Raw genomic sequence first — 62,043 nt, 5'->3', positions numbered from 1 at the left:
ACGAGTTCTATTTCCTTCCCACCAATACTGATGTTCTGGTTGGGTACCAAATTTGTCATTATTTTTGTTTTTGAGATGTTTATATTTAAACCAACATTTTCTGTAGCTACAACGAGTTCTTGTACCATCTCTCTTGCCATACCTAGATCCTCAGCTACTATGACTATATCATCGGCGAAACGTAAGTTGTTTAGGTATTCTCCATCTATTTTTATTCCCTTTGTCATCCAATCCAAACTCTTGAAAGCATGTTCTAAGACCGTATTAAAAAGTTTAGGTGACATTGGGTCTCCTTGTCTAACCCCCCGTTCTATTTTTATGCGATTACTGTTAGTATGTAAGTTGACAGTGGTTGTTGCCTGTAAGTATATTTTGTGTAATAATTTTGTATACCTATAATCTAGCCTGCATTCTTTAAGCGCCTGTAATATTTTGCTAAGTTCAACTGTATCAAAGGCTTTATGAAAATCGATAAAAACTAGAACTAGGGGTTTATTGTATTCCACTACTTTCTCTATCAGGGTTTTTATACTTTGTAGATGGTCATTTGTTCCGTAATTTTTTCGGAATCCTGCCTGTTCTCTTGGTTGATAAGTCTCTAACTTTCTTTCCATTCTCGATGTGATGGTATACCCTCGGAATTTATTGAATATGAAAGTGCTACTCTGGCTAATCAAATATGTAAAATAATACTGAGAGCCTGGAATGAGGAACAAATCCCGGAATAGTGGTGTATTGGAATCGTTTGCTCGTTACACAAAAAGGGTGATCAATTGGAATGTAGAAACTATAGGGGAATAACCCTCCTTAATACAGCCTACAAAATATTTTCGAGTATCTTATATAGTCGCCTAACTGCACATTCAGAGGAGCTTGAAAAACAGCTTGAGCCAAAAACAAAAATAACCATATACAAAACCTTTAACCAGTGTTGAAATATGGGTCAGAGGCATGGACCATTTCCAAGGCAGATGAAAACTTTCTGATTATATTTGAACGAATGATCCTGAGAGGAATATTCGGTGGCATCTGGGAAAATGGTGCTTGGAGGAGGAGGTACAACTACGAGGTATACCACACATATAAACAAAAATTTGGTGGTAAAGACGTAGTATCTCTTATAAGAATAGGAAGACTAAGATGGGCAGGACATTTAGCAAGATCACAGCAGAACAACACTCCTAGAAGAATCCTTTCAACCTGTGGGAAGTAGAAATAGGGATAGGCCAAAACTCAGATGGAAGGATGGTGTGGATGAGGATGGGAGAAAAATAGGCGCAGCAAACTGGCAACGGTTGACAATGGATAGGACTGACTGGCGAAATAGACTTGGGAAGGTCGAGGCTCTTTCATAGGGCTGTAGCACCATTGATAATAATCCTCTTTTAATAAAAGTATTGTTAATATTTGTTTACAATACTATCTTTTAAAAACCGATACGCAATTATTATACTAAGGTCATAATTCTAAAGGTTTTTTTTAACCTGCAAATTTACAAACAATACGTCTACGATGTAACGGTTTTGGTATATAGGTACCGTCGCGTCGCTTGATAGAATAAATTTCATTTGCCCTTAAAAATAAATAAAAATCACGCATTTGGAAAGACGAAAAACCCAGTAATTTGTTTTGGCGTGTGTACAGATAGTAGGTAAATTGTGACATTTTTATCTCCTATGCTATCAAACTTATAATAGTCAAATTATTTGGTTTATATGTTCACAAATTACCATGAAGTCCTTAGCAATAATGCTATTGTTGTGTGGCAATTTGAAAATTGCTCTGAGCGAAACGGTAAGTGTTTACATTATGTAAATAATTTTCTACTTTTTTATAGAATGTATATTATAGGGTGAGGCAGTTAACTGGCCTATTAGAAATATCTCGAGAACTAAAGGCAACAGAATCATGAAAGTTGGAATACAGAGGTTTTGAAGGATGATCTATTAAATTAAAATATTTTAATCTCTTTGCAACTTCCGGTTATACCGGAAGTTGCTTACAACTTGGTTTTTTAAATAGGACACCCTGTATATTTTTACATTTTTGGATTCTCCTCAATATTTTCTTTTTAAAAATATGAGGTTTTGTAATATTATACAGGGTATTTTAAGATATATTTACGTTTTTTTAATTTCGTAGCAATATTCACACCCTGTAGAATTGTAGTAGTTTGTGTAGTTTGTAGAACTTTATACATTACGTATATGCATAATGTGGCGCTTAATGCAAGTATAAATGCCTATTTGTGTCTCTTTTATATAATATATTATACTATTCTGAAAATATTTCTTCAAAATATAATCAGTCCCAAACTGAATTTCCTCTATACACGTGGCCTTAAAAAACATTTGGCTATACCATTGTTTAAAAAAAGAACAGATTGTCTATTGTAAACAATGGCTACAGTATTGTCGGTAGGTCTTGTTCATATTATCTGTTTTTTTAGTGCTAAAGGTTCAGTTCAAGCGAATATAAAGTGCTTATTACAAGCGTCTACCATTTAGCAGACATTACGGGCTTACAGTGACAGTGGTATTTGACGGCTACAGTGACTCGAAAAAGAATATTAAAGCTGTAGAACAACGTCGTCGAACTACAAAAACATTATCGGGTTCCGAGATTATCTTTGATGAAAATATAACAGTTCCAGCGAATCAACAACAATTTTTCGCCAACGTTAATAATAAATCTCGTTTCATTTCCATGTTAACTGACAAATTAACAGCTGTCAATATTAAAGTGAAATAAGCTAAAAATGACGCAGATGTCCTTATAATTGAGACAGCAATTGAAAAATTTAAGGCAACAAACACAACAATTGTAGTTGGTGCAGATGTTAATTTGTTAGTACTGCTTACTACAAGGACTCCAGTAGATAAAGTTATTTATTTTCTGAAACCTGGAAGGGCTCAACAACGAACAGAGATATATTCTTCGAAAAGTTTATCGGCTTATCCCAAATGCCAAAATATATTTTATTTTTACATGCGATAACCGGCTGTGACACTACGTCAGCAATGTACAGAAGGGGCAAAACGTCAGTACTTAAGTTATTCGAAAAAAAAAAGATTTGACTAACTGCTGTAAAGTTTTTCAGAACTTGATTCCACACCACAAACAATAATTACGGAAGGAATTCGCTTTCTTCTTGCGGTTTATGGAGCTCAAAAAAATTAGTTATCTTGATAAATACGGGTACTTAACTTTTGTAAAAAATACGCGAAACAAGAAACAAGTACAACTATCATGTCTTCCTCCCACATCAGCATCTGCTTTTCAACATTTTTATCGAGTATATTATCAAGTTCAAACATGGCTAGGCAATAAACTGAATCCAGAAGGCTGGGGTTTAAAATTAATAGATAATACTCTGGAACCTATTAAAACCTTACTCCCACCTGCTCCAGAAAAACCCATTAACACTATTTTTTGCGATTGCAAAAAAGGTTGTAGTGCCAAATGTGGATGTAAAAAAGTCGGATTGCTGTGTTCTCTAGCGTGTACCAACTGCCAAGGTCAGTCTTGCTCAAATGTCCAGTTTAGTACAACAGAGGAAGACTCCTGTGATTTTAATGAAGAGACCAATGACTCAGTCACATTTGAATAATTTTTGAACATCCAGCAAGAGGAAGAGGAAGAAGATGAAATCGAAGAAGACTTGACTGTTGAAGTAGACTTTCAAGAATATGAATCTGATTCAAATATCTAAAGAAATAAAAACACTAGTTAACGTAATAATCAATAGCAATATCAATAATCAATATCAATATTAAGGTAATATCTAGAACTTGACCGGTATTGTTTCCTTAAATTATTCTAAAATTATCAAAACAGTTAGTGGAGTAGGCTTACAGGGGAAACCAAGGTAAAAAACGCGCTGAGTACACTACCTCACAGGTGGGGTGGAAACGTGTGTGCATATCATGTATAATGTGACTCTTAGAATCGCGATATCTCAGGAATGGCAACTCTTAGGAAAAAAATAGTAAGGAATATTTTTGTAGAGAATTTTAAGATCTACAACTTTGGTTTAAGGTTCTTTTTTGATAAAACTTACCGTTTTCGAAAAAAATCCAAAAAATCTAAAATTTTGACCTTTGACCCCTAATAACTTTTGTTGCACACAAGGGATCGGTGGGGACTTTTAATACTTTATTTGTTATGGTACACCTTAGCTCTCCACCAAAATTTGGCTCTCCGGCAATTTTTGTTATTTCAAATGTCTATATAGACCGGGTTAATTAACTGTGTTTTTATTGTGCATGTTACCATGGAAACGGAGATCATAGTATGGAAGACCGTATTAGAACCCGTGATAAAAAATATTTCTCACTGCAATGGCCGACTTTTCTCACTGCGTGAGGAATTGTTCATTTTAAATGTATGTAAGTAGGGAGAGAAGTTGCATATTGTATAGCATCCATAGAAAAAAAAAATTGTTCAATCTGTTTTCGGTTTATCTCTTGTCTAATAGGGATGGTCGTGAATTTAACGTTATATTTTATTTTCAGGTACCAGCTGCAGATCCTAATAATGTTAAATTTAGAAAATGTGTAGATTTTACTGCTGAAGGTGGGGCCAACTCATGGAAAGAGGATTTAAGAACATTTCTTTATCCAGAAAAGGAGGCCTTTGATTTAGGTAAATCTATTATTCAAAGTTAATTATAACCTAAATCTATTATTTCTGATCGCGTACGTAGACAGTGTGCCCGCGTAATTTGGAAACAATGGGAAACATTTTTATTATTAATTTTACGAAAAAAAGTTATACTTCATAAAAAGCACCGATTGGTCTAAAATCTAATATGCAAACATCACATACCAAGTTTTATAAATTTTATAAGTTTGTATCAAAAAATATGAATGTCGCTCAAGAGTAGTTCCTTTATAATTCGCAATATCGAATATATTTATTAGAAAAAGTGGTTTGGAATTAAAAACTGCATTTTACTATTGAAAAAAAATTCAATTTTTTCTCCGTTACAAAGAACCGATACCGCTATCATCTTGTTTTATACAACGCAGAGCTTTCTATGGAGAATAACTCTTTTTCGTAAAATTAATAATAAAATACGGAGTGAGTTTTATGTATGGAAACACTCAATTATCTCGAAAATGGCTTGCAAGATTTTTATAGATTTTGGTATGGAGGTGTTCTCTAATGCCGCCGATATTATAGTGTTAATTACATTGTTGTCAGATCTTTGGTTTTTCTGGAAATCTAATGAACTTTTTTATTCCAAATAGAATACCTCTATATTTTTGGTGTTTTGAAGTCCCTAAAAAATACTGATTATTTTTTATGTGATATTCCCTATACTTAAATGACATAATTTCGGAACTATTGCTACATTTATTAAATAGAAAAATTTTAAACAAATTATAAGAATCAATTTTCTCGGCCCGGGTAGATATTGTTTTACGTTGTTTGGATCATTAGGAACAAAAAAGCTCTTGTGTAATTTTTCTCTGAAGTTAATCGTTTTCGAGTAATAAACAATGTAAAACTGAAAAAAATCGAATAATGCGATTTTCGAGGTCCAAAAACACAAGTAAAACATACAATTTTTGAAATTACTAGTACATCTTTTGAAATTACTTCTTCTAATAGCTTGCCATAAGACTGTTTGACTCGTTGTATTCTAAAACATTGCTCTTTAATTGTTAATGAAATGCATATGAGAGAAGGGGCGCTAAAAAACAATGTTTTGAACTTGAATGTGGATATGTCGCAGTTTCAAAAATAATATTTTTTATTTGTGATTTTTAACCTTGAAAATCGTCATTATTCGATATTTTTCAGTTGTAAATTATTTATAAATTGGAAACTACTAATTTTAGAGAAAAATTAAAAAGATCTTCTTGTTTTCCAATGATCCAAACAACCTAAAACAATGTCTACCCGGGCCGAAAAAATTTATTTTTATTTGTGTAATTAAAGTTTTTTTTAATAAATGCAGCAATTATGGCATTACTCCGAAATTATGGTATTTAGGTATAGGGAATATAACATAAAACATAATCAGCATTTCTTAAGGACTTCCAAACGCAAAAAATATACAGAGAGTTATATTTGAAATAAGAAAGTTCATTAGATTTCCAGAAAAACGGAAGATCTGACAAAAATTTAAGTAGCACTACAATATCGGCCGCATTAGAAAACCCCTTCCTACCAAAACCTATAAAAATTGTGCAAGCAGGGCTGCTTTATCCATTAGGCAATATAGGCAGCTGCCTAGGGCGGCAAATTGTGAGAGAGCGGCACAGGGGCGTCATACAATACATTATATGATGTAATGATAAAAAAAACTGAAAGTATTTTTTGTAAATTTCACATTTTCAGTTTCAGGGGGGGCAACTGCCTCCCCTAACCCTATCAAATGACGCCCCTGGGGCGGCAAAAATACTGTACAAAAAATATTTGTATTTAAAAATTAAAATCGAATACCAAATAAATATGTATATTCATCATTCATCCATCAATTAAATAGAAGTGGGCTGGGCATTCGTTTTTAAATAAAAGAAATTGCATTCATATCAAAAATAAAACAAACATAGCATTATGTTATCTTAAACTTAACACTATCATCCAAAAAACGGAAGTCATAAATTTAGTGATTATTGGGCCGCCAAAAGCTCGGCAAAGACGATGATTGACTGAACACAGCAATAGCAATATTGCACATTTGCAGAAACTAAAGATTAAGTAGGAAATCGAGTTAGAGTTGGGATTTTCAAACTGTATTATTACAAGTACATAACATTACATTCGTGTTGTCGCACTGATATAATACTCCAGCCAGGGAAATACGCAAGAAATAGACCATGTTCGGGACAATGAAATATCACGGTAGCTGACTTTTTTAGTTATTGTTGACTTGACCTATAGGATGAAAACCTACATGTTTCCTGTATAGAGTTCGTGTTTATTAATTATTAACAATTTAGTGCAATCAACGCGATTTTTTTCATTTTTTGCACTCAATTAAAAAGCTAAATATGTAGTTGACATAAATTACAAAATTTATTTTTTTAGAACATTGAAAAATCTTCAAAATGACGATTTTGAAAGTCAAAAAGTTAATTTGTTGCTTCGTAAACTACAAAATAACTGAAAATCGTTATTTATTAATAACTTTTACTAAAACTAACTTAGAACTGTAGTGTTTCACTTTACTCAAAGTTGGGTATTGGGGTACATAACAAACTCCCAAAACTTGAGACCGATCCATTAATTAGTTTAAAAGTTAGGTATTCTATTTGTTTATCCCAGAGACCTTTGTTTTGCAATAACAAATGACAGAAAATAATGAAGATGCGTATGCCAAATGAAAGTAGAAAAGTGATACTATCAAAATGTATTAAGGAAAGATAAAAAATTATCTAATGTAGTAAAAAATATTAGTTTATAAACATTTACAATAACATTAAAAATTTTGTCCGTAGAAAACATCTTCTTAGATAGGTATTCGGAAAGATGATATTTTACTCGAATTTTTAAAAATGTAATTCAAATGATGACTAGTCATAAAAAAGTAAGTGAAGAAGGAGCTTCTGCGTTGATTGCACTAAATTGTTAATAATTAAAAAACGAACGCGAACTCTAGGCAGGAAACATGTAGGTTTTCATCCTATAGGTCAACAATTAAAACAGTTTTCAGCTACCTGGCGGGAGCCGAAAAATGCACGAGTTCAAAAACTAAAAAGCAACTTGAAACTGCTACTACCATTTTCTATATCTTGGGATCTACTCAATGGATTTTGATATTTCTTCTTTCAATTTGTATGTACTTTTGTGTACATTACAAATAAGCAATTTGTCTAGACAATTATTAATTAATAAACAGTCTAATTATTTTAAACAATTTTTGAAAAAATAATATTTTCTCAAAAATCCATTTTTGGTAATGATACTATCATTATTAATCATAGAAAAAGTTAAGGTATATTTTAATGAATAAATTTAATAAATTATGTTCAGTAAATTATTATTTAATAAAAATAATTTATTTATTAAAATATACTTTAACTTTTTCTATGATCATTAATGATATCATTAAGAAAATAGATATTTGGAAAAAAATAATTTTTTCAAGGAATGTTTAAACAAAGTAAACCCTTTATTAATAATTACATTTATAATAAAATTGCATATTTATGTAATCTATGTAGAAATTACATACAAATTAAATTGTTAATAATTAAAAAACGGAGGTGAACTCTAGACAGGACACGGGTAGGTTTTCTTCCTATAGGGTTACAATAACTAAAAAAGTAGTCAGCTATAGTCGGTTCGCTAAACTCAGACACAACTGGCTAGTTATTTTGGTACGTATTTTTTTTGGCCAATTTTGCCAAAATTGTCAAAATTACTAACTATTTAGTAATTATTAACTATTTAGTAATTATTTTTTGCCAATTTTACTAAATTGGCAAAGTTAGGTACAAAAATTTCTAGCTAGTTGTGTCTGAGTTTAGCGAACGGACTATACCTGAGGGCCGGTTGTTCGAACGCTAATCAACAGTGATCGCTATCAAATATTTAATTACTCTCACCAACTGTCAATGTCAACTTTGATTGGGTTGCTGAAAACATAATTGATTATAATTATGAGATTATTTAATCAATTAACATAACAATTATTAACATAATTGATTAAGTAATTTCATAATTGTAATCCATAATTATATTTTCAGCAACCCAAACAAAGTTGACATTGACAGTTGGTGACAGTAATTAAATATTTAATAATGATCATTTTTGATTAGCGTTCGAACAACCGGCCCTGAATATTTCATTTATTATGAAAATGATGTTACAGTGTGAAACAGCTTCAGTGAAATAACAGTTAAAAAATAACGGCTACGGTTATCGCAACACATTCCTATCCTATATTTATACTAAAGTCCTTTTACCCTATGACGGCCGATATGTAATTAAGATATGATCAGTGGACCTCAAACAGTGGGGCGTTAATATTTAATTCCGAGTGCTTGAAAAGTAAAAATATTTAATTTCCTGTATTTTATGTTCGGTGATAATATTGGATTTTACTGTATCAAAATAAAATGATTATGTATATACAGGGCGTGTTAAAATAAGTGGGGAGGAATATTTCGATTACTCGAAATTATTTGTCGACATCAAATGTTCATGAAGGTCTCTATAAGTCTCTATTTTGCGTAGAGTGAAAATTATACGAATGGTTTTGCATGCAGTAAAATTGGAAAATACTTGCCAAGTTGCTGGTATGTCCAAATTTGAATAAAATACATCCAAGACTTTAGTTTCTGCAGACACTCTATTAAATATAACCTTGAAACAAATTGGCACTAAATCACTTCCGAGTTTTCAACAAAACAAAAGGTTTAAACATGTGTAGTCCAGTAATTAATACCAAAACTATTGAGAGTACGCAGTCTAGTAATTAGACCGAAGGTACTTTATCGTTTAACTAAAACAAACCGCAAAGTCCGAATTGAATTTCTGAAACACTTCTTTTTAGCAAACGATATTTTTATTTCACCACCAAGCATTTTACAGGTTTGAGGAAGGGTGTTAAGGCGCGTCCCACCATCAAATAATTTGATCAAACTGGTTTGACCAAACTGAAAGTGACAGTTAGTGACGTCACATCCTGAGTGTTCATTGTGGATAATAATGAAAAATTTTAATTTTAAATAAAGTACAAACAAGTTAGACAACTCAATACAAAAAATTTGATCAAACTAGACTGATAGTGAGAGCACAGATTTTTAGAATTTCAAAAAAACTGCAATTGTGACGTCACTTTGACGTACTTCCGGAGTTTGCTCAAACTGTTTGATCAAATTATTTGATGGTGAGACGCGGCCTTTAGAGTACACTGAACTGTGGGAACAAACCTTTGAAATGTTGTGTTGGCAGCAGTGAGTGACAAGTTTCTGACCTTTGTAAGAACTGTCATGTCATATAGTAATATTGTCAAAATAAATGCGTGGCGTCTTTTTATAATAGTAATATGTAACATTACGCTTGATGTAAAATAAAGAATATTTTTAATACATTTCCAAACAATACATTTCTTATTTAAGGGACCGTTCAAGTATTACGTAACGCAGGTTGGGGGGGATCAAAAATCTTCAAAAATTGCTTTACGAAGGGGGGAGTGGGGATCAACAATTTCAAAAATCGCGTTACGTAATACTTGAACGCTCCCTAAATAAAAAATTTTGCTTGCATTTTTTTTTTCGCAAAAATGATACATTTTTGGAGGGCGGCTACTAGAGAATTGCCTAGGGCGGCAATTGACCTAAACGCGGCCCTGTGTGCAAGCCATTTTCGAGAAAATTGAGTATTTCCATACATAAAACTCACTCTGTATACATATTTTAGCAATAAATAAAAAATATGTTGGGTGCCGGTATTTAGAGAAAATTTGCAAAGAATTTTTTACAGACACCAATTTTTACAATGTTTGCTTTTTTGTACAAGAGTAGTGGTAGTTATGTTTATTAATCCAGGTGAATAAGAAGTATAATAATTAACGCTATCGGTATAGAGAGGCGTATGTAGATAAACAGATACTGTTATAGACGGAGAGCTAGAGGCGAGAAATCATCGTCATAAGTAATATGGAGTTTGGCATGTGAAATGTGTCTATTGTATATTGATAACTATGACCCCTTTCAGGCTGACACCTCAGTGGATACAGGAAGTAGCAATAAGGGATGAAAGGGGAAAGTTGGTGCAGTCATTAAATGTTTTCACCTTCTATTTTGTTAAACCTCCATCGATTTGCATGAAAATTGGTGAGTAGTTAGAGCATAACCCAAGAAACAAAACTGATATGGTACCAACGTGCGCTTTTACCCTGGGGGTGGATGCCACCCCTTCTCGGGGGTGAACACTATTTTATTAAAAATAACCCCATTAATCGATAGAGGGGCAAATTTTAAGCAAAATTTGTTACTTCTAATTATTAAAATAAATCAATACTTTCTGAGTTATTAAAGATCAAAGATTTGAATTTTTCGTGATATAAATGCATGATGTAAAGCGGTTTTTCGTGAATAATTCAAAAACTGTAAGTTTTATCAAAATAGTTATGATTACCAAAATTGAAGATAATAAAAAATAAACGAGATTTATTATTCGAAAAACCTTTGAGAATTAATAAAAAGTGAGTTATAGGTGATGGAATGTATATTTTTTTCGGCTAGTACCCAAATCTAAGTATTCCACCTCAAATAACGGGCAAACGGTGCATTTTATAAAATATATTTACTTAAGTGAAAATTAAAACTTACGCTATTTATATATTTATTTTGAAATTTGTTAACAGAATAATTTTTAAAGGAATTTCGGGAATGAAGTTATTATTATAATTTATTATCAAGTTCGTTTTATTACAATTTAAATATAACAAGTTAAAAATGCGAGCATTATTATAACGAAAACTTTGTTTTTTTATGTATTTAAATTCCTAATATGGAAAATTGCTATATGAAAAGTTGTTTAGAATTAAAAATTATGTTTAATGTGCAATTATATCCTACTATTTAAATATTGTGAGCTATAAAGGCACTTTACTGAGCGAATTTCTTGAGCGAAATTCACATTTTTTACACATCGACTAAAATCGATACAATTTTATATAATCTTATGTTTATGATTGCATCTTGGATTTTAGACCGTGCAGATATTTTTATGAAGAACAATTTTTGTTCGTAAAATTAATATTAAAAGAGTTATAAATGAAAATGATGATTGGTAGGTATCTCTAATTTGAGAAAAAAATTAAATATTTTCTTTTTATTAGAAGAATGTAGATAATAGTTACATTATTATAATAATTATTAATTATTTAATTATAATAATAACAACTATTGCATATATTAGAACACAGTTTTTAATTCCAAACAATTTTTCGTAGTAACAATAATTTACAACAGTGTGAAAAAAAAGGTACTTTAATCTTGAGCGAAATTCATATTTTTTAAAATACCTCCTATAATATAGATAAAATTTGCTATCTGATGATTGAATCGTAGGTTTTAGACGATGCAGAACTTTTTATGAATTATAACTTTATTTCGTAAAATTAAAAATAAAAAAGTGTCCCGTAATATATGTGTCCAACTTAAGTAGACACACTGTATATTATACAATATAATATACATAATACATAAATCATTGGGTAGACAGCACCAAAAATTTGTAACCTGCCATTTAACATTACTTACATTAAAATTAATAAGTAATATTTATTTATTTGATATTTCAATTCTTTTACAGTTTATATGAAGTAATATATTTTTGAAATAATATGTATGTTACTAAAATATTATTTTTATATTATTTCGATATTTAATTGAATTTTTTCTATCGATATAAACTTAGTGGCGTTCTAGCCAGGGGCAGGGGGCAGCTGCCCCCCCCCTACAGTTTTTACAGTACTTTTGTACTATAATTTTCGTTAAAAAGGCACGTTATCTTGTTTATTCACCGGTTGTGTTCCCTTGCCCCCAACTTTTTTTGGTCTAGAACCGCCCCTGTATAAACTGAATATGTACAGAAACTGAGGGTGTCCAATAATGGGCACATTTGACATAATATTCAAACACATTTTTGCTATATTTTATATAAATGTCTCAAAATAATTTTAAAAACTTATATAAATAATATAATAATTAAGCTCCAAACTTTTGGAGCCTAAATTTTGAAAAATGTTTGTAGCATAATGTTTAATGGTATCAACTTTTCCGGGAGCTCATTTGATACATATTTCTAAGTACTTTGACAAGTGATCAGTAAATATATTTTATAAAATGCACCGTTTTCCCGTTATTTGAGCTTGAATATATAGATGTGGGTACTAGCCGAAAAAAAATATATGTACATTCCATCACCTATAACTCACTTTTTATTAATTCTCAAAGGTTTTTCGAATAAGAAATCTCTTTTATTTTTTATTATCTTCAATTTTGGTAATCATAACTATTTTGATAAAACTTACAGTTTTTGAATTATTTACGAAAAACCGCTTTACATCATGCATTTATTTCACGAAAAATTCAAATCTTTGATCTTTAATAACTCAAAAAGTATTGATTTATTTTAATAATTAGGGGTAATAAATTTTGCTTAAAATTTGTCCCTCTATCGATTAATGGGGTTATTTTTAATAAAATAGTGTTCACCCCCGAGAAGGGGTGGCATCCACCCCCAGGGTAAAAGCGCACATTCGCACCATATCAGTTTTATTTCTTGAGGTATGCTCTAACTACTCACCAATTTTCATGTAAATCGATGGAGGTTTAACAAAATAGGAGGTGAAAACCTTTATTGACTGCGTTAACTTTCCCCTTTCATCCCTTATTGCTACTCCCTGTATCCACTGAGGTGTCAGCCTGAAAGGGGTCATAATTATCAACATACAATAGATACATTTCACATGCCAAACTCCATATTACTTATGACGATGATTTCTCGCCTCTAGCTCTTAGACTAGTAGAAGCTGAGTTACGATCGAAAAAGCTTCGAAAATACTTTTGGAATTTGCAATTTGCATTAGGCACTAATTTTACAACATCTTGTGTTCTAATTATTATTGAATTTAAGATCGGTAAACGCCATTTTGTTTGTTTTTTTCCATAAGAAACCGTTGAGTTTGCCCATCAGAATTGAAAGGCTACTATTTGGCTACTGCCTCTATTTGGCGCCTGTACACCATATAAAAAAATATCCAAATGTAACTTAATAGTAGTTGATGGATTATATATAGACTATAAGAAACTGCTGATCATAAAGTAATGAAGCGTGAATCAAGAAGTGTGATCTAATGCGACTTTTTATTAAAAAATGCTTTGTTTTTTCTTCTTTATATAGAGATATGGCTAGGTTGTAATTCTTGAATAAATTTGATATAGTGTGAATCTGTTCTTTTATTAGAACTGCTAATTTTTGACTATGGATCACAAAAAATAGTTTTGAAAAATTTATGAAACAGTTCGTGAAGTATGCTTTTTTCGCACTCGCTCATTCTGCAAACTTTCACATACGTACCTTAAACGTGTACTTTTAACACCTATATCATAAATAACTATTAAATAAAAAATAAATAAATATTGTAGAATAAAATTTCATTATACAGGGTGAGTCATGAGGAACTATACATACTCCTACCTCGTATAAAGGCCCCTATGGGGAATAACAAATGACCATTAAAAAGTGTCTGTCGCCATTGTTTAATAATATACAGGGCGACTTTCGCATTTTGACAGAAATTTATATTCGTCATAATTTTTGAACGGTCAGATCGATGTGTCTCTTATTTTGGTCAATCGTTACACTATTACCACCTAATCAACTGATTTATTCAGACTAGAAAAAAATCAGGTCCGGCTTTAAAAAATTAGTTCGTTTGGGTCTTAGAAAAAATTTCACCCTGTATACGATTTTTGAAAACTCTAATATGAATTTTACAAATTAGACAAATAGGCAATTAAAATGGCATATTTATTTTTTCCCCAGACGATTACTTAATTTTTTATTAAAAAATCAATTTTGTCAAACTCGCAATTTTACCATAAAAATAAACAAAAATAAACAACGTTTTTCTTAAAATTAAAAGTTTCACCATTTTTTTTTTTCTATAACGCGTCTAGATCTAAAACTCCCCATAACACTTCTCTTTGGACTCTATAGTTTCACATAGACGTGATCAAATAGATAAATTTTAAATTAGTCCTGTCGCCAGGGGGGGTACAACGGCCTCGTTAATTCAGATGGACTTACTCAAGTTTTTTTTATGTATTTTGACCCGTAGAACACGAATTTTTTGGGTAACAGTTGATCCGGATGTCGATAAGATTGTTATATATCAAGAACTTGAGGAATCAAATAACAGCGATTTTTGGCAAAACAAAACAATATTTTGTATTTTGTGGGCCATTTTAAGTAAAAAATATTTCTACAAGTTTTTTCGTAGGATGCACAGTTTTCGAGATAAACGCGGTTGAACTTTAAAAAAATCGAAAAATTGCAATTTTTGAACCCGAATAACTTTTGATTAAAAAGTTTTAAAAAGTTTTAAAAGTTTAAAGTTTAAAGTTTAAGTCAAATTATATCGGTTTTGATTATTTGCATTGGTAAAAATTTATTTTTTTATTGTTTAACAAAGCTATAAACACGTAGGGTTTCCCGTGCTTTTACATGCGTTTTAACGCATGTAACGTAGAAATAGTCTTGATTGCACTAGTACCTATTCTACCTACTCGTTCGATTTTAAATGAGAAATCATAGAAACATCACTCACGCACTAGTTGTTTGTAGCTTTGTTTAACAATAACACAATAAATTTTTAGCAATGCAAATAATCAAAACCGACATAATTTGACTTGAACTTTCAAAGGCGCTAAGCAGAATTGCTATTTTATTTTTTAATCAAAAGTTATTCGGGTTTAAAAATTGCAGTTTTTCGATTTTTTGAAAGTTCAACCGCGTTTATCTCGAAAACTGTGCATCCTACGAAAAAACTTGTAGAAATATTTTTTGCTTAAAATGACCCAAAAAATACAAAATATTGTTTTGTTTTGCCAAAAATCGCTGTTATTTGATTCCTCAAGTTCTTGGTCTATAACAATCTTATCGACATCCGGATCAACTGTTACCCAAAAAATTCGTGTTCTACGGGTCAAAATACATAAAAAAAACTTGGGTAAGTCCATCTGAATTAACGAGGCCGTTGTACCCCCCCTGGCGACAGGACTAAATTTTTTCACTTGATTTTTGCGATTTAACTTTGCAATTCACGAAGCTGCACGTTTTATTTTTAAAAATTCATAACTTTTACGAGAAAAAGACTGAAAGTCTACAACAATTGTCATAGTCTTCACAATGGTAAGAGATATGTGCTGTAAAATTTCAGAAAATAAATTAAATGGAACGTTGTAGCGAGTTAAACCGTGATTTCATCTTTTTTATTTAATTTTTAGGTTAAAATTCCGATTTTGACAAAATCGATTTTTTAATAAAAAATTAAGTAATCGTGTGGGGAAAAAATAAATATGTCATTTAATTTGCCTATTTGTGTAATTTGTAAAATTCATATTAGAGTTTTCAAAAAGCGTATACAGGGTGAAATTTTCTCTAAGACCAAACGAAATAATTTTTTAAATCCGGGCCTGATTTTTTTCTAGTTTGAATAAATCAGTTGATTGGGTGGTAACATAAATTAAATTTTTGTTCAAAAAAAATTAATTTTTGTAATAAAAGTAAAATTTTTTTAAATCTATGGTTCACTACACCAAACTTTTAATTATTATTCATAGTCAAATTTGATTTTCTTATAAAAAATTAAGTAATTATGTGGGGAAAAAATAAGTATGCCATTTTAATTGCCTATTTGTCTAATTTGTGAAATTCATATTAGAGTTTTCAAAAAGCGTATACAGGGTGAAATTTTTTCTAAGACCCTAACGAACTAATTTTTTAAAGCCGGACCTGATTTTTTTCTAGTTTGAATAAATCAGTTGATTGGGTGGAACATAAATCAAATATTTGTTAAAACAAATTATTTTTTGTAATAAAACTTAATTTTTTTAAATCTATGGTTTACTTTACCAAACTTTTAATTCATAGTCAAATTTGATTTTTTTATAAAAAATTAAGTAATCGTGTGGGAAAAAAATAAATATGCCATTTTAATTGCCTATTTGTCTAATTTGTAAAATTTATATTAGAGTTTTTAAACATAAGCGTATACAGTGTGAAATTTTTTCTAAGAGCCAAACGCACTAATTCTTTAAAGCCGGACCTGATTTTTTTCTAGTTTAAATAAATCAGTTGATTAGGTGGTAATAGTGTAACGATTGGCCAAAATAAGAGACACATCGATCCGACCGTTCAAAAATTATGACGAATATAAATTTCTGTCAAAATGCGAAACTCGCCCTGTATATTATTAAGCAAGGGGAACAGACACTTTTTAATGGTCATTTGTTATTCCCCATAGGAGCCTCTCTACGAGGTAGGAGTATGTACAGTTCCTCATGACTCACCCTGTATATATTGTCCGAATGTACCAATGACATAAAACATTTATACATTTACGTTGAAAAATAATAACCTAGAATTGGACATAGACGTACTTTTTTTTTCTGTCACTTCGAGCTTAATAACTTCGGGAGATAGTATCATACCTTTCTTTGGAAGGTCTGCGAAACTTTGGCAACAGTGCTTCGGAATTGTTTGACATAACTTCAATGTGACATTAACTCATAGGCGCGCTAAATGTAAGTAATAGAAAACAATTTTGTTATTAGTAAATAAATATTTATAAAAATAAACCAAACTGGGTTAACATAGTCATTTGCACGAAATAATAATAATAAATATTCATTTCGTTGTGAAGCGAAACAGGAGCCGTCTTATTTTATTTAGTTCATAGAGCGCCAATGGCACTTTAACTTTATATACTCGCAATAAAGTTCGAAATATTTTTACGTAAAATATACTTATACATACATATTATAACTAAAACTCATAATTAACAATAATCTATTTTTTCAAATAGGCCAACAAATTAGTTCTATTACACAAAAATATAATTAATTAACTATAAATAAACACTACTTTCCTATAAAACAACAATAACGAATTCTTAAAATGAATGTAAACTAACAGCACTGAACAGATATCGATAAAAATAAGAGAACAGATAAGAGGAAATCTGACGCAGGTTTGTCAAAATGACAGTGACAATTTCTCTATGTTACCTAATTAGTTATTAGTTATAATATCTTCGTTTTCTTGTTAGAAATAAAAAATTTTAGTAGGTCCAAAATTACACAAAATCTAGGCATGGCATAAAAAAGTTTATTTGAATAAAGTGTATTTTTTTGTTCGTTTTAATGGCGGTACAGGCTCGTTTTTTAAATATTGTATTTAATTACAGAGTAATTTCCACATACTAAATCTATTTGTCAAATTGGGCTCTGTACCGCCGTTCTTTATTATACCGGGTGTCCACTTATATTTTCGCCCATTTTAACTACCTATAACTTCTAAACGGCTCAAGATAGAAATATGCGGTTTTCACTGAAATGTTTTATTTTAACAAAAGTTTTGTCTGAATGGATGGAATTTTTTATATCGCTTTCAAATACGAAATAAAAAATAGCGGATTTTTGAAGAGAACTTTGATGACATTTTTTTAATGGAACACCCAGTATATTCTTTTGTAAATTGAAAGAAAGGTCATTCACCTATCTAGCGATATAAAGTTTTTCAAAATCGGTTGTCAAGTCACTGAGTAATTATTTTTTAAAATGAGAGTTGCAACGTGGATATCACATACCTCAATAACATAACTAAGCAAGTAACGAGTATGTGCTTTCCACAGTGCATCTCTCATTTTAAAAATTAATTGCTCAGTCATTTGACAACCGATTTTAAAAAATTTTATATCGAGGGATAGATAAATGACTGTTTTTTCAAGTTTTTAGGTAAACGACCATTTTTATATCGCTTTTAAATAAAAATGGCGGATTTTTGAAAAAAAAGCGTTGTTGACTTTTTTTATTAAAACACCCAGTATATTTTTTTTTGTCTTGAAAAAACCGTCATTTACCTATCCAGTGATATAAATTTTTTTAAAATCGGTTGCCAAATGACTGAGCAATTAATTTTTAAAATGAGAGATGCAATGTGGAAATCACATAACATACGAGTAATATCATTTTTTATGTTATTTAGGTATGTGGTATCCACGTTGCACCCCTCATTTTAAAAGTTAATTACTCAGTGATTTGACAACCGATTTTGAAACTGGATAGGCAAATGACCTTTCTTTCAATTTACAAAAAAATATACTGGGTGTTCCATTAAAAAAAAGTCAACAAAGTTTTTTTCAAAAATCCGCCATTTTTTATTACGTATTTGAAAGCGATATTAAAAACTCAATACATTCAGACAAAACTTTTACTAAAATAAAACATTTCTGCGAAAACCGCATATTTCTATCTTAAACCGTTTAGAAGGTATAGGCAGTTAAAATGGGAGAAAATATAAGTGGACACCCGGAATTACGAATATGTGTACCAAATATCTCGACAAAATATTCAAAAATTACAGCCGCAATCTTGAACCGCGTTTGTTGCTACCTGTTGACCGCTACTATAGCATCTTAACACGTTCACTGCTACTCATATATTAGTAACATTCAGGCCGAGCTGATACATATTTTTAAAATTTTTGGATCTCCATTATTGTTAATATGTGTGTTATTAAATTATCAGAGTTAAAAACAAGACACAATAAGTACACACATTACCACTTCTACGATACACACACTACAAGTGCTAGCACATAAATAAACATTATATTATGGTATGTGAGGCACCGGTGCGTCATCGGCCCCTGTACAAGAAATAGTTGGACGCACCGGTGCGTCATCAGTACTGAACGTGTTAAAGGCGAATTCGACAAACTATGTAAGGGCGAATTCGACTAAGTACTGAAAGAAGGGTTTGGGATAAATAGTTCAGAGAAATAAAGAAAAAAAATATCCTGTTGGTGACACAACCCCCTCCAGGCCGAAACCAAATTTTTTGAGTAGTATGGATATCTATATTAATAACCTATATGTTTCCTGCAGCCGATTTGATGATATACATAGTTATAAACAAATGAAGGTCAAAAAACGGTAAATTTTCGCTTTTTTCGTCTATAACCAAAAAGTTAAGTATTTTAAACAAATTTAGGAGTGAGAAACTCATAAATCGTATAAAAAACTTTAATATGGCGTTCACTGAATATGTCTATCCTTATTGGTTGCTTAGAAAATTGCAAAATAAATAATACATTTTGAGTTTTTATAAATATTCATAACTTATGTAAAAATTAACTTAGAACGTTCTTATTACGCAAAATGCTGAGAATTTTGGTGCTTAAATCATACCCTAAATTTCAAAGCAATTGGTCAAATAGTTTAAAAGGTATTTAATTTGTTTATCCCAAATTATTTTTTTTGCAACGCTATAAGTCAGAAAATGAAGAAGTTACACTAATACTTTGGATAGTTTATAAAAGAAGAAGATTTATACTATTAATTTAATTAAAAAAATAACAAAAAATAATTCTAAATACTGTAAAATTATTTTGCAAAAACATGTGAATTAAAAAAGGGGGGGCTAACTTCGTCCCTAATTGTCCTAGGACAATTGATTTCTTTCTAAATGTGTATAAAAATTCAGTCTTTCCAAATATGAAAAAATTATTTTTCTACGGGGAACGGTTAAAAGTTATTATAATTGTTTTTAAGTAAGCAAAAAATCGACGTGTTTTTGCAAAATAATTTTACACTGTTTAAAATTACTTTTTGTCATTTTTTTTAATTAAGGCAATAGTATAAATGTTCTTCTTCCATAAACTGTCAGAAGTCTTACTGCAACCTCATAATTTTCTGACTTAGAGTGTTGCAAAAAAAAATGAATTTGGGATAAACAAATTAAATAAGTTTTAAACTGTTTGACCAATTGCTTTGAAATTTAAAATATAATTTAAGCACCAGAAGTCTCAGCAATTTGTGTAATAAGAACGTTGTAAGTTAATTTTAACATAAGTGATGAATATTTATAAAACCTCAAAATTTATGATTTATTTTGCAATTCTCTAAGCAACCAATAACGATAGACATATTCAGCGAACGCATATTGAAATTTTTTAGACGACTTATGAGTTTCTTACTCTCAAATTTATTTAAAATGCTTAACTTTCTGGTAATAGACGGTAAATTCTGGTTATAGACGAAAAAAGCGAAAATTTAGCGTTTTTTGATCTTTATTTGTTTATAACTATGTATATCATCAAAATCGGCTGCAGGAAACATAAAGGTTATTAATATAGATGTCCATACTACTCAAAAAATTTGGTTTCGGCCTGGAGGGCGTTGTGTCACGAGAAAAATCTTATTTCTCTGGACTAAAACTGTATCTTTGCCAAATATTACGTAAAACCATTGATTGATAAATACTCGTATATTTATTAATCAATCGTAAAAAGTTGTTCAGCAGACATTATATTTTTAGTGTTATAGTAATTTAATTTTATCTTACTTTTTAGGTACAAAAGAAGACAACGAAAAGTTTCGTATGATGTCTTCAGCTGTAGTCGATAAATTAAATAGTTTACAGGAATATGAAAACACTTTAAAAAATGTGTCCGATAAATTAAATAGTTTAAAGGAATATGAAAACACTTTAAAAAATACGTTAGTAAGCAGTTTAAAGGAATACGAAAACACTTTCAAAAATACGTTATTAAACAGTTTACAGGAATACGAAAACACTTTAAAACCTGTGTTCGATAAATTAAATATTTCAGAGGAATATGAAAACACAAAACATACATTCGATAAATTAAATATTGTACAAAAAAATGTGTTCGATAAGTGCAAATATCTGGTTGGTAAAAGTCAAATACCTTTTTGTGGCTTAAATCCAGAACAACCATTTTCCGAAGCTGAAGATGCTTATCCACGTAGTTGCAAAGAAATTTTGAAAAGCGGTGAGAAAATAACCATATTTATAGTTTAACATATATGTTTACTACTTTACCATAAAATATCGTTTTTTGGTTATCTATAACAAACTATTCTGCGATAGAATTTTCATTTACTGGTAATTTTTTCGTTATTTTTCATTCATTCCGTTACTTATTTCATGCAACATATATGTGGACCTACTGCTCGCTGATATAGGTAATCCCTCTCTTCCTATTTTAGCATTTTTGCCACTTCTTGGTATATTCTGGCATAAAAAATGTCCTTTTATTTCTTCTACCAAAAATATCACTGAATTTCTATGGAACTGAGCGATATTAGATATTATGTTGGTAAATTAGATCTTTAACCTAAACGATTGTTATATTTTTTCGTCATATCTACATATTAGTTATTATAGTAATAGATAAAGTTCGGATTTATAGGCAACAAAAATTGAAGAAAAAGGCGCCTATAAAGATTTTTATTAAAAAAGGCAGGAATATCAACATTAGGCAAAATATAGGCAATAAAGGAATATAACTTATTATTTATAACCACTTAAAATTTCATCATTAATAGAAACAACTAAATGTTTTTCAATATTTTCGGTCTTAAAACTATGTCTTCGATCACCTAAAATTAATTTGTACATTGAAAACGAACGTTCGACATCGGCAGATGTAATTGGAGCATATTTCAGAGCGGATAATAAAGCTGGCATCTTCCTCGGAAAATATGCCATTCAAAACTTTAGCAACATTAGATAAAAACGAAAAACCTTCATTCTGGTCGAAAACATATTTCATTTTTTTTTAAATTAATTGACCGTTACTTCCAGGTGCCGATTTAATTTTCGTCTTTAAATTATCTATTAATTTTACTGACTCACATAAATTTATCTCTTGTTTTTCTAATAAGGTAATTGTGGTAACTATTAATTTATAATTGTCATTGATATAAGCGAGTTCCTGTTTCAATTTTGGATTTTTTAATATTTTTTTTGTTTCTGAATGGCTTCGGAAATATCATCATCAAATTCTGACATAACTAATTCTATTTCATTGCAGTGTTCAAAGTGATAAAAACTGCTTCGAGCCAGGTTCCCCACCTTGTAATTACTGGTTTAGGTGGCAAAGGGACACCGGGAAGTCTTTCTTTATATATTTGCACCCTCAACGGAGCCTTTACAAAAACTTTTTTCATAAAATTTAAAAAATTATTTACCAACGGAAACAGATTTCTTATTTCTTCAGCAATTCTATTTACCCCGTGGGCTACACAAGTGCAATGAATTAAATTAGGATAAAAAATCTTAAAATTAACAGCAGCTTTTAACATATATGCCGCAGCATCTGAAAGCATTAAAACTATTTTATTCACTGGTATAGGATTGGGTAAAACGAGGTTTGTTATACTATCTTGTATAAATCGACTTATTGTTAAATTGTTTGTTTTTTCCAATTCTTTAACGGCAACTAAATAAGGTTTTCTCGCAAAGTTTTCGTTCAAAATTCCAATCGTTAAATTAGCTATATACCTGCCGCATACATCTGTCGTTTCATCCACGATAATATACAAAAAATTGCCCTCTAACCCCCGCTTAATTTTTGAAATACATTCCACATAACATTTTTCCACAGTATGTTTTCTCAATCTACTCTCGTCCGGTAAGGATTTATTAAGAGATTTTTCGAAAAAGCATTTAAAACTAGGGTTATTAACTTTATATAGAGGAATGTTGGATGCAATCATCATCTGGCATAAATCAAATTTAAATGCGTCTTCCTCCTTTTTTTTTAACTGCCTAAACTATCCCGCAGAGATATTTGGGCTAACTTAGAGGAATTTAATTTTTCCAAATTACGTTTATGAAGTGGGGTTCCACAATGCTGGTCAATAAAGTACTTTTTTCTACTTGAAATCTGAGAATTTAAAAAAAAATAATTAGAATTCTAAAACCGCTTTAGAATTTAGTTATGTTGTGGGACGAGAAAAAAGAGAAAAAATAAAACTTACCGATTTGCCGCATGGTTTACAAAATGCTTCATCTCCTTCTAGAGAAAGTTCCGAATAAGGTGCGATCCATAGCCTTAATTTAGATGTCATCTTTTCACACAAATGTCTAAAACGTTTTAAAACGTGTTCTTTGCTTTTCGGTATACGCAACCAAACTAAACTAGGATATAGCAATTTGTGACTAAACTCTGATACAGTAACCGATTGTACAACTGATAATAAACTAATAAAGCTAAGGGATTTCCAAATAGTTAACCCTCAAGTCTCGATCAGATACATTTTCCTAGAAATCTGTTATATAACAAACCCTTATCTGTTATATAACAAAGTTTATTATTGACCCAAAATTTTATTATAGAATGGTTTAGTAATAGAATAATATCATGGGTAATAACATGAAATTTTAAAAAAGGCACAAATAGGCGGAATTTACGAAAAAAGGCAAAAAGTGCAAAAAACAATTATAATAGGCAAAATAGGCAAAAAAAGGCATTTTGCCTATAATCCGAGCTTTAGTAATAGACCTGATCTCGCGTAACAAAAAAAAGTTGATTAATAGCAAGCTGAAAATTTGTTTAGCTTAACGGTGTCCAGTCGGAGAAACTTTGATGTATGGGAACACTGGAACAGGGGAAGTTTTAATTGTGGAACAGTTTAAAAATTTGAAACGTGAGACTACGAAAATGTTCTATGTATTTGGTCGGACAAATCTTCCAATTGATTTGTTACTATTTCATTAAACTCTCGTGCAAAAATCAGACTGGTATGTATTACCAACTGGGCATTTTAATTAGTGAAACACGAAGAACATATCAAATGACAAGAATCATGTTGGTTATTAATAGCAGTCTGATTTTTACATGAGAGTTTGATGAAAGGGTAACAAATCAATTCGATATTCTGTCCGACAAAATACATGGGACGTTTTCGTAATCTGACGTTCCAAATTTTTAAACTGTTCCACAATATTAAAACTTCCCTGTTTCAGTGTTCCCGAAGATCAAAGTTTGTCCGACTAGACACCGTTAAGCTATTAAAAAATTTTCAGCTTACTGTTAATTAACTTTTTTGGTGCGCAGGATCCAGGCCTATAATAGTTGACAGAAGAGAGTGATACAAAATTTAATCGTTCAGTGGATTATTACTATTTCAGGTAAAAATAAGTCAGACGTGTACATAATAAAACCTAAAAGAAGTATCAAGCCTTTTGCTGTTTTGTGCGATATGGAAACCAAAGGAGGTGGCTGGACTCATATTCAGAAAAGGTTTGATGGATCTCAAGATTTTTACCTACCTTGGAGAGACTATAAATTCGGTTTTGGTGATCTTAGGGGTGAATTTTGGATTGGATTGGAAAATATTTACCACATGACAGGTAATACAATATTAGCTTAGAGAATATCTCTTTAACTATTAAAGCGTAAGTTTGTCGAGTGCAGAGTCTTTTTACTGTGAGATATGTGTGAGGTGAACTGAGTAGCTTAACACTCAATGCAGGTCTGGGTTTATGCAGGCTCAAGCCCGTTATCATTGTTTATATAGTAATAGTTGGTCAGCCCAATAGGTCAATTTTTTTGATTCTAATTGAGACAAATATCAGATCTCACCACCATGTCTGTCAAGGTCGCAACGTCACTCGTAACTAAGATACATCCAAAATGCATAGACACTAATAAACAGGGAGATATTAACAGAACTTCAACCACGATTTTCTAAGTCCTGCCCTTTGCAATACTGGAAGGTTAGGAAAGGTACTTACAATTTATGGAAAAATCCACGGGTTTCCTGTGACATTTTCCTGTGAAAATTAGATTTTCCATGTGGAAAAAAGGGGAGTTACGATGAATTTCTGAGTCCTGCCATATCCATAGAATGACAGGATACTATCAATTTTATGAAGAAAATTTTTTGGGTAGGATGATTGCAAAAGGACTAAGGGAGTATATGGATATGCGAATATGTAATGAAAATAATGAAATTTTCATAATTTTCTGAGTCCCGCCAACTTAATAAATTTAACATAATTATTTGAAAATGATCGAAAAAAATATTGGCATGACGTCTCCTAATGTTTAACTGCACTTGTCTCTTGGCAAATTCTGTGGAAAATTTTCACCCTGGTTCCGTGATTTTCACGGAAGTCATAAAATAAATTTTATTATAAAATAAATAATTTAAGTAGACATTATTCAAAATGGCAGGATGTTTAGTTACACCTTTTTTACTAAACATAGTTAAAAAATGTGTAAGGAAATTCGTGGAAAGATACACGATTTTCTGAGTCATGCCATTTTGGACATATCTCAAGAATGTTAATATAAAGATATTTACAAAGAGGCAGGATGGTTGTGTAGTTATTTCGTATATAAAAATAAAATTTTAAGTCAGTAAAAGTATTGCAGGAGGTTATATGTACAAACATATCCATATCACCACAATTTTCTGAGTCATGCCATGTCAGGTATGTTTAAAAAACGCTAATCTAAAACCGTTTACAACGTGGCAGGATGACCGTAAATATATTTAATACATAAAAAATAATTTTTATATCGTTAAAATACTCGTACGGTATTAAATATTATTTTCCTGAGTAATGTCTCTTATTTTTACACACCTTTCAAATCTAATACCAAACTGTAACATATTATTTATTTTAAGCGATTAGATCACATTTTTATCTAAGTAAAGGTAATAAAGAATTTTTAAGGAAGAAAATCAATAATTTTACAATTAATTGGTTATAGTAGGGATTGTACCTATTATACAGGGTGTCCAGAAACTCTTCTAACAATCGAAGCCAGGAGATTCCTCAGATAATTTTAAGAAAATTTAACTAAATTCACCTCGTCCGAAAATGCTTCCCAAAAGAAGCTAGAGCTCTTTAAAGATGGCGTATTCTAATTAGTTTTTTTAATAACTCCAGAACACTTCTATTTAGAAAAACGAAAACTGGTACACCTATTTATCTTCCAGAGATAAATCGATTCCATATTCTATCATTTGTCAATTTTTAGTACCGGCCATGGGCGTCCGTTTAGGGTAGGGAAACGGATATTTTATCCCATAACTTTTCTGTGTCTAACTTTTAAGCATTTTTGACACTGGATTATTAAACTATGGGGTATTCTCATAAGAAACCAGATTGACTATATTTTAATAAATAAAAGATTCAAAAACTCTATAACATCAGTGAAAGCCTACCCTGGTGCAGATATTAAGTCAGACCATAACCCACTTGTCGGTAAGTTTCGTCTGAAATTTAAAAAATCCACAAACCTAATCCTATAAGATACGATCTCAAACAACTAAGAGATGATGACATAAAGCAAGAAGTACGGGAATATCTGAAGAACAACATATCCAAGTCAGAAGTAGTTAATGATGTTGACACAGAAATAAACCACTTAGAAAACATTGGGAAGGAAATATTAGACCAATACCTGCGACCGAAAAAGACAGAAAAGAAAAAACCATGGATGACCGACGGTATATTACAGATGATGGACAGAAGAAGAGAATCCAAGCGGAAAGACTACGTTGCATATCAGTTTCTAGACAAAGAGATAAAAAAAGCTGTCAGAGAAGCTAAAAACAGAAATCTGGAAGAACAGTGTGAAGAAATCGAGATGTTGGAATGTAAACACGATTCCTTCAACCTCCACAAAAAGATCAAAGAAGCAGCAGGCATCTATAAGTCAAAAAGGCCGGGACACTTAACAGACGCTCAACGAAATACAATAGTTGATATTGAAGAAACAAAAACAACATGTATGAACTATGTGACAACAACATTTGAAGACGATAGGAATGTCACCATCACACAAAATAAAAATGACGATACCGGACCACCTATTCTCGAAGCGGAAGTAGAAGCTGCTATAAACAACATTAAGGAGGGAAAAGCCGCAGGACCAGACGAGTTCTACTCAGAATTTTTAAAAATTATGGATAAAGACGAAGTAAAAAGACTTACCTTGATCTTCAACAAAATATACCAAAGTGGAAAAATACCCCAACAGTGGCTAAGATCAACTTTTATAACAATCCCTAAAAAACCCAATGCCAAAAAATGTGAAGATTATCGAATAATAAGCCTTATGAGCCATCTCCTGAAAACTTTTTTAAAAATTATACATAAAAGAATATATAAAAAGTGTGAAGAACACATGACAAACACACAATTCGGCTTCAGGGATGCATTGGGTACTCGAGAGGCACTTTTTGCAATACAAGTTCCCTTTCAAAGATGTAGAGACGTGAATTGTGATATATATGTGTGTTTTGTTGATTACCAGAAAGCGTTCGATAGAATAAAACATGACGAACTGATGAAAATATTAAATTCAATTGGTCTAGACAGCAGAGATCGCCGTATAATAAACAATATCTATTACGAACAAACTGCAGCTGTTAGAGTAGGGGATGAGTTAACAGACGACATAAAGATAAAAAGAGGTGTGCGACAGGGATGTATATTGTCCCCATTATTGTTCAATACATATTCAGAGCACATTATGAACCTAGCGCTAACGGACATAGACGAGGGAATACTTATAAACGGAGAACGATTGAACAACATAAGATACGCTGATGATACTGTCATTTTTGCAGACAGTCTTGAAGATCTGCAGACACTTGTCTCCAGGGTGGCAGAAGTAAGTAGCAGGTTTGGGCTTGATTTTAACATCAAAAAAACCAAATACATGGTTATAAGCAAAAATAGGATACCACCTGGTCAATTACTAGTTAACCAACAACCTATAACACAAATCACCAACTTTTGTTATTTGGGTGCAAACTTAAATGAACAGTGGGACCAATCGACGGAAATTAAGATAAGGATCGAGAAGGCAAGATCAGCCTTCGTCAAAATGAAAAAAATCTTTAACAGCCACGATATAAAATTGGAAATAAAAATTCGTTTACTAAAGTGCTACGTATTCTCCGTTCTTTTATATGGCGTGGAGTCATGGACCTTAACTGAAGCATCACTGAAGAGACTCGAAGCATTTGAGATGTGGTGCTATAGACGCATTTTGAGGATTTCCTGGATAGACAGAGTTACCAACGAAGAAGTTCTACATAGAATGGGTAAAGAGCACGAACTAGTCGTAACCATAAAACGTCGCAAACTGGAATACCTGGGCCATGTAATGCGCAATGAACAACGATATGACCTACTTCGGACCATACTTCAAGGTAAAGTGCATGGGAAAAGAGGTCCAGGACAAAGAAGGATATCCTGGCTGCATAACCTGCGAAAATGGTTTAACTTAACCACTACCGGACTTTTCAGGGCAGCAGTCAACAAAGTCAGAATAGCCATGTTAGTGTCCAACATCCGTAACGGATAGGCACCATAAGAAGAAGGGGTATTCTTGTACTAAAAGTTACTCTTGCTTTAAGTCGGTAGGATACGCCGTGTTCTAGAAAAATTGATTTCAAAAATTTTTCGGTTTTTGAATCTGAAAAAAAAAATAAAAAAAAAACTATTTCGAAAAACGAAAACTGGTACGTTTATTTCTCTTCCAGAGATGAATATTTTATCAATTGTGAATTTCTAGTATCGGTCATAGGCGTCCGTCTTGGGTAGATCAACGAACTCTCATAACTTGCTTTAATTATTAATCATTTTTGACAGTAGAGTATTAAATTACGAGGTATTTTAGTACCAAAAGTTACTCTTGTTTTAAGTCGGTAAACACACCGTTGTTTTTTTTATTTTTTTCAAATTTTTCTTAAACTCAAAATACGAAAAATTTTGAAATTGATTTTTCTAGAAAACGGTGCATCCTACCGACTTACAGCAAGAGTATCGTTTAGTACTAGAATACCTCACAATTTAATAATATAATGTCAAAAATGCTTAAAAGTTAAAGACAAAAAAGTTATGCGATAAAATAACCGTTGTCCTACCCAAAACGGACTCCTATGACCGGTAATAGAGATTTGCAATTGATGGAATCGATTTATATCTGAAAGATAAAAAGACGGACCAGTTTTGTCTATCGAAATGGAAACGTTCTGGAGATAAAAAAATCTAATTACAAGGCGCCATCTTCAAAGAGCTCTAACTCCCTTAGGAAACATTTTTAGATGATGTGAATTGTGTTAAATTGTCTTAAAATTATTTTAGGGACCTTAAAATTATCTACAAGGTGTTCCATTAAAAAAACATAATTTTGTGTCACTCTGTCAATACGGGTAGCCCTGTATGTTAAAAAATATTTTTATATTATGATCCTCTCTTTGCCCCACGTTTTACCTAAATAACTTTTTTTGGTATCTCTTACGACAAACGAGTAATTGGACTTTGTCACACTAATGCCCCACCCTGTATACGAACTAACTATAAAACCATCCAGCCTCTTTGTAAATAGACTTCTATTAAGATTCTTGAAACATATGCAAAATGGCATGACTCAGAACATCGTGGAATTTTTCACAAATTTTTTACAAATCTAGGACTCCTGCCGTCTTACTAGAACGTTTAATTTTCCTGCCGAGTACCGAAAAAGTAATGATTGTATTTGAGTATTATAACTCTTTAAAGGCAGGACTCAGAAAATTACGGAATCAGGGTAAAAATTTTGAGCATAATTTTCCAAGGGACAAGTATACTTAAACAGTAGGAGACGTCATGCCAACATTTTTTTCATCATTTTGAAATAAATATGTTTAATTTATTTAGTTGGCAGGACCCAGAAAATCATGAAAATTTCATTATTTTTCTTACGTGTTTGTATATACTCCGTTAGCTTGTTTGCAACCCTCCTGCCCAAAAAATTTTCTTCATAAAATCCATAGTATCCTGTCATTCTACGGATTTGGCAGGACTCAGAAATTCATCGCAAAACGCAATTTTTATTTTTTGGGAAAATCTAATTTTTACAGGAAAATGTCACAGGAAATTTGTGGATATTTCCACAAATTGTAAGTACCTCGTCTACGCTTCCACTATTGCAAAGGGCAGGACTTAAAAAATCGTGGCTGAACTTCTGTATAATATCTCCCGGTCTATAAGTCCTGTTCATAACACCCCATCTCACATACATATTAAGGAAAATAAATATAGGGAAGAATATATTTTAGAAATTGAATTAACCTTTTAATGGCGGCTATACGAAATATTTGGAATAAACAGATAATATGTAAAATGTCTTTTGATTTTGACATATTGTAATAGATTTTGAAGTAAAAAAATATATTGCTGCTGTATTTTGTCTTTATCATGTTGCTCCCATTTTGGGAAAGTTGGCATGTAAGGTATTATGTATTTTCTAAAAATAAAATACTTAACTGTTTGAAAAAAGGTTTATTATTAGCACAAATGTCTATAATAAGTAAAAATAAGATAACATATACAACAATTATTTATTAGGTGTACGAGATTGGTCGAAACATTTATTTTTAGTCCGTTCTTTAACGATAAAATATTGCAAAATCTCTAAATTTTAAAGAACCGCTTGGATTGACATCAAATTTGGCATACACATAGCTAACAAGTCAAAGAAAAAAAGTGATATTGTGCCGATATGTGCTTTTGCCCTGGGGGTGGTTTTCACCCCTCTTGGGGGTGAAAAAATATTCGTCCAAAGAAAGTCAGGAAATAGATAAACTGGCTAATTTTAAGTAACTTTTGTTCTATAGAGTTTTTTCACTAAGTCAATACTTTTCGAGTTATTTGGCAGTGAATATGTTCATTCTTTCAACAAAATAACCACGCTTTTAGACGGTTTTTCGCAAATAACTCAAATAGTAATATTTTGTCGAAAAAATATTCTTAACAGAAATATAGCCGGTAAAATTTTTTAAAAAATGGTGTATATCTCACGTCTCTACACCTAGTAGAAGCAGAGTTATAGCTAATGAAAAATAGGTTCATATTCGTCAAATTCCAAATGGAATACGTTAATGTGAAATAAATAAAAATGAAGCACATTTCGGGGAAAACTCATTACAACTTAATTAAAAGTTTTTAAAAAAGCTTAATTTTTGTTTTATAAAAAAATTTCTAGCATCAAAATTAAACAAGTTACGCGCAAAATGAAGTTAGTCCCTTTTGGTTTTGGTAAAAAAATCGAGAAAATCACCCCCTAATTAGTATCTTAATTGAACACAATCGTTACCACTTTACAAGTTTCTTAACTCGTGTATATATTGTTTATATAATCTGTAAGTTTCATCGGTTCAAAGTCCTTATTATTGAAAGGGCTGTAGTTAAAAGGGGTTGAACGAGTCATTGATCACGAATGTATGCAAATTTAGAAACACCAAATCTTAATCAATTTTTGTCTAACAGAAAAACAAAAAAATACATGATATTTAGAAAAGCAAATCTGACTTTTTTTGTTTTTCGAGATTTTTGGTATCTCTAACAATTTTTAAGTTATTTTGAAAAAAAGCATATTTTTGAAAATTTAAATTTTAAAAAATTTTATTTTGAAACCAAATTTTTTCAAAAATAAGCACTTTGAATCGATAAAACTTACAAATCATATAAAGACGACATAAGTAAAATAATTTATGGAGCGGTAACGATTAATTTCACTTAAGTTGCTAATTAGGGGGTGGTCTTCCCGATTTTTTTTTTGCAAAAACAAAAGGGACCAAATTTATTTTTAGCGTAACTTGCTTAAATTTAATGCTAGAAACTTTTTGTAAAAACAGAAATAAAGCTTTTTTTAAACACTTTAAAAAAGTTTTAATGGGTTTTCCCCAAAAAGTGCTTAATTTTTTGGATATTTCACGTCGAAATATTCTATTTGAAATTTGGTGAATATGAATCTATTTTTAATTGGCTATAACTCTGGTTCTACGAGATCCAGAGACCTAACGCATACACCATTTTCTTACTTTTTTATAAGCTATATTTTAGCTAAGAACGTTTTTTTTCGACAAAATACTTACTTTTTGAGTTATTTGCGAAAAACCGTCTAAAAATGTGGTTATTTTGTTAAAAAATGAACATATTCACTCGCAAATAACTCGAAAAGTGTTGACTTGGCGAAAAAGCTCTATAGAACAAAAGTTACTTAAAATTAGTCAGTTAACCCATTTCCGGACTTATTTTGGACATATATTTTTTCACCCTCAAGAGGGGGTGAAAGTCACCCCCAGGGCAAAAGCACACATCGGCACAATATCACTTTTTTTCTTTGACATGTAAGCTATACGTATGCCAAATGTCATGTCAATCCAAGCGGTTCCTTAAAATTTAGAGCAAAAACCGTGAAAGAAAGGACTATTTTATGAAGTCGCTTTTCACACTTACTGCACTGAAGTCTAGTATTTTTATAGCACACAACACAACGTCCTTGGTTAGTGCCTTCGGGAATGTGATTTATCCCGTCAAATTTTATGTCGCTTAGAACAGGGGCAGATGAACCGCCTTTTCTTTTTCTTTTACCTGAACCTGCTTTTATAAGTGCTAGAGCAACGTTTCTGCGAATCTCAATGTGTGTTATATTTGTCCCTGCATTCTTCTTCTTCTTTTGCCCTTTCTCGTCCAATTCTGAACATAGGCTTCCCCCAGTTTCCTCCATTCGCTTCTGTTTAGTGCTTTCCAGTGCGTTCCTCCTATCTTTTTAATGTCGTCTCCCCATCTCATCTGGGGTCGTCCTCTTGCTCTCTTTCCTGTCCATGGTCTCCATTGTTGTATCGTGCTATTCCACCTATTGTCCGTTTGTCTAGCGTTATGACCTGCGAAGCTCCATTTTAGCCTGGTTATATGTTGGCCTGCGTCTTTGACTTTTGTTCTATTTCTGACCCAGTTGTTTTGCTTTTTGTCTGTCAATTTTACTCCTAACATTGCTCTCTCCATGGCTCTTTGTGTCTTTATTATTTTATCCATGTTTGCCTTGGTCAAGGTCCATGTTTGGCATGCGTATATGAGAATTGGGAGTATGCACTGGTCAAACACTCTTGTTTTTAAGTATTGTTGTATTTTTTGATTCTTTAGGACCCATTTTAATTTTACAAATCCTGCCCAGGCTAATCTGACCCTTCTTTTTACCTCCGCTGTTTGGTTTTCCTTATTTATTTTTATAATCTGTCCCAAATATATATAATCGTTAACCGCTTCTATTGTGGTGTCGTTTAGTATTACGTTTCTATTGTCTTGTGTGTTTGTCAATGTTTTTGTTTTGGCAAAATTCATTTTTAGACCTATTTGTTCAGATTCATTTACTAGTTCGGTTAGCATAATTTGTAGTTCTTCAAAACTTGATGCTATGACTACTACATCGTCTGCATACCTTAGGTGGTTTAGTTTCTTTCCATTTATGTTCATTCCCATGTTTGTCCGTTCCATTGTTTTGAAAATATCTTCCAGTGCTAATGTAAATAGTTTAGGAGAAATAACATCTCCCTGTCGCACTCCTCTGTTAATTGGTATGGGTTTTGTGGTTTCTTCCAATTGTACTGTCATTGTTGCTTTCTTATATATATTATGTATTAGCATTCTGTATCTGGAATCTATTCGACAGTTGTTTATAGCTTTTTCTATTGCCCACATTTCCACGCTGTCAAATGCTTTTTCGTAGTCAACGAACGCTAAGTGCAGATATATATGGTATTCGTTAGATTTTTCTATTAGTGTCCTAATTGTTAGAAGATGGTCAGTGGTGCTATATCCCTTTCGGAATCCTGCCTGCTCTACTGGTTGATCCGAGTCCAATTTGTGTGTTAGTCTGTTGTTGATAATCCTCATGAATAGTTTATACGTTTGCGACAGCAGTGAGATGGGTCTGTAATTTTTTATGTCCTTTCTGTCGCCTTTCTTAAATAGCAGGATTGTAAGACTTTCGTTCCATTCGTCGGGTATTTCTCCTTTATATAGACACTGATTAAACAGATTTCTTAATGTTTGTAAGATTTCTTCTTTCCCTTCTTTCAACATTTCAGCAAGGATTCCATCTGGTCCTGGTGCTTTGTTGTTCTTTAATTGTGATAGTGCTGCTTCTATTTCATAATTTTCTATTTTTGGTAGTGTTTCTGAGTTTACATTCGTGATTGTTTTCTTGATATATTCCTGAGTGTTGAAGTTTGCGTCTTTCTTTGAGGTGTATAGTTCTTTATAAAACCTTTCTACTTCTTCTGATATCTTATCTTTTCTCCTCTCTTCCCGTCCTGTTTCATCCTTTATTGAAATGAGTAGTGGTTTCCCTAAATTTGGTCGTAAGCATTTTAGGCCCTTAGTTCTCTCAATTACTTTCTCGATTTCATTTTCAGTGTGTTTTCTTAGATCCTCTCTGGTTTTTCTTCTAATAAGTTTTTTTAGTTCTACGTATTCTACTGTGTTTCTTTTGTTTTTGCTTATTAGTTTTCGTCTACTTTCCATTAATTTAACTGTCCCGCTACTTAATCTATTTTCTTTTGTTGTTAGTTTTTTGGCAGTTTTCATTTCCGCTTCCAAGAGTTTTTCTTTCATTTCTTCATTGATCTTATTAATTTCGGACTCTTCCTTTGCTACTTGTTGATTATATTTTTCCCTTAAAGTCTGTCTATATTCTCCTGCGTTTTGTCTTATTCTGCTATGGTCAATAGCAGTTGGTTTTCTTCTAGATTTCTGCGTCGCTAGTTTGCTTATTTCTATTTTGGCTCGTAGTATGCGGTGGCCGCTGCCAGTTGAGAATTTATTAAGTGCAGTTACGTCTTCGAAGATTTGTTTATTTTGGCAAAGGAAGTAGTCTATTTCATTTTTTGTCACCCCATTTGGGGAGACCCATGTCCATTTTCGGTTTGGCTTCTTATTAAAGTATGTATTTATTGCATGAAGGTTTTGTTGTTCCAAATATTCTAGTAGTCTTTCGCCCCTAATATTCCTTGATCCAAATCCGTAGTTTCCTATTTTGTTTTCTGAGTCTTCCATTTTCTTTCCGATTTTTGCGTTAAAATCTCCCATAACGATTGTTGTTTTTACATTTTTGTCTTCCAGTGCTGTGGTGATGTCATCATAAAAGTTATCAATTTCTTCCTCATCATGTGTTGTTGTTGGAGCATATACTTGTATTAGTTTCATTCTTGTCTTCCTGTTAATTTCTAGTATGATATATCCTACTCTATCTGATATGCTCTTATACTCGATTACGTTTTGTTTAATTTTCTCTTTGATCAGAAATCCTATTCCTCCATATGTTTCGTCCTCCTTTCCTTTGTAATAGAGGCGATTGCCTGATTCTAGGTCTATACACATTTCTCCTCTTCTTTTGACCTCTGACAATCCTACAAAGTCCCATTTGATTTTAGTTAATTCCTCTTCGAGTCCCTGCATTCACATGTTGAAAAAAGCGAAAAGCTGCCACAACCGCCAAATTCAATCCATGAGCAAACAAGTTCCACCACCATTTTTTTTTATCTCAGTCGAGGACGATAAGAAGCAGCTAAACGATCAAAAATGTCAACACCACCCATTCCAATGTTATATTGTCTTATAAAATTTGGTTGAGTTATATCATTTTTATTGATGATGGAATTATCATACCGAAAACGTTATGTGATGTGGTTCAAAAGGGTATTTTTAATAAATGTACCTTTTGTAAAGAAATTTTTAATATAGTTTTCATGTTTATGTATTGTAATCAAAAATATTTAATATTGCGTAAACATTGTTTTATACCCTCCTTACAATGTTCTGTTATATTTTAGATTTCCAATTCCAATCAAGCGAACTCCTCGTAGAATTAACTGATACAGACCAAAAGAACTACTACGCCCAATATACATCGTTCTCAATAGGCAACGAAAAAGATGGCTACATATTAAATAAACTTGGAAACTATTCAGGTTTGGATGGGGAGGATAATCTAAACTATCATCTCAATGCAAAATTTTCAACCCTGGATGTGGATCAGGATAGCAGCAGCGACAATTGTGCACAAAAGTTTGGTAAAAAATATTTTTTTATATCTTATCTCTGTTACACAACATCCCCGAGAAGAACTTTTTGAGATTGGACCTATACGAGGACCTTGAAATAGTCAAAGAGAAACAGAGAAGTCCGAATTGTGTTAATCGCCACGTGTCTTTCAATCGTGACTTTCAACCCTTACATCGTCAACTCTTTTCATAAATTACATTATAAATCTGTTTCTCATATCATCTTTGCTTCCCCTAATTATTCTCATCTATATTGATACTGTTCTCATTTCTTTATTATTTCTTTCTATCTACATTTACACTTTTAGATATTCCACTCAATTTTCGATAATCCTTTCTTAAAAAAAAATTTTTCTCCCAAATATTTCATTTTAACGATATTTACAACATATATTTGTCACAACTTTTGCACAACTATATCTAGTCAGTATCTCTCCCATACTCTTCACATCATCTTTGTCAACCTGGTCTTCGTTTAGTGTCCAATTATAACCATTTTACTTTCTCAACTCATTCATCCAACAATACATACAATATTTCAATCAAATTTCTCACATCAAGTTATTCTATCAGCCCACCTTCTACTCACATCATCAGGTTTATTTGGTCGTTGGGTCTCTTGAGTTCCCAGTCTCTCAATAATTATCATCATTAATTGTCATAATATTGATATCAAAAAAAAAATTTATCCACAACGTCATTTTTTATCTATCAACCGTTCTTTTATTCTGTTTTACCTTTTAATTTAATTAAACTAAACACATTTTTAAAAAAAATTTCCCCATTTACTCAATAATTTTACTCAACACCTAACTTCATCTGACCTCACGTTAGACATAGCTTAGATACTTTTATCCAATTTTATTAATTTTTTCTTTGCCCTAGATGTTATTTTACATAAAAGGACAGAATAAAGAAATTCGGACTAAGCTTTAAAACAACCTTTTCAGTCATTTAAATTGGTGTTGATGAATCCATCTATATCTTATTAACTACAAAAAGGTTTTTTTTGCATCTACAATATTCCTCAGCATTTGATATCACAACCCCTATTCACTTGTCTCATCTTCATGCAGCCTTTTTTATCAACCATCATTTGTGTTGGTTCACAAATATTATTTATCTAATTTTAACACAAACCGCAAAACATGCCACCTGTATTTTGGTTTGCCTATCTTCACTTCATCAATTTATATACACCTCATTGATGATTTTGGAATTTCAAATTCGCCCATTATTTTATAAATCTTAGATAATTTATTCGCACTAAGTTCTTGTAATTTTATAATTCCAACACAATGATGTTAGCTGTTATCATTGTACCATAAATAACTTTAAATTTAGTAGCTGCGTAACCAAAATTTCATAAAACTTCAATCATTGACAATTGTCGTCCTAACATCAGACAGATTCGCTTTTGAAGTCTCATCTATTAGTTGCCTGCCACCTCTTATAACAGAATGACCTAGTTACCTTTTGACCCACTTACAACGTGTGGGAGTCATATGTTGCCCTATGGCCGTATCCCTAGGAATTTTATCCATCCTTTGGATTTTTCGATGTTTTCATTTATATAAGACTATTGTCTGTTTTTTGAAATGCCTTTGTATTTTTTGGTCGGCTCACCCTGTTCTTGTAAGTATAACCAAACTTTCCCTTTAGCTTGGTCATCATATTAACTTTAACATTTGCTTAATTAATGTGGTTATACTTTTTTTAGGTAACACTGATGATGCTCTTGTTACAGAGCGAAAACGTTTTGTTCATATGTTTGTAGCCCATTAGGGCTTTTTAAACTAATTACCTTTTACCAAGAAGAACATTTTTTATTAAATTTCACTTGTAATTAATGGTATACAGCCAAATACAGGAAGTTCTTCCTTATGGATTTTTTTTTTACAAATTCATTTAAAACTGCAATTTTTCTGTATTTCAGATGGCGCTTGGTGGTACGTGGATTGTCATCGTAGCAATTTAAATGGGAAATTTATGACTGTAGTTCTTCCTAAAACATATCGTTTGAAGGGACTACGCTGGGGTGAATTAGAGAATGGAGGTAATTTAGCAGGGTCAAGAATGATGATTCGGTAAATTGGAGAATAGAAGAATTTTTCCTGAACATGCAATTAATAAATAATATTTTTCTTAATATTAAATTATATAAAATATTTACTACTAAATTAAATAATATTCTGTTATTACAAAAATATTTTTAATAAGAATTTAATTATTTGAAATTAAAATTGTTTCATTTCTGAGAATTATTTCCATAATATAAGATAACAAGCTGAGAATGGGAGCATTATCATAACGAAAACTTTGTTTATTTACGTATTTAAATTCATAATATGGAAAATTTCTATTATGAAAAGTTGTTTAGTATTAAATGCTATGTTTTAATATGCAATTATATCCTAATTTAAATATTGTGAACTACAAAGGTACTCTACTCTCGAGCGAAATTCATAATTTTTTGACATACCATGAATAAAATTGAAAAAAATTGATATATGATGATTGCATCTTAGATTTTAGGCCATGTAGATCTTTTTATGAAGAATAACTTTTCTTCGTAAAATTAATAATAAAAGAGTTATGAATGAAAATAATAATGGTATTCGTAATTTGAGAAAAATTTTCAAATATTTTTTTTATCTTTAGAAGGATGTACAAGTAATTGCATATTAGAACATAGTTTCTAACTCCAAACAACTTTTTATAATAAGACTTTTCAATATTGTGAAAAATAAAGATACTTTAATCTTGATCGAACTTAAAATTTTTTGACATACCTCGTATAATATAGATTTGATATCTAATAAAAATAAATAAATACAAAATAAACTAACTAACAAACTAAGTTATCAATCGAAGTAGCGCAGAAAACGACAATAAATATCGCCTCCGTACCACCAGATTGACAACAGGTGGAATACTTTCTTTGAAAAAAGAAGGTATTCCACCTGTTGTCAATATGGTGGTACATAGGCGATATTTATTGTCGTTTTCTGCGCTACTTCGATTGATAACTTAGTTTGTTTTCCGGTAGATGGCCCTAGTTCATCCGTGACATTTCTTTCTTTGCAATTCGGGAAGGCCCAAGCTATGGTAAATGGTTAAAGCGGAGAGAAGAGGATATGGGTTTACTGATGAGGGGAAAAAGATCTCCGAAACCGGTATAGACTCTTCCTGCACTCTCCGCTTTAACCAGAGTTTATGCAGATGCTGCATTTTCGTTTTGCAAAGAAATTGAGAATGTTTATACAAAATAAACAGTTTTCCTTGAAAATAGTGAAATGTAATTTAACATTACATTTACTCCATTAAAATGTTACATTTTTAAGCCATACCTTGCATTTGTTAGAGGAGTTAATTTTAATTCTTTAATGTATAGGGGGGATTAGTAGAAGCTTAAGTTCAAGTTTTTGGGGTCGCCACCCTTGTCCACCGGCCGCCATCTTGGAAATGGGGTGCAAAGGGGTTTCGCTCTATATCTCGTAAACTACCAACCCTACGGAAAATTTAATTAGACATAAAATGTATCAAAATAAATTTTGTACAATTTTGTTTCTATTACTTTTTATCGTCAAGTGTCCAACAAAAAAGATATAAACAAAAATATGTAAAAAATTTTTAACAAGTTTCCATTTGGAGGTTATAAATTTTTTTCAGTTCATTTTAAAATAAAATAACATTTTAGCAATTTTGTAGAGGGCTTTTCAGCAAATAATTTCCACTATAAAGTTGTTTAATTCTATTTATTTATATAGGTTTTACAGCTCTCCAAACTTGACCAGATTCTCGAATGCTCATAGGGATATAATAAAAAAAAAGTTAGGCTTACTTTTCTATCTATACTTATTTTTTATTCATACAATTTATTATGATTTTAACATTCCTATGCTATTATTAATCTGGTTTTGACCTTTCTCCCCACTATAAAACTTATAACCCTAAGCATATATAGAAAAAGCCCAAGAAGTTGTTTGCCGGTTCAGAAGAAGAATGACGCAACCGCAAAATGCAAAATTCTTAAGAAGAGCAAAAAACGAATTTTTAATATCAAAATCATAAAGTATGATCTAAATTAGCCATTCACCACACCGTGCTCAGGATCTCGAGATACAAGCATTTTTTGGGGTGTGCCGCTTGTCTATGAAGTAACGTAACTTTTTTCCTATTGTATATTTTGACTTAAAATTTTCCCAAAAAGTTTTTCATGAATTATATTTTATTGTTGTGTTGGTTAAAATTATAAACTAAAAAATTTGTCACTCAACTTTTTTAAGTAAACATGAAACTAACGAAACATGATGACAAAATGTTTAAAAACTAACAACTCCTTTTTTGATTTGTTTAAACATTTTCTTAATACTTCAAAGATGACACAGTAAAATTTTCAAAAGGAAATATTTACAGCGACCAAGGATACAGCTAGGTAAATTTGAAAAATCATCAAAACTTATTTTCCGCATTTTTGTATAAAATTTGATTTTTGAACATGGTCCGCCACATCTAGATAAAAACAAACTTCATATTCGGATTCAGCGACCTCGAAAACAAAAATAGACCAAAATTGCTCATTCACCTTAAATTTGATTTTCGCGGTCGGCATAACGATTGCTGCCACTCGACTAATACACTGGGTTGGGATAAAGTATGGAACCAAGCAAATATCTTTGAAATGAAAAGAACAATATTTATGAAACTTTGCATGCCAGTACAGTGACGCTAAAGGTATCTGTTGCCATATTTTTTGTTACTAATCCCCTTCCGGTTTCACCGGAAATACCCTTAACTTATTTAATTTAAATGGAACACCCTGTATATTTTTGCGGATTTTAAAAGAACTTGTTATTTTTAATTCATACATACCAAATTTGGTAAAAAAAAATTGTTTAAAATTGTCTGTAGATAATATTTTTTATTAATACGTAGTAGGAAATAAACGAGTATCATCTAAATCTATACTGTAGACTAAAATTGTTGTTTACATGCACTGCATGACTTATTTGAAATTAGTATAGTAGGTAAAATTGTTACTGAACTAATTGACAGAAATAAGTTGTATAAAAAATTATTCATTTAAGTGAAAAAGATCATATTCAAATATTAATGATAATCGGTTATAGTGAATTGTCATTTGTTGGAAGTGAATTTTCCAAATCGATGGATTGGACGTAGAGGATTCATAGCGTGGCCCGCTCATTCTCCGGAACTCAATCCGTTAGATATTTTTTCTTTGGGATTATCTAAAATCACTTGTTTACGTTAGGCGACCAAGATGCTAGGCGACCAAGATGCCAGGATTTGAGACAAAGAATAATTCATGAATGTGAGCTAATATGTGGAGAAATCTTGCAAAAAGTGACTAACGAATTTATTTATAGGCTTGCATGTTGTCAGGAGGTGAACAGCAAACATTTTCAACATTTGAAATTATTATGTTTATTTTTAATATCATTGGTCTAACGTTAATAAATTAATCTATTTTTTCACTGTAAAGAGATTTATTTCTTGTTTTAATAGTTTTTTCTTCAAAACTTGGTATGTATGAATTAAAAGTAAGAAGTTCTTTTAAAATCTGCAAAAATATACAGGGTGACCCATTTAAAGTAAATAAGTTAAGGGTATTTCCGGTGAAACCGGAAGTAGAGTAGTAACAAAAAATATGACATCAGATGCCTTTTGCGTTACTGTACTTGCATGCAAAGTTTCATAAATAGTTTTCTTTTCGTTTCAAAGATATTTTCTTGGTTTCATACTTTATCCCAACTCTGTACAGATAGAAAAGTATTTTTTTTTATTGTATTCCTATGAGAAGTCGAGAATCTTTTCAAGATTGGAGCGCCGTAAAACCTAAATAATAAATAAAATTAAACAACTTTATAGTGAAAATTATTCATTGAAAAATCCTCTACAAAATCGCTATGATGTTATTTTATTGGGAAATGAACGGAAAAAAGTTATAATCTCCAAAAGGAAACTTCTTACAAAATTTGTGTATAACTTTGTGTATAACTTTTTTGTTGGTCACTTAACGATAAAAAGTAATACATATAAAATTGTAGAAAATTTAATTTGCTACATTTTATGTGCAATGAAATTTTCTGTAGGATTGCTAGTTTAGGAGATACCAGTGGCGGCTGGTCTGTAAGTGAAGGGGGAGGTCATATCCGGTGGTTCAAGATTTTTTTGGAAAAACAAGACCTACAAATCCCATTTTAAATAATTTCTTATTCCATCATCTGTATTGGTTTCTTATAACTTATTTTGCAATATGTTGTTTAAATTTAAGCGGATCTTTATTTGACAAGTAAATATGAAATAAGTAAAAGGAACAAGTCTTCATTACTAATTGTCAAATAAATCAGATAAATAGTATGATATAATATGTAATTATAACAGCCAGAATATCAACAAACTACTTAATATAAACAAACAACTTAATATAAACTCAAAACCTAAAATAAATAAAAACTTACATTTTTATGCGGATGTAAAAAGTAAATCGATTCTTCTTCAATTTAATTTCATTTGGCGTTGGAGTTCATTTATACTAACCACTACCGACATTTTATAAAAATCTATAATAAAATAATATTAATCTCACGAACGCACTTAACTTTGTAAATTCCGAACTAATCTTACTCCCTGCGTAGATCTACGGTCTACGGTCAATGACCACGATGGTACCAACTTGTATATAAGAGCGTATTTTCGTGAACGTTCGGAATCCCACTGCTGTATTCTCACAGTGAGGTCAAATAAATTTCTTGACCATCGTGAATGTTCGTATTTAGCTGTTTAAGAGTAATATTGCGGTAGTTTCAGTCAAAGATAAATTTGGCTTTTCGGTATTGTCAAACAGCTCGTATTTCATGTTTATTTATCGGTAATCTTTTGGCGGCATCTTTGTCGCTATATTTTACAACAACAAAATGACTGAAAAGTCAATACAATAAAAGCAAAATTTAACTTTGAACGATACTATTGTATTCCGAACATTTTTAATACAGAAAATTTTCTTTTTTTAAGGAAATAATTACATTATAATCGTTTGATTGTACAATTATTACAGGGAGGTCATTTACCAATTGACCTAAAGGGATAACCGCCACTGGGAGATACAGCGCGAAAGCCCTTTGCACCCCTTTTTCCAATATGGCGGCCGGGGGACAAGGGTGGCGACCCTTAAAACTTGAACTTAAGCTTCTACTGAACCACCTACACATTAAAAAAAAAATAAAATTGACTCTTCTAAGAAATGCAACCTAAATGTAACATTTCAATTTTATGTTGACGTTTAGTTGCGTCAAACGAAAACAAAGTAGAGTTGACGTTTCTATGTCGGGAGAAAATGACAATTTAAAGGAGGCTTGTGACGTCACAATGACGACTTTGAGGTTGGATATCTCGAAGATGGTTAGAGATAGCGAAATGTCGTTTTCAGATTTCGATTCAGAAGACATAACTAGATAGGAATCCATCACTAGGTGGCGTCTAGATATTTTAGGAACGGCAACGTAATAACACACACACTTTTGCGAATTTATAAACGAAAAGTTTTCGTTGAAAAATATAAAATTCGAGATAAATATATAAATTTCGAGATATACTACCGATTTTGTGGTACTCTCCTTCTACGGCTTGCTATAGATCGAAGTATGTTATAGCTCACCCTCTTGCCAGTGTAACATTATGTTTGATCCAACTCAATACAAAACCATGCAGTAACCGTTCAACGCATGCGCACTACATTATATGCGGTCCAACTAGATCTGTACGATGTGCAAAGTGATACAAAATAAGTTCGAACTAAAAAATTGGTGATTCAGGAACCGTTCATGTACGGCCAAATTGATTCACTGATTTTTGAATAACCGGTAGTTCTGGCATGCGAATTAGAAACAATTTCCGTTTGTAGGTTTATTATTTATTTATTAAGCGCAACAGGCCTTGTAGGCCTAGGGCTTGCTCGTAGAATTCATCTTTTTCTTCTTCTGTGGCATCTTCAATCGGTGCGTGTACATTTATTATACTTATGTTTCGTTTGTCCCCTTTTAATCTTATTGTGCATAGTCTATCTGATATTGGTTGGAATGCCATTACTCTTTCCTTCCATTTTCGCTGTATTATAAAACCTGTTCCTAACCTTCTGGTTTCTCCCCCGCTTTTAAAAAATACCACGTCTTCTATTTCTACTATTTCTGTTTCCAATTGTTTTGTCTCTTGTAAAGCTATTATTTCTACATTATATCTTTTAATTTCTCTAATTAATTCTTTGAGTTTTCCTGTTTCGTATGTGCCTCTTACATTCCATGTACCCAAGTTGACTTTAGTTTTCTTTTTGTTATCTTTACTTATTGCCTTGTCCATTGCCTGCGTCGTTTCCGTCTTATTTATCTCTGTTGCAAACTGTATCTTGTCATTTTTCGGCTTTTCTTTTTTATTGCTGTCTTGATTTGTTTTATTTCCATAGTTCGTAATCCTATTCTTTGCATTTTTCGTCGTCATTTGTTTCCTTTCATTGCTATTGCTTAGTTTTTTGCTTTGGTCTCTACCACCAACGTTTGGTTCATTCCATCCCAGCGCCATATTTCATGATCGGCATATATTTTCTTATACCCTACTTTCACTTTTCTCCCTTCCTTTCTTAGTTCTTGCGCTTTTTGTCTGACACGTTTCTGTACAATTCTGTCGTTCTTTGATAGGTCATCGTTGATATAAACTAGACCTTCTTCTCGATTTCTCAATTTGGTTTTGTTTCTCATGATTTTTCTTTTATCTTCTTCCTTTTCAAGCTCAACCAGACAAACTTTTTCTCCTAACTTCAGAGCCTTCTCTGTTTGAACATCTACTTCTAATTCTGTCTGCATAAAATTTTTCATTGCATGTTTTAGGATATCTGGCCCATTTGTATCTATGTTCAATCCCTGTATAATTATATTTTTCCGCCTTTTTTGATTTTCTAAACTTTCAAGCCGTTCTTCTATTTGATAAACTGCCTGTTTTAGTTTCGTGTTTTCTTCTCTTAATGTTACATTCTCCTGGCGTAGCTCTCTTATTTCATCTCTATATTCTTTCTGCTCTCTACGCATCTCGCTAAGTTCTCTTGATTGTTCCTCGATTTTTAGACTTACTCCTGCCATCATTTCTATAATTTTTTGTATATTCTCCTCCATTTTCTCCTTTTTGTAGGAGGGAGATCTGCTTATTTTTCGACTTTTGTTAAAAGCCCGTTCCAATTCTTCCTCTTTTCTCTTCTTGTCGTTTTCGTCTGTCGTGGTACCGTCACTTTCTGTTCGAAATAATAGCTCTTCGTATTTTTTATCTTCTCTGCTCATTACAACTGGTTCGTTTTACTGCGATAAAGGTCTCGTTCGGACTATCTCCGCGGAAACTTAACCTTTCTCAGTGTAGCGTCTTACTTTTTTCTTTTTTTTTTTGATAAAATTATATTGAGCAGTATATACTATTTCGCTCCTCCCTACTTACAGGACTTCCCTGTCGACTTGGCAACACCGCGTTCCAATCAAACAAGAATCCACTTCGAATATCGTAATATCGATGACGTTTTATTTGTTTATGTGTTACGCTTACCTTTAATTTTTGCCAATTTGGAGCACAATTTCAATATTTAGTTTGTTATTTTTCGTTCAGCGCGAAGATTACTCACTTAACTTCACACTTTATGCGTTTGCTGTAATTGATTTACTCTGCATTTCGCGAAAAACGGGTTTAATGCAGGAGCAAAATACAATTAATATTCACACTCTCAGCGCAACGTTGCCACACCCCCGTTTGTAGGTTATTATCGCATAACATTATTTTAGCCCCTTTCGTCCCCTTCTTCTTTTTATATAGACATGACTGTGTCTGTTTTTTCAATGTACCTCTAGTAAGTTGTCCTTTCATCATTTTCGTGGTCTTCCCACTGATCGTCTTCTTATTGGGGAACTGTCTCTCGCTATCCTATTTGTTGTCATTCGAGTGATGGGGTCATTCCATTCTATTCTTCTGTTTCTTACCCAGTTATTAATGTAATCCACCTTGCATCTCCGTCGTATATGTGTACTTCTAGCTCTGTCCCTTACGCTCGTTTCACACACTAAGAATTTTGAACGTGCGATGGCTTGAAACGTTCGGTGAAGGGAGAAAGGTTCCATATGATTTCTCGAGACACTATTGGAATTTCATCGTGCATTTCAACTATCTCACGTTATAAATTCTTAGTGTGTTAAATGAGGAATATAGTCTTAACATCGATTTGTGAAAGGGTTTTCATATCCGCTGTTTCGAGCAATATTTACGTCCTCTCTGTTTAAAACTGTATTTAGAAAATAATTAAAAGTTAGAAGTAGTAAAACAAGAATAAAGTTGTAAAGTTAGAATATTGGAGTAGCTAGAAAGTTAGATGCTTGAGATTAAAATGTTGAATTTTTAAGAAAAGTGAAAAAAATAAAAGAGAACCTGTGTAAAAAGAATTAAATTAACCCGCCAGTGGTCGCTATATGAGATTTTCTCTCACGGTTTCAGAAAATTGCACATAATTTTTTTTCTGGGAAATTATACGCTCTGTAGTTCTTTTAGTCTCCTAACTATCCTCCCTCGACAATCTAATAGACTCGTCCGCTTAGATAGTGACTCAGTTGACCTAATATCACCCAATTGTTGAGTCAGCGCGCTTCAAGTGAGACATTTTCTCATCAAGCGACCACCCGCGTTACGAACTGTACATAAAAATTAATTTTATTTTGGCACTTAAAACATGAAATAGTGTAAAAAAAATTGTAATTATTGTCATCAATCAATTTTTCCAGAGCATTCTTGTTATATTTGTGTGCTGTGCCGTAAATTATCAAGATACGGAGATTGATTAATATTTGTTTAATTCCGATTATTTCTTTTTATTTTATTATATTATTATCTATATTATGTTATATTATTTTTTTCTTATTATTAGTTAATAACAAAAGTTTAAAAGCTGTTTTAAAAATTTTATTTTGTAAAAAAAGGCAAAATTTGGATATGTAAGAGAAAATCTCACGCGCGACCACTCGCGTAACAATCTACCTAGCGACCAATGCCGGGTTAATAGAGAGAAGTACAACAATTTGGAAAAGACCAAAGAACGAAGTGAAGACTAGTTAACTAACTCACCCTTTGCCATTTTTTTGGGTCTTCACTTGGGCCTTCACTTCGTTCTTTGGTCTTTTCCAAATTGTTTTACTTCTCTATTAATTTAATTCTTGTTATACAGGTCCCCTTTTTTTACTTTTCTTAAAAATTCAAAATTTTAATCTCAGGTATCTAACTTTCTAGCTACTCCAGTATTCTAACCTTACAACTTTATTCTTGTTTTACTACTTCTAGCTTTCAATTATTTTCTGATTACAGTTTGTCTAAAAGACAACCAAATTTTTAAAGAGAGACCACATGCTATAATTTTTTTGTGACGGATATTCTTGAGTTGGGATTGATTTCATGTAATCGAATGAACTATCTTTTAGTAAAGTCGTCCCAGGAACGCAACTCATAAATATTGGCGATATCATTTTAAAGTCTGCTACTTTAAAATGTATAATATACGTCTGAATTGCCAATATAAATGAGTCAGATTAAATAAATTATTCGAAGAATTTTTTTACTAAACAACAACATTTTTGTTTAATTTAGTAGTATTTTGTATTTTGACAACGAAACCCGATTTGGGCTTCGAAACGTTAATAAAATTATTTTTTCAATTTAATTGTGGCTTATTTCCCATCTAAATAGTTAATCATAAAAATTCCACAAGGAAATAGCTTCAGAACAACATTCCTAAATAAGATCTTTAATATTATAGGACAAATATTAGCTTACTATACAAGCTTCCGACAAACAGATTGAAAGTAAAACTCCATTTATACCACTAATAATCCGGTCAACTTAGACATCAAAATGCTTGACAAATAACAAAAATTGCCGGAGAGCCAAATTTTGGTGGAGAGCTAGGGTATACCATAACAAATAAAGTTTAAAAAGCCCCCATCGATCCCATGTGTGCGTCAAAAGTTATTCGGGGTCAAAGGTCAACATTTGAAATTTTTTGGATTTTTTTCGAAAACGGTAAGTTTTATCAAAAAAAACCTCAAACCAAAGTTGTAGATCTTAACATTCTCTACAAAAATTGTCCTTACAATTTTTTTCCTAAGAGTTACCATTCCTGAGATATCGCGATTTTAAAAGTTACTTTATACATTATTGCACATATAAGCCACGTATATACATATGTGGCCCTTAAGGCTATGGGTACATAATTCGCAAATATTTTACGTGTATCCCTACTTTTCTGTCTTTACACGGCAAACTACGTGTAGTAAAATTCACACTGGTATGGATATGTAAACATTACTAGAATGTCATTCTACTTGAAAATGTCATAATTAATTTAAAGAGATGGCTTTTGAATGTTCTTGGATAACTGTTATTTTTATAATTGCAAATTATTAATTCAGTTAATAAATGTGATAATTTTTTCACTAACTATGTTTTCAGTGATTGTAATAATTTATTTGTACAACAAAAACTAATAATCAATCGAGAAAAGAGGAAAAGTGTTAAAGTGATTTTTTAATAATATGTTGTTATTTTGGAACGCTTACAATTTTGAACATCTCTAACAATAAAATACTCTCACAAATAATACACAATAAATAACTTTTTATTAAGTTCACGTCTTAAATCAATTATTTATCAAAAACACTATATATCAATAATATTTAATCAATTTCTCAAAATATTCCCGATGCAATGTGAAATATTTAAAATTGTCACTGATTGTCAGTATCTGACTGACAATATATGCTGACAATATTATATTCGGTTGAGTGCGTTGTAAGACAAAGACAAATTTGGAAAATATTACCACGGCATTGTGTTCATTTTTTTCAAATCCTGAAAAAACCAATATATATTTTTGAAAAATTTAAACGCAGAATGAAAGACTAAATTATTACCGAGGGCCCAAAGTCCCTTAGAATAAATAAAAAGTTTATTTTGAATGAGATATTTGAAATTAAGAATCACACTAAATTTTCTCTTAGTTTTTTCACCCCTGTAACTTATTAAAATAAACATTATAGAAGTTCTCAGGGACTTTCGGCCCTGGCTAATAACGTAATCTTTCATTCTGCGTTTAAATTTTTCAAAAATACTTATTAGTTTTCTCAGGATTCGAAAAAAATGAATCCCCATTTGAATAGCATTGCAGCCGAAAATACGTACCGATCCTCTTAAGACAAGTATAAATGCCTATTTGTGTCTCTTTTATATAGTATATTATACTATTCTGAAAATATTTCTTCAAAAGGTAATCAGTCCCAAACTGAATTTCCTCTATCCACGTGGCCTTGAAAAACATTTGGCTATGCCATTGTTTAAAAAAGAACAGATTGTCTATTATAGGCAATGGCTACAGTATTGTCCGTAGGTCTGGTTCATAATATTATCTGTTTCTTTTAGTGCTAAAGGTTTAGTTCAAGTGAATATAAGTACTTATTACAAGCGTCTACCATTTAGTACCGTTACCGTTATTTGTACAATTTTATAGTTTTAAAAATGTCTCAGTTTTGCTTTATTTGCAATAAACTTTTAAGTGAAACTAAAACAGTTGTGGTTGATTGTGGAATGCCAAATTTAATCGAGGCTAGTGTCGAGAGAGGTGATGAGTTTATTGAGTATTTAAGAACTCAAAAATCCGTTACAATACACGTGAATTGCAGAAAATCATACATTCGGAAAACTTCAATCGCTGCAGTGAAAAGACAACGTGAGGAGGAACAGCCTAGTAGGTACTTCAAAAGTAAGTCCATCTCATACTAGAACGCGAGTAAGTAAATCACATTTTTGTTTTAAAAAATACTGTTTATTTTGTGGCAATGAAGCAAATGAAGAATCTGAGATAAAGAAAGCACAGCATCTTCGAAAAATAATTCGTAACGTGACTACACTAAAATTCAAAGAATCCCTTTTGAAATTAGCTAAAGATCGTTCTGATGATGTTTCGAAGGCTGTTCTTGAACGTATTAATTTTGAGTATGATTTAGTCGCTGCTGATGCAAAATACCATGACAGTTGTTACAAATCTTTCTTAAAACCTAATACTGGTCGTAAAATTGGCCGTCCACAAGATGAAACTGTAAACTATGCGATGGAGAAAATGTTTCAATTCAGAGAAACGAGTGATGATTGCCAGTTTTCGTTGGATGAATTAAGGAATGTTTGTCAAGATGTAGTTTTAGATGACAGAACTATAAAAATACGATTGAAATTGAAGTATGGTAGTAGAATTATTATTAACCGATTAAAACCTTACTCCCACCTACTCCAGAAAAACCCCTTAACACTATTTTTTGCAATTGCAAAAAAGGTTGTAGTGCCAAATGTGGATGTAAATAAGTCGGGTTGCTGTGTTCTCTAGTGTGTATGAACTTCCAAGGTCAGTCTTGCTCAAATGTCCAGTTTAGTACAACAGAGGAAGACTCCTGTGATTTTAATGAAGAGACCAATGACTCAGTCACATTTGAACAATTTTTGAACATCCAGCAAGAGGAAGAGGAAGAGGATGAAATCGAAGAAGACTTGACTGTTGAAATAGACTTTCAAGAATATGAATCTGATTAAAATATCTAAAGAAATCAAAACAATAGTTAACCTAATAATCAATAGCAATATCAATAATCAATATCAATAAGGTAATATCTAGAACTTGACCGGTATTGTTTCCTTAAATTATCCTAAAATTGTCAAAACAGTTAGTGGAGTAGGCCTACAGGGAAACAACGGTAAAAAAAACGCGCCGAGTACACTACCTCACAGGTGGTGTGGAAACGTGTGCATGTGCATATCATGTATAATGTGACTCTTTGAATCGCGATATCTCAGGAATGGCAACTCTTAGGAAAAAAATAGTAAGGACTATTTTTGTAGAGAATTTTAAGATATACAACTTTGGTTTAAGGTTTTTTTTTTTGATAAAACTTACCGTTTTCGAAAAAAATCCAAAAAATCTCAAATTTTGACCTTCGACCCCGAATAACTTTTGACGCACACATGGGATCCATGGGGACTTTTTGAACTTTATTTGTTATTGTATACCCTAGCTTTCCACCAAAATTTGGCTCTCCGACAATTTTTGTTATTTGAAATGTCTATATAGACCGGGCTATAAGAAGATTAAGCAAGATTTCGGTGTGGCCACGGAATATAAATATGAGCATTTGCATTACCTTAAACTATAGTCGAACAGTCTATCAAATATAATAGATCCCTGGTTCTTATTTTTGTTGACTTCCACATTTTTGAAAGAATTGCTTCACTGCAGACAAGTGAAGTCGGGGAAGATTCACAATGCGATGGACTGACTACCTCAATAGTATTATGCCCAATTGTGTAGCAGAGGCGCAGAAAAGTAATAGGAAATATCTAGAGGAGGATTATCTACCTATTCTGTTATAAGTCATAAGAAATATACATGTGGGGTAGAAAATATTAGTGGTTGGGTGCTATGCTGGCAAAGGAGTGGAATGGATATATTAGCAGACTGGAAGAAAGAAGAATGGTCAAAATCGGACGAGAAAGATCGCCAGCGGGACGGAGAAGTATAGACCCAACCAGAAAAAGTTGGAGCGACAATCGCAACGTTAATGCAGCTGGAAGAACTTTAAAAAGGCAACTCACCTTTAATAAATAAAGAAAAAAGAAGAGAAACATTAGAAGATGTTAGAAAAATGTAGTTTTATTACTTTTTCCTCTTTGAAAAAGGGTTTAAAAAAGAAATAGTTAGCTGTACGATTAGAAACTATTATTCCCTATTAGAATCCGAAGCAAAAATGATACACAAAACTGAATCCATTATTTTAATGTGATACTTTAATAAACATTTGGTATCAAATATTTTAGAGGTCTTTTTAACGTCGAATCAATTATAATACCGCTGAAGATAACAACAAAAATGATAAAATAACATTTTGTTGAAAATTTACAAATATTTCAGATAAGAAAAACCCCATACAGTTTAGTGGGTGTTAGATATAGGACAACAAAATTGTACTATTCTTTTCCTGTACGATGAAACATATAAATAGCGAAATTATTTGATATTATTTTAATAAATCACGATCATCTCGTGTGTGGTTCTTTTCTTAATATGTGCCACGTTCGGTGTAGGTGTTCACTACACTCCGGCCGAAGAAGTAAGTAGTACAAACAAAAATAAGAATTACTTCTTACAGTATAATTCATATTTCGACACAAAAAATGATTTTTTTTAATAGTTATATTAAACCTATTGGGTATTGAATATTGATTCAAAAAACCGAAAACCGGTTTTTGGAGTAACCGGTTTTTTTGACCGGTTATAACCGCCAGGTTAAACCTCATGTTAAAAAAAACCGGTGTTTTATCAACAACCGCCATCCCTAGCTGTTTCTAACCAACATGATTCCTGTCATTTGATATGTTCTTCGTGTTCCACTCATTAAAATGCCCAGTTGGTTATAAACACCACTCTGATTTTTGCATGAGTGTTTAATGAATTGGTAACAAATCAATTGGAAACTCTGTCCGACAAAATACATGGAACGTTTCCGTAGTGTGCCGTTCCAAATTTTTAACCTTCTCCACAATTAAAACTTCCCTTGTTTCAGTGTTCCCATACATCAAAGTTTGTCCAACTAGACACCGTTAATCTATTAACAAATTTTCAGCTTGCTATTATTCAACTTTTGTTTGGTACACGGGATCTAGGTCTATTATGTTAATACATTAATATTTCTAATAAAAATTTAATTACAGTCTAACCCGCTTATTAGGATACCTACCGGTTTTATGTTAATTGTTATTTTATGGTTAATTTAAAAAGGTGCCACCCTCCACAATTAGGTCCCCAAAGAAAATCTAAAACTAATAGGCCTGGATCCAGCGTACCAAAAAAAGTTGATTAATAGCAAGCTAAAAATTTGTTAATAGCTTAACGGTGTCTAGTCGGACAAATTTTGATCTATGGGAACACTGGAAAAGGGGAAGTTTTAATTATGGAGCAGGTTACAGGTTTCGAACGTTACACAACAGGGTATTACCAGAGAACGGCAGTTCCCGCCAGTGGCGCACACCTACACCTCCTACACGCAACACTATATATACACGAAATTTTCGATTTTCTAGATCTGACTGAATTGAAAATTGGGTCAACTCCCATCTTAAAGGTCAGGAGAAGACTCACCCATTCATATGTCAACCATCCATTTTGGTCCAAGGGTGTGGATTTTACGGCCCTTCCTATTTAGGGTCTGTTTTTAGTTCTCGTCCCCAAAACTCCCAAAAACTTCGAAAATTTAACTCCGACCATTGAGGCTTCTATGAGAAGCGATCATTACCTTTCCAACGCATGTCTAATTTTGAAAATCGGTTATACCGTTCAAAAGTTACCGAGCTCAGAAATATGAGTCAAGTTTTATTGACAATTGATATTTAGGAAAAAGTGTTTGTGGATATGTATATTATATGAGAAAATAAACTGCTCGTCAAAAGTTAGGGATATAGAAAATTATACTGATTTTCATAGTTGATTTTTTCGCGAACAGACGGATTTCGCTATTTTTTTTTTTATTTTAGCCTTGTCTTTAGTATTTACACAATTGTGCAAAGGTTTACTCAAACATATTTTTTGTACTTATACCGGGTGGAAGAAAAAATATGTTTTTCTTGTGTTAAGTTTGAGACACCCTGTAGGGAGAACGAGGTACAAATGTGAGTATACATCAGAATATTATTGTAGTCTTATGTTTTGTGAACATGTTGTTGTTTGAACGTCCCTGATATCTTTAAAAAAATAGACAGTTTTGTAATTTAACATGTGTTTTAACCGAAACAAAAGTTTGAGACACCTTGTAGGGAGAAAGAGGCACAAAGGTGAGTAGTATACCCCGACATAATGTTGTAATCTCACGTTTTTTGAATATTTTATTTTTTAAATTTCTCTGATATCTTTAATAACAAAGAAACTAGACGGTATTATTCTTTAATATGTTTTTCTATATTTCACATGTGTAATATGACGCATGTCGTCAGTTAAAACACATATTAAAGAGTAATATCGTCTAGTTTCTTTGTTATTAAAGATATCAGATAAATTAAAAAAATAAAATATTCACAAAACATAAGACTACAACAAAATATCGAGGTATACTCACATTTGTGCCTTTTTCTCCCTACAAGGGGTCTCAAACTTTTGTTTCGGTTAGAAAACATGTTAAATTACAAAAACGTCTATTTTTTTACTTCTAAAGATATCAGGGACACTCAAAAAACAAAATGTTCACAAAACATAAGACTACAATACGATTTCGATATATACTCTCATTTGTACCTCTTCCTCCTTACAGGGCGTCTCAAACTTAACATAAGAAATACATTTCTTTTCTTCCACCCGGTATAAGTACAAAAAAAAAGTTTGAGTAAACCTTTGCACAACTGTGTAAATACTAAAGAAAAGTCTAAAATAATAAAAAAAAATTAGCGGAATCCGTTAATCTGTTCACAAAAAAAATCTACTAAAAAAATTCAGCAGAATTTTCTATATCCCTAACTTTTGACGAGCAGTTTATTAACCTTGAACTAGCTTAAGTTCGCCGCCTTCATATTTTCATCGTACCATTCCCAGAGAAACCGCTGATCAAGCAGCAGAAGAACTTTGTACGAACCGTTGGCCAATATTCATGGGAACAGCGATTCAGCACTTCATACCAAACCTATAAATTACCATTTTCAGATGCCGGTACCACTCTTAGCTTCAACTTCGACTAGTCCAGTTATTGTAGTAATTTCAATTTAATTTTGTAATGTTTAAATTTTAATATTTATTGTGTAACAAATAAAGTTCTTTTTTAAAAAGTCAAATGCGTGATTAGTGATCTAACAATTGGCACAGTCAGTAGGATCCGTTTAACGTTGCTAGAACACGTGTATACTCACTGACAGCGGCGGATTCTCATCCCTTAACGGAACAAAGAATCTACGGAAGTCCTCACTCCTGTGATCTACGGAAGGAACACCTAGTGAAGCCCCTGGTAGCCGATCAGAGAGAACAAGACGACCCTTAAATAAGAAAGAATCTCCGAACAACCTCACTCCTGTGATCTACGGAAGGAACATCTAGTGAAGCCCCTGGTAGCTAAGCAGAGAGAACCAGGCGTCCCGATGTTTTTCTTTATATTCTATGGACTCCTTTCTATCGTCCAATCCCAAATTCTTCTCACTCCCGTTAATAATACAATTGGAATATTTTTTTCATGAAAAAGGAACTATATGAATATCTAGCGACAAATGGATTTTATTTGTTTACAGAGAATTATTCCTTATCAAAACTACAATATCCAACAATGACAGGATTTTGGAAAACCTATTAGAAAAATTTATTAACGTACCGAGAAAAATTGCCTTTCAAGCCGAAGTACAGACACATTCATGTTAGTCTGCTAAAACAAATCTCAAACTCCGTTAACTTAAAATATAAAGAAATAACCTCTGACACAGTACCTTATAATATACGCGTAAAACGCGGTTTAGTAAATGGTATCGGAACAATATGGAAATCCATTACTGGAAATGAAATTTTGAAGCTTCTGACGGCGAATACTTTAATAAATGTATAAATGGGATAAATTCCGATGAAACTCAAATTGAAAATCTCTTAAAAAATCAAATATCTGTTACTACTTTAGTTATAAAAACTTTCAACACTACAATTCAAAAATTGCAAATCGACGAAGAAACCTTTAACAAAGACTTAAAAACTATCGAGACTACACTTCTGGACATTAATAATGACATCTCCTTTTACCAAGCACAATTACAAATACTAGATTTATGTGAGTCCTTAACCCGGCATTGGTCGCTAGGTAGGTTGTTACGCGAGTGGTCGCCCGTGAGATTTTCTCTCACATATCCAACTTTTGCCTTTCTTTACAAAAAAAGATGAGGTTTCATCAACGATAAAGCCATTTGCTTTAAAAATCACGACGTTTTTCTGTTTTACTATTATTATCTTTATATAAAATGTGACTAGTGATGCTGCCAATATTTAACATTGAAAAATATATGGTAAGTGACCATCCTAAAATAACCCGTGAATCAGAATATAGGATTTTCATATCATCGACCACATCCACGGCGCCTTTTATTACCTCATAAAAGGATACTATTTTAGGTTTTAAGGGCAAAAATAAAATTAATTTTTATACACAGTTGGTGACGCCGGTGGTCGCTTGATGAGAGAATCTCTCACATGAAGCGCATTGACTCAACAATATGGTGATACTAAGTAAATTGAGTCCGTATCTGAGCAGAGGAGCCTATTATATTGTCGAGGGAGGATAGTTAGGAGACTAGAAGCAACTACAGCGAGTATAATTTCCCAGAAAAAAAGTTGTGCGCAATTTTCTGAAACCGTGAGAGAAAACCTCATATAAAGACCACTGGCGGGTTAATGGAGAGCTACGTATTTTTAGAAAATTATTTAGTTGATATACTAAGTTCTATCATATTTCTCGCCTGCAAATTTTACATAGTTCTATTATTTCGCCCATAGACTTAATGAACGCATTAAAAGAAATCTCACAGTCATTACAAAATAACGAATTGCCTCTACCCACTTATATGTCAAATATAGCTCAGTATATTGACCTAATAAAACTACAAGCTTGTCAGCTTGACTCAAAAATTGTTTTTGTTCTCGAAATTCCGTTAGTTGATCCCGAAATCTTCACCTTGTATCAGTTATATTCAATACCAATATTAGATAATCAAACTGGTTTTCATCATATACTTTCAACTGTTCATAAATACATAGCGCGAGATGATGATTCAATTTTATATGTCTTACCCATGGACACCGAAAAATGCAAACAAATCAGTCAAAACCAAAGAATGTGTACAGACATTCTTCCGTATCCCATAGACACCGATGCTATATGCGAAGCCCAGCTTTTGAAACCTCTCAGCCCAAAAACTTGCCAGATGACCATGCCCTTGGCACAAGGTTACAATGTACAAAAAATTTACCGAAATTTATGGTTACTCACCATTTCCGATCCGTTACCAGTAACAATCAAATGTGCAAGAAAAGACGTCACTACACAAATAATCAAAACAAATTCAATCTTAAGATTAATTCCCGAATGTACTGCATTCATCGGCATTACCAGAATTCATGCCAGAGACCAAATCTAGAAATATACAAACGTACCCTACAGATGCTGTGACCATTTTGAGACAAAGAGTCACCTATCAAAATTGAAACCGCTAAAGCTCAGTAAGATCAACGTAGATGACTTAAATATTGCACAACACAAATTGGACCAATATTCAGAAGAAATGGACCATATCATGTGCCAATCATTCATCGAGGAACATTTACCCTTATTCACTATATCAACTTTATCCCTGATTATCATCCTAGTTATCTTATACCTTTGCTGTAAATATAGAACCAAAATATTCCCAAAAATGGCAATCTCCTTGTCCCAGGATCAGCCTCCAACTTCAACACCACGCAGAAATCCCATTAGACAAAACCTTCAAGACTTTACCTCTTTCAGAAGAAGACCCAATGTCCTACAAGAAACTGAAGAAGAAGCAGAAACACCAATTACTCTGTAAAAGTCAAAGCAATGGCATTGACTTTTCACTAATAAGGGGAGCTGTTATATGAGAAAATATTAACCTTGAACTAGCTTAAGTTCGCCGACTTCATATTTCATCATACCATTCCCACAAAAACCGCTGAGCAAGCAGCAGAAGAACTTTGTAGGAACCGTTGGCCAATATTCATAGGAACAGCGATTCAGCACTTCATACGAAACTTATAAATTACCAATTTCAGATGCCGGGACCGTTCTTAGCTGGCACTTAGACCAGTCCAGTTATTGTAGTAATTTTAATTTAATTTTGTAATGTTTGAATTTTCATATTTATTGTGTAACAAATAAAGTTCTTTTTTAAAAAGGCAAATACCTGATTAGTGATTTAACATGTATGTATGTATGTATGTATGTATGTATGTATGTATGTATGTATGTATGTATGTATGTATGTATGTATGTATGTATGTGTGTGGAAAAGTTAAACCGATCTGAATTTTTTTTCTGTGTTTGAAGAAGCCGATTCAGAACCGGTGTAGTTTGTGAGTTTTGACTACCCATAACCCAGCTACAGGACTTGGTAGGTACAAAACGGCATATTTTTGGCGGTATATATCTTCGGTTCAAGAAGAGACAGGAGAACAGTATATACACCAAATCAATAGCGTTGAGTTAAGCTTTCAAATGGTGTCAGGATTAGACATATACACGGCTCAGTATAGCCAAAAATCTGAAAAACTAACTTTTGAAAATTTTGGTTTTTCGACAATTACTCAAAATTTCAACCTACGAATTACGGCAATAACTGAGCGTTTGTAGAAGGACTCTAGACAAATCTATCGGCGTATACCTTATATCCGGAAAAATTCGAATTTTCAAGTTATAGGCTTCTTAAGTATGATTAAATCTATTTCTTATGGGAAAAACGGTTTTTCAATCTCAATTATTCCTGTAATAGCCTGTAATATTCAGTTATCATACTTGACCTTAGATGCATAAGATACTACTTGTCAATACGTTTCAAACTCACGTTTAGTGAACAAAATCGGTTAAGCCGTTTAGAAGTTATTAAGCTACAAAAGTATAATCCAATTAACGATTATTCCAATTTGCTAATTTGATCTGGCAACGGGCAATTCGAGTTCATTTACCGGCCATCCCAATATTTTTTTCAATCTATTTCGAATAGAAGAAAATCTAGTGTACATGCGATGGACACTAGACCATTTGGGAGATAATGCGACAAAGGCGACCATTTATAAAGCTTAACGTGTAATCGAGAAACATTGCATTCAACTTTATACATTTAATTTATAAATAACGTTGAAAAACTCCTGATACAAGAATGAAAAACCGCTAAACGCCGTAAAAATGAGTGGCGCATAAAATATTCCAGCTACAAAAGATCTGATATGAATATTACGTGGCGCGAAAACGTATTTTCATTTTGATGCAAAACAAAATTCTAGTTTCTTATATAGATTTTTTTCATATTATTTGCTAAATTTGAAGTAAACGCGCCACAAAAGAGTTTCAAAATTTAAACTGTAAAGGATTGTAAATTGTGGCGCGTTTCACTTCAAATTGAGCAAATATTATGAAAAAATCTTTTAAAATAAAACTAGAATTTTGTTTTGCATCAAAACGAAAATACATTTTCACGCCACGTAATATTCATATCAGATCTTTTGTAGCTGGAATATTGTATGCGCCACTCATTTTTACGGCGTTTAGCAGTTTTTTATTCTTGTAAAACATTACAACAGTAATGTCGAAACAGTACAACAAGGTATAAAAATTTGTGGACAATACTTGAACCGTCTAAGGTACACTGATGACATCGTATTTATAACCGAATTGTTTGAAATAATGAAAGAACTGGACATACGTAGAATCTGGAAAGATAGGCCTTAATATGAATGACAGCAAGAACAAAATCATACCAAATACAGATGAGGAAATCATAATGAGCATCGGACAAGATGAAATAGAGCAAGTTCATGATTATATACAGATATCTGGGACAAATTTTAATCTTAACAAGAAAAGCCAAAACAGCAGAGATCAAAAGACGAGTTAGACTGGCATGGGCGGCATTTGGCAAACTAAGCTACATCGTTAACACGTTGACGGACAGTGCATCAAATGTATCAGCAAGTGTTGTGACACTATATGTATTTTGCAAAGTAGAATAAGGAAATATGCAACGTCTATAGACACTGTGTCACATTACATCAATGGAAATTAGACGTATATAGACGTTCTGTTCGTCAACGTGTTAAAAACAAACGATATCCAAAACATCTTAAGACCAAGGTATAAAATCAATGAGTATTCCCTGTTCTCACTTACGCTTGCCAAACATGGACGTTTACAAAAGCAAATATGGACACAATCATAAAAACGCAAAGATCAGTGGAAAGACAAATGTTACACATAAGACTAATTAATAAAAAGAGAAAAGAGCGGATAAGAGAGACAACAAAAGTGAGGATAAAATAAAACTTCCATTTTTATTCAGTTGCAATGCGAAGGCAAAACTGTCTTATTTTTCACTTAGAACAGGGAGCGCAAACCAGCACTCTGAATCGACGATTTTCGATTGTTTTTGGAGTCATCATCGGAGAGGCGTAGGCTTGCTGCTGTCTGCTCGAAGTGACAAAACCACGAAAGGTTATCCCCGCACTGCAACTGACGTCAATGGAGTAGGTGACTAGCGTCATCTGGCCATTGAAAGGCAAAGTTTTCAACCTAATATAAACATTAATAATATTGAAAAATATTAAAAATATTACTAAAAGATTTTTTATTGAAAACTTATTGGTCCAATCCCCTGGTAACATCTCCATGGCTTCTAAAAATTGCAAGCCAGATGGACGGATCGAGATGAACCAATAAGTTTTCAATTAAAAATCTTTTAGTAATATTTTTAATATTTTTCAATATTATTAATGTTTATATTAGGTTAAAAATTGTGCCTTTCAATGACCAGATCACGCTAGTCACCTAATCCATTAACTTCAGTTGCAGTGCGGGGATAGCTTTCGTGGTTTTGTCACTTCGAGCAGAGAGCAGCAAGCCTACGCCTTTCCGATGATGACTCTAAAAAGAGTTGAAAATCGTCGATTAAGAGTGCTGGTTTGCGCTCCCTGTTCTAAGTGAAAAATAAAACAGTTTTTTTTTTATTTAGCTAATGCCTCGACCACTAATGGCCATTGGCATGGTAGGTACGGTAATTTTGAACAGTTAGGTACCTAGTGTCATGTGTAGTGTGTGTGTTGAGTAAGTGTCTTGTTACTTTGCAAAGTCGACGTCATTGTCTTTGCAAAGAGACGCTAATTGTATCCGAACATCTGCGGTCCCTCCGGTGAGTACCGATCCCACAAGGACAGAAGCTATATTCATTTATTAATTTATAATAAATGAAAAATTCCTGACCCTGGTGAGATTCGAACCCACAACTTTTCTGATTTTTTCGATCCAAAGGCAGGCGCTCTTACCACTGAGCCACGGAGGGGGTAAAAACAGTTTTGCCTTCGCATTGCAACTAAATAAAAATGGAATTTTTATTTTATTTTTATATTGGTCTTTACTCTTTTGAGTAACTAGGTCCATTTTCCGAATTTACCAGCTGAACGGACGGAGTCGTGAATTGTAAGTTTTTGAATTCCCTCTTGTCTTCTTCGCTTCAGCATCGATCTGGCTGGCAATTTTTAGAAGCCATGGAGGTGTTACCAGGGAAATGAAGCAACAAGTTTTCAATTAAAAATCTTTTAGTAATATTTTTAATATTTTTCAATATTATTAATGTTTATATTAGGTTGAAAACTTTGCCTTTTAAAAGTGAGGGATGGCAACTCACAAAAGTAAAGTTGTGAGAAAAACGCATTTAAATATTATTATACCTTTATACCGCGTAAAAATTGGGTACAT

The 62,043-nt window shown here is 32.2% G+C and overlaps 1 protein-coding gene across 1 annotated transcript; it reads left to right on the top strand.

Moving 5' to 3' along the window:
* The first annotated feature begins 1,528 nt into the window (after positions 1 to 1,528).
* Positions 1,529 to 38,670, top strand: LOC114334775 (angiopoietin-related protein 7). The gene is made up of 6 exons (XM_050657182.1): positions 1,529 to 1,794; positions 4,515 to 4,644; positions 21,112 to 21,555; positions 24,702 to 24,923; positions 36,197 to 36,436; positions 38,364 to 38,670. Exons 1-6 carry the CDS (start codon positions 1,732 to 1,734, stop codon positions 38,516 to 38,518), a joined length of 1,254 nt encoding a protein of 417 aa, XP_050513139.1. The 5' UTR covers positions 1,529 to 1,731; the 3' UTR covers positions 38,519 to 38,670.
* Positions 38,671 to 62,043: the final 23,373 nt, after the last annotated feature.

The sequence above is a fragment of the Diabrotica virgifera genome, chromosome 7 (assembly GCF_917563875.1).
Source record: "Diabrotica virgifera virgifera chromosome 7, PGI_DIABVI_V3a".
NCBI classification, from domain to species: Eukaryota; Metazoa; Arthropoda; class Insecta; order Coleoptera; family Chrysomelidae; genus Diabrotica; species Diabrotica virgifera.
Note: the sequence above shows the minus strand (reverse complement) of the source record. Positions and strands in the feature narration are given on the sequence as shown.

Excerpts from the sequence above, each read along its gene's own strand:
- LOC114334775 (XM_050657182.1), top strand. The coding sequence starts at position 1,732 with ATGAAGTCCTTAGCAATAATGCTATTGTTGTGTGGCAATTTGAAAATT. Across the intron at positions 24,924-36,196 it reads AAATATTTACCACATGACAG|ATTTCCAATTCCAATCAAGC; the intron begins GTAATACAATAT and ends GTTATATTTTAG. Across the intron at positions 36,437-38,363 it reads CAATTGTGCACAAAAGTTTG|ATGGCGCTTGGTGGTACGTG; the intron begins GTAAAAAATATT and ends TCTGTATTTCAG.